Source organism: Malus sylvestris, chromosome 12, assembly GCF_916048215.2.
Source record: "Malus sylvestris chromosome 12, drMalSylv7.2, whole genome shotgun sequence".
Lineage (NCBI taxonomy): Eukaryota > Viridiplantae > Streptophyta > Magnoliopsida > Rosales > Rosaceae > Malus > Malus sylvestris.
In genome coordinates, this window is record NC_062271.1 from 6,922,597 (window position 1) to 6,994,375 (window position 71,779).

The 71,779-nt window shown below is 38.3% G+C and overlaps 4 protein-coding genes, 1 long non-coding RNA gene and 1 pseudogene across 7 annotated transcripts; 1 reads left to right on the plus strand and 5 right to left on the minus strand.

Moving 5' to 3' along the window:
• Positions 1–6,014: 6,014 nt before the first annotated feature.
• LOC126594407 (receptor protein kinase-like protein ZAR1) lies at positions 6,015–9,950 on the minus strand. The gene is made up of 2 exons (XM_050260716.1): positions 8,368–9,950; positions 6,015–7,008 (listed from the first exon to the last, which is right to left on the minus strand). The coding sequence occupies exons 1-2, from the start codon at positions 9,683–9,685 to the stop codon at positions 6,371–6,373; spliced, it is 1,956 nt and encodes a 651-aa protein (XP_050116673.1). The 5' UTR covers positions 9,686–9,950; the 3' UTR covers positions 6,015–6,370.
• A 2,842-nt stretch (positions 9,951–12,792) lies between these two features.
• On the minus strand, positions 12,793–16,327 carry LOC126594410 (WD repeat-containing protein 55-like). Its single transcript, XM_050260719.1, has 15 exons — positions 16,171–16,327; positions 15,521–15,804; positions 15,354–15,418; positions 15,171–15,258; positions 14,987–15,059; positions 14,800–14,906; positions 14,653–14,695; positions 14,496–14,552; positions 14,293–14,369; positions 14,070–14,118; positions 13,934–13,980; positions 13,771–13,844; positions 13,478–13,533; positions 13,229–13,349; positions 12,793–13,123 (listed from the first exon to the last, which is right to left on the minus strand). The coding sequence occupies exons 2-15, from the start codon at positions 15,646–15,648 to the stop codon at positions 13,041–13,043; spliced, it is 1,068 nt and encodes a 355-aa protein (XP_050116676.1). The 5' UTR covers positions 15,649–15,804; positions 16,171–16,327; the 3' UTR covers positions 12,793–13,040.
• Positions 16,328–16,845: 518 nt separating this feature from the next.
• On the minus strand, positions 16,846–23,646 carry LOC126594408 (uncharacterized). The gene is made up of 13 exons (XM_050260717.1): positions 23,325–23,646; positions 23,139–23,243; positions 22,678–22,833; positions 21,774–21,890; positions 21,143–21,253; positions 20,914–20,976; positions 20,504–20,630; positions 19,166–19,248; positions 18,559–18,775; positions 18,279–18,406; positions 17,637–17,711; positions 17,337–17,457; positions 16,846–17,122 (listed from the first exon to the last, which is right to left on the minus strand). Exons 1-13 carry the CDS (start codon positions 23,460–23,462, stop codon positions 17,013–17,015), a joined length of 1,551 nt encoding a protein of 516 aa, XP_050116674.1. The 5' UTR covers positions 23,463–23,646; the 3' UTR covers positions 16,846–17,012.
• Positions 23,647–31,640: 7,994 nt separating this feature from the next.
• Positions 31,641–32,312, minus strand: LOC126594413 (dephospho-CoA kinase-like; annotated as a pseudogene).
• A 1,921-nt stretch (positions 32,313–34,233) lies between these two features.
• On the plus strand, positions 34,234–37,771 carry LOC126594412 (protein cornichon homolog 1-like). Of its 2 annotated transcripts, none has more exons than XM_050260722.1 (4): positions 34,234–34,407; positions 34,883–35,064; positions 36,169–36,291; positions 37,455–37,771. In XM_050260722.1, exons 1-4 carry the CDS (start codon positions 34,249–34,251, stop codon positions 37,510–37,512), a joined length of 522 nt encoding a protein of 173 aa, XP_050116679.1. In that variant the 5' UTR covers positions 34,234–34,248; the 3' UTR covers positions 37,513–37,771. The 2 variants fall into 2 exon arrangements, with proteins under 2 accessions (XP_050116679.1, XP_050116678.1); XM_050260721.1 differs by lacking the exon at positions 37,455–37,771 and adding an exon at positions 36,419–36,676 and having other exon boundaries at positions 34,240–34,407.
• A 13,362-nt stretch (positions 37,772–51,133) lies between these two features.
• LOC126594417 (uncharacterized) lies at positions 51,134–53,162 on the minus strand. Of its 2 annotated transcripts, none has more exons than XR_007613263.1 (4): positions 52,947–53,162; positions 52,699–52,844; positions 52,214–52,295; positions 51,134–51,360 (listed from the first exon to the last, which is right to left on the minus strand). It is a non-coding gene; the product is annotated as an uncharacterized LOC126594417 (long non-coding RNA). The 2 variants fall into 2 exon arrangements; XR_007613262.1 differs by having other exon boundaries at positions 52,699–52,851; positions 52,947–53,161.
• Positions 53,163–71,779: the final 18,617 nt, after the last annotated feature.

Genomic DNA, 71,779 nt, shown 5'->3' on the forward strand with positions numbered 1-71,779 from the left:
CCCGTCACACGTCGACGGCTCCACAGCAGCCTGAGTACCAAACAAACAAATCAACCCAAACCTGCCGCAACTCGAATACAAACTTTTCACTGTTGGCAGCCCCAATACACCACACCCACTGATATTTTTCCCTGAAACAACATTTCCAAAGCTCAAAGCAAGAGGCTTGGAGCCCGTAACGAAGATACTACTAAAAAAGGTGGGATTTTGGAGGGACCCAGATGAGATTTTTGAGGTATTGGGAGAAAATGAAGAGAACCCAGAATCCAGAATATTGCGTCTTCCAATTAGATTCAGTAAATTCTGAGGGTTTGAGGGTTGATTTACATTTCTGGGTTGGGATTCAGACAGAGTAGAGAAAAGCAGATTGGGGAAAAATCAGCTTTTGGCTTCTGGGTTTGGGTAGAGAAGCTGCCAGGATCCACTACTACTTGCTCTTCGTCCATTTGAGATGGAGAGGCCGTATCAGTGGTGATATCAAAGAATAGATTGGATCAATGTACCTGCGATATATAATTTAAAGTGTGTCGTCTACAGCTATAGCACATTGACTATGACCATTTCTTTTATCCAGCTTCTGAATCAAATAAACCCTATCGGCAGCATCCTGCCACAATCGGTCGGCTACGTAGATGGCGACCATGGTGGAGACCATGGCAAGCAAGAGACCTGAAATCTGAAAATGAAAAGCCGAGCTAAATAGTCGATTGTGCGACGACCGGCTATGCATGTCTTTCTGGTGCGGCAGAAAACAAAGAGGCGCAGAGCTCAAGCCGATTTCAGTGAGTGGCGGCGAGCTAGATCACAGGAGGGGTTTCGGAGCTCGATCAAGTCGAAAACTAACTGATACTCTCGACAGTATAGGGTTGCAATCGCAACTGCTTCATTTCCTGGGTCCACGCTTGGACCGTCGTCCATTCCATCTTAGAGTTTCACCTGATCAGTCGGAGATTCAGAGAATCAAGTGAAATGGGAGCTCATCGATTTGACGAGGAAGAAGAAGAAGATGGAGGACTGGGTTGATGAAAATGAGCAAAATACAGACAGGGAAAGCAGGAGAGAGAGAGAGAGAGAGAGAGCTGATGAGCGTTTGATATTTGGATCTTTTCTATTTCTGGGTTTTTTATGATCTTGCAGGTTCACGGCAGAGGTGAAAAAATGAAAAAAACTGACATAACTTTTTGTATCGATTCCCACAGATGGCGCCAAATGTTGATGCACAAAACCGGAGGTCTTGGAACAACGTAAATCCGACCGTGAATCTGCAAGTAATGTAAATGACACAAGATGTATCACGGTTCACCTCAAGGTTTGGGCTACGTCCACACTGAATATGTATTTATCTGTTTGTGAGGGAGAGAGATGGAAAGAGCTTCTGAGGGTGAGAGAGCCCTTCCATGGCCTAAGAGATTGACCTCCCCTAATTCTGAGGGTGAGTGGTCCTTTTATAGAATAAGGACTCCTCACTTATTACATATTTGCCCCTTCCTTTATCACATAATTACATTTAAGTCCCTCGAGTATTTGTACGAGATCTAAATACGAGGCCCTAAATATGGTATAAACATAAATGAACGATGTAATTATATTTTTATAGATTTCGAGCGTAATAACATTCATATTATTCACGTAAAATGACATTCATATTATTTATGTAATGTTACTACATCTTTATGATATGAAATAATGACATAGTTATGTTTGTTCATTTTAAAACAAAATCAATTTGTTGGGTGGAATGGTCATGTTATGTGACACTGTATCGTTATATACATGTCAACACGTAGCATAGATGCCCGTGATGTGTACGTGTCAGATGAGCCAAATTCTTATTGAATTTGACATGAGCGAACGAAAAAGCAAATTGTAACATCCCACATCGTCCATGAGAGTGGATCATGTAAGCCTTATATGTATATTCTCATCTCTACCTAGCACGAGGCCTTTTGGGAGCTCACTGGCTTCGAGTTTCATCGGAACTCCTAAGTTAAGCGAGTTTGCACGAGAGCAATCCCATGATGGGTGACCCACTAGGAAGTTATTGTGTGAGTTCTCATAAACAAAACCGTGAGGGCGTGGTTGGGGCCCAAAGCAGACAATATCGTGCTATGGTGGAGTCGAGCCCAAGATGTGGTAGGGGCCCGGGCCGGGATGTGAAAATTTGGTATCAGAGCCAATCCTTGACCGGAAGTGTGCCGACGAGGACGTCGGGCCCCTAAGGGGTGGATTGTAACATCCCACATCGCCCATGGGATTGGATCATGTAAGCTTTATATGTATATTCTCATCTCTACCTAACACAAGGCCTTTTGGAAGCTCACTGGCTTCGGGTTCCGTTGGAACTCCAAAGTTAAGCGAGTTCGCGCGAGAGCAATCCCATGATGGGTGACCAACTGAGAAGTTCTTGTGTGAGTTCCCAGAAACAAAACGTGAGGGCGTGGTTGGGGCCCAAAACGGACAATTTCATGCTACAGTGGAGTCGATCTCGGAATGTGGTGGGGGCCCGACCCGGGATGTGACATAAATCTTATAGACCTAAGGTATAATATTAACAAATGAATACACATCTTATTATAAAACCATATTTTGCAAAATTACTCATTTTTGTGATGTAATTATATATTATAATGTGGATGAACTACATAATTGATACTTCATGGATCTAAGATATATATATATATATTAATTAGACCTAAGATATGTTATCAATGAATAAATGCCTTTCTTCAATTGATTCATAACATCACATGATCTAACATTAGCTAATTCGTAACATCATGTGATAGTCACATCGAAAATTACTTCACTTTTTGACAGTAAAATTCCAATGTGCAAAGTAACTTTCTCATTCTTTTCATTAAACAGATAAAATGGATTTAAAAAAATAAATTAAACATTAAGATAAGTAGAAAAATCTAGACCATATGCTGTGAAGGACCACAATTTCATGAAAACCTTGTTGGGTGGAATCAAGATCTTAGATTTACTAAACTATGCTTAAATAAAGTTGAATTACGCCATCAAACTTTTTGTGAGTTTATTTGTGGTCCCCTTCTTCATTGTCTCTCGTGTTACCTTGTGATATTAAATCATAATAGAAGTAAAGAAAGTAAACCAAGAAAAAATAAAAAAAAAATTAATTAAAAAAGAAAAGTATTATTGTCATTTCAAATATTTCATTATACACTTCTCACAAATTTTTTTTTTCAAATATAGAAAGTTTACAATATATAGAATAAAATTTTTAAAATACCAATAACAATTCCCTTAAAAAAAATAATAAATGATAATGAGAGATGCAAGAAGACGCCTTGAGGGGGCCAAAGGGTAAATGTATGTTTGTGTGGAGGGCAACAAGGCCACGTGAAGCAGCATTTTCTTCAAGAAGTCTGCCTTCTTTTTCAACTTTTTAGCACACAACAAAAACATCATAAATTTTTCGAAGTAGGTTTCTCCCCTTTTATTCTTTCCCCTTCATCTTCTCGTCTCACATTTTACTTTTTATTTTATTATTTTTATAAAAAAAATAATATAAGATATTGACGTGATTTAACCGTAAATGTTTAATTAGAAGAAAGAAGTGATATAGATTAAGAGGAGAGAGAATCATCCTCTATATTTTTCTATACTCGAAAAACAAATTAGTGCATTATGTGTTGTAATATAAATTTATGATTTATTTACAAGGATAAGAATTGAAATTATTTTGATTCTTGATTCCATTCTTTACAAAAGTATGAGTAAGAAAATCATTTTACTCCTTAAATAAAAAGCATAAGTTTTTATTTGAAATATGTAATCAAATATTTGAAAATCAAGAATTAGATGCCATTTAATATTATAGTCTAGTGGTATTTCTCTTCACTTGTAAGTGAAAGGTCTTATATTCGATTCTTGCTAAAGGAGAATTTGAATCATATTATTGCTAACCTATTATGAGATTTAGCCTACTTCTCACCCTTTTAGTGTAAATAATATCGTTTGTTAAAAAAAAAAAACAATCAGATCGACTAAATGGAACTAGTTGATCTAATTTTCTTTCGTAACTTTTATTATTTTTAAGTTTTCCAATTTTGTTGTTGTTGTTGTTGTTAAATAAACAAGGCAGAAGTGGAGAAGTGAGATATTTTTTAGTATCCTTCTTTTTATATTATAAGATATTTTGTACCAAACTGTGTCCCGAGTAAGCTGAATGATCCACCCCCACCTTACAAGAAAAAGCCAATATCTTATTAAAAAGGGATTTTAATTTAAGTAGAGTTTGCACATTTGGTCGTTGGAAAATCACTTATTCAGTTTCTGTATCTGGGAGGAGAGAATGGGATGGTGGGGAGTGGCGACCCAAAAGAGGCATGAACTATAGAAATTAAAATGGCTTAAAAGTTAAAACCCATTTGATTCAGTGATTCCCATGTCTTATTCAGGAATGAGGATATATATATAAAGCCATTTCTATTTAGGGAATCCATTAGATTTGGTGACATCCTCTATCTAGATTATGTGTTTATATTATCTCCGCTTTTGCCTAACTTTATCCATTATTGCCCTAACAAACGATATTATTGACATGAAGAGGTGGGGAAGTGGACTAAGCTTCATACTGAGCTAGCCATAATAATGTGGTTCAAATTCGCCTTTGGCGAGAATCAAACTTAAGACATCTTACTTACAAGTGAAAAGGAATAACACTAAACCGTAATATTGAGTGACAACACATGTTAAGTATATAAACTATTAAACATTGTATGTGACCAGCTGGTTTAGCGACAGTCGTTTTTAATTTGGTTTAAGTAGCTCTCAAGTTCAATGCTCATAAGGCATATTTATTGAAAGTTTGGTATTCAGTTGTGAAACACCATGACTTCTTGTAGCTGAGTTAATGCATCGTTGGAGAAGCGAAATATTTTTCATACATTCTTTCTCCACATGCACACATTTGTTTATTTTTATCAACTAATTTTTTTATAAAGAAAAACAAATGTATGTGTATAAATCATGAACTCATTTGAAAGTGCTTTTAAATGGTTAAAAGCTCTTATGGTAAAAATATTTTTGGAACCAATCCTTAGTAAAAATGCAAGTGAATCCTGAAAAAAACACTTAAAGATACATCAATTATATGCTTCTTGTAGGAAACGCTTAAAGTTTTTTTAAAACCCAAAAATATTTTTACAAAAAATATTTTCGATCATTTTAAAAGCACTTCTAACAGAGCTCTATGTTTCTTGTGAGAATATCCTTGTAAATGTTCTAGCGCTTGTCAAAAAACACACATAATGCATCGGCCTCCCTCCCTACCCACGTCAACAAACTTACATTACAAACTTTTGGTTATGACAAAAAAAAGCCTTCTGGGCTTCGTAGCCTCTAGCTTTGGATAAGGCCATTTAAGCCCGTTATTTGCTAATGATTTATGAGCCATTTTTTAATTAATTTTATTTATTTCCTACAAAAAAATGTATTTATGTTGTAAATATATTTATTTTTTGTCAAATTATATTGTGAATTTATTAATTTAGCTACATTTTACACCAAGTATGACATAATTTTTAAAATAAGCCGTAAAATATTAATTTTTTTCTTTTAGCACCATAATGTTTTAAAATTGTATCAATATATGTCATTGGTCGGATTGATCATTCGTTAACTTGATGATGATGATGTGAGCGTGAGATGCATATGTAAGCTAACGTGGAAGCCACATTTGCACCATATTGACAAATAACCTATTGACTTAACGAATGATTAGACGTTTAAAGAGGCAAAAGGTATGAATTGATACAATTTAAAAAAAAGTGCAATGCGAACTCATGTGGTGGCATTTCATGAGCTTATTATGAACTGTAGTTATTTACAAGTATAAACAACGGTTATGTTATGTGCTACATCAATTGGTATAAAAAGTTTAGGATGATAGTTGGTGCCCTTAACAGTCCACTCCATAAAATAAAATAAAAAATTATTTCCTTTACCCTAAACCACATTAGCAATTAGCAAACATAACGAAGAACACAGGTGCTAATCAACATTAACCATTAGAAATTTCAACCTGAGCAAAAGCAGGGATTGAGAACAGGGCAAAAACAAGTCCTAAAGAAGAGAAACAAACGGCCGAAAATACTCTTCTCGTCCCGTTCCACCAGACTGCCGGCAACCTAAGAACACGCCGGCCCCGTTGAATTTATCATCTTCAAACAAGCAATAATTCAACTACACCACACATGATACATCCAACCCATTAAGCTAATGGATTTCCTAACAGTGGTCGACTCGACAAAAACATACATTGAAACGCCCATCTGAACCCATTTTTCAGCACCACAACCAATTCCGGATGAGCAGTCAGCTTTACATTCTCTGTTTCTTTCTATTAACATTGCAATTTGAGGCGATCAAAACTCTCGGAGACGGTTTTCATCCTAGGACGTAGTTCAGGGTCAAGCTCGGTGCAATTTAGGGCAATGTGAAACGCTTCAACAACTTGCTTCTTTGCATAAACTTCTTGCAGAAGTACAGGGTCTATGATCTCAGACAAGGGGCGCTCATCTCTGAATGTCTTCCTGACTAGGCTCTCAAGTCCCTTGCCACCATTTTCGAGGCCCTCATCTGGCAACCTACCAGTCAGGATCTCCAAGAGCACAATTCCAAAGGAGTACACATCACATTTCTGAGTGAACTTGCTCCTAGAAATTCGAGCCTCGGGTGCCAAGTAAATGGTTGAAGAAGTTGGAACAACCAAACCAGAGGCCACTATGGATTCGTTTGAGTTCTGCCTTCTGGATGCTGAAGTTGTGAACTTTGAGGTACCCAACATAAGTCGTGCCAGTCCGAACCCGGATATGTAAGGTTGGAGATCATCATTGAGAAGGATCTTTGTCGATTTAATGTTTCCATGAACATACTTTCGAGTGCTGTGTTCGTGTATGTACATCAAACCCCTTGCAGTCCCCTGAGCAATTTTTAACCTTGCCGTCCACGGCAATGGCGGCAATGAGTTGGATGGTCCCCCTGCAATAAATTACATGACCACACAAGTTTGAGCATATTTGAACATCTTATGTCACTATATTGCAAGAGAAAAACAGATGTTAAAATATTTGGAGGTAAAATCTTCATCAACTGAATGTTTCATTGTGCAATAAACACACAGAGAACTAACTTCCGCACACCCGTGTTCATTTTTGTCCCTCAACTCTCATTTGATTTACTTAGTCCCACGGCCAAAAAATAACAGGGGTGTGCAGGGGAGAAAAATGGTTGCGAAAATCACTTCCCAAAGGACACAAAACAAATACAGTATATATGTGTAGGCTGTTTCAAATTATAAAAATGTTGCTCCAGAATTGCAGTGGCGCCCAAATTACTTGAAATTGCATATTAAAAACTCTGAAAACTTGTCAGTCTTGCTGAAGGAGTCTTAAATAACTTTGGATCTGAGCACACAGATATTTAATAGGACCAAAAGTGTATGATTTGAAGAGTGAATAAATGTCTAGGTAACATGCATTTCTGAGGAGATTAACCTATTTGTGAACCAGTTGAGACAAAACACACTGCAATATTTTCAGTGCATAAGCAGTAACACAAGTAAATATTCTAAAGTACTGCACGTCACGGGAAATTTCGAGCGCAACCGGGTGCATTCCCCTACTAGTATCACTCTCGTCACATGACACGTAAAGAAAAACAGTTATGCGTGCTTATGAGAATACAGTGATTTCAAATCCTAAGGGAAGGACGAAGAAAAAAGATATCAAACTCAAATGTTATGTAGCCAACTTCAAAAATTGATTGATTGCATATGGCATCTATAAGGTTTTAACTTTTTAAGTAATTTTTGGGACTCATCATATCATTGTCTGAAATGTTTTATAAAGTTTTACCAATTTGTTCTCTGAAAAGATAGCTAGCCTGCCAACAATAGGGTAAGGAGTTGTTTGGTTCGGACATACCACCACGGTGACATTCCATGTCAATGATGCAAGGATTTTCAGAAAAACATCTCATTGTGTTCTTGTATTATTGACAAGGGGACATCATCGTGACAATATACTCGTGTCACGCAAATTATTCATCGTCCAATAACATTGAGAACAAAAACAAAATAAAACAAATAACTTCATCGAACTTGTAGCCCAAGTAATTAATATTTAATACACCCGGGATCATGATCACCTCAACCCCTATTATATTATATTATATTATGTAGGTCCCGCTTTTACAAGATTAATACATAGATAACGATTTATTTTTGGAACTTTTGAATATGCAAATTTAATTTAATCAAATACAAAATATTATATTCAGATAAAAAATACACCAAAGATTTGAAAATAAATTAAAAAACAAAAGGGAGGGTGAATTTACCATGGAGTGCATTGTACAAGCTGCCATTGCGAATGAAATCAGTAACCAGAAGTTTCTCATCACTCGCGTAGTAGTATGCTCTCAGGCGCACGATATTGGGGTGGACCACCTTTCCTATCGCCTCCACCTCAGCCTCAAACTCCTTCAACCGCCACGTGGCATCACCCTCGCTCAGCCTCCTCACCGCCACAACCGACGGCGCCGCACCAGGTCCCTTCCCGCCACTCCCGGCGACCACCCTGTACGTAATCCCACTCCTGCTCTTCCCCACCACGTACGCCGATGCCCTCAGCAAATCCTCCAAATCCAACCCGAATCCCTCGTCCAGCACCACGAATTTACCATTTTGCCCTTCCCCCTCTTCCACCACCACCACTTCAGCTACCTCCTTTACTACTTTCTCCTTTCCCGTTTTGCCCTCCTTGGCCCTGCTTCTTACCCGAAACAGCCACACCGATACCGAGACAGCCCCGATCACCACCGAAACGCCCGAAATTATCGGAACCGTCACCGAACCGCCGCTCCGATTTTCCCGCTCTTCCGCCCCGCTGACTAGACTCGGATCCGGGTCGACAGGTTTCTGAACATCCTGACCTCCGCTTTTCGAGGAATTAGGGTTTTGAGCTTCCGGGCACGGAATATCCAACGGAAACCCGCAGAGGCTAGGGTTTCCGGAAAACGCGGTGGGGCCCTGGTTCGCCAGGGAGCCCACCTGAGGCACTTTTCCGGTGAGGTTGTTGTGCCGGAGGTCCAGGCTCACGAGCACCGGAATCCTTCCGTACGACGCCGGAACTTCGCCGGAGAAATTGTTGTAAGAGAGGTTCAGGGTTCCAGCGAGGGAGGGAAGCTCGGCGAGAGACTCGGGGAGTGAGCCATTGAGGAAATTGGAGGACAAGTCGAGGTGCTTCAGTGCCTTGATGGTTCCAATTTGGGCCGGGACCGAGCCCACGAGGGAGTTGTGGGAGAGGTCCAGAGTAATGAGGGCGGCGGCGTTGAAGAGGTGGGCAGGTATGGGCTTGGAGAAGTTGTTGTTGGAGAGGCTGAGTCGCTTGAGCGAGTCGAGGTGGCCGAGCTCGGAGGGAATGTAGCCGGTGAGGCGTTTGTTGGCGAGGAGGAGGTCGGTGACTCGGTTGCGGGTGCAGACGACGCCGTGCCAGTGGCAGGGAGTGGGGTCGGATTCCGACCAGGAGTCGAGGATCCCGGTCGGGTCGGTTTCGATTGCGGATTTGAGTGCGAGGAGGGAGAGCCCATCTGGGTTGAGACAGAGAACCACGTCAGGAACCAGAAATAGAGCAATATGCAGCAAAAGAAGCATCATTTTGTTTCTTTCAAATTTTGGGAAATTGGCAATGCCACTCTCTCTCTCTATATATATTTATCTCTCTACTGGTTCATTTGGAGTTGCAGAGAGACTGGAGGAGGAGGAAGAAGAAGAAGGTGGAAGAAGAAGAAGGGGTTTTAGAGCTTGAGTTTGAATTTGTGGAGAATTGTGTAATTCGAGGGGAGGTTTGAATTTTTCTGACCAGTGTTGTTGTACCACTCAGTAGCACCTGCAAATCCCCATAATGTCTAACATTTGTTATTTAATTTTTTTGGTTTCCTTTATCTATACTCACTGATTTAGCTAATTAAAAAAATATCAATCAATAGTACGGAAATTAAATAATGTATTACGATGATAAATAAATAAATTAATCAACATTTAAGTAATAATTCAATTATTAACTTACACGTTATTTAACTTACAAATTTAATACACAAAGATCATGTGGCATTTTAATTGGGATAAATAGAAAAATAAGTATAAAGAGTACTGACTAATGAGTAACTAAGTATTATCATATTTAAAATATTTGGTGGTTAATCTTTTTGAAAAATTAAGAACAAATTAAAACGTGATTAAAGTTTGTTAGTTTCAAACAAAACAAGCAATAGGAGAGGGAGGAATGAGAAGATTTATGAATTTTGGGATTGGATATACAACTATTCCCTTTGTTATTATTAGCTTATTTGTTTTTAAGACAAAGGGATTATGTTATATCATATTCCCACTTGCAATTGTCATTACCGTTGTGCCCAAATCAGTTATAAAGGTCAAAGCGACACTCAGAATTTTATGTATTTGATTAAGTTTAACATCATCACTACTTTCGACAACTTGATCTAAAAATTAGAAACTACTGAATAATAAGTTCGGTACCAAATATTATGTTGCTCAATTAGGCTGCTTAGCTAGGCCCCCCCCCAAATCATTACCATGAAATATTTGTAAACTTATACCAAATATCATGATGCTCAATTTAGGCGGCTTGGCTAGCGCCCCGCTCTCCGCCCCGCCCTGCCCCCACACACAATCATTACCATGAAATATTTGTATAAATATAGAGAGATTATATTCACACGCCTCAAAGTACTTCTCTCACACATTTTTAATTTTTTTAATATTTTTTACACACCCCTAACACTTGATAAAAAAATATTAAAAAATTAAAAGAATGTGAAAGAAGTAATTTGAGGTGTGTGAATATAATCTCTCTAAATATAAAAGCTAAGAGTGAAATTGAGGATTTGTTTATTAATTAAATCTCAACCACATCAACCTTTTAATGAACAATTTTGTGATTTTGTAAGGGAAAAAGAAAGCTTAGTTGACCATCCCCCGTTGGTGACAAGAGGAAGGAAAAGGCTTGGCCAAAACAGGGTGTGTGTGGGGGACTGGTTTGTAATTTAGGAATCCAGATCCTCGCAGGATTCTTTTTATGAGGATCTCGAAGATCTATGAATCGTGTTCGTTCATCGTATATCGTACGATCAGAAATTATTTTATATATTTTTATTTAAAATTATACACAAACAGTAACTGATAAAAATTGATCGCACGATATACGATGAACGGACACGATTTACAAAACCTCACAATCCTTAGCAAAAGAATCCGGAGAGGATCTGTTGAGTAATGTAGTGATGGTGTCAGAAAATCATTTGACAATGACACTGTTTTGTATTTTTACATATAGGCATGCTTTGTGACTCACTTTTCACTTTCCACTTTCCACTAACCAAGCAACCAGGGGTATTTATGTCAATTCATTCTGAAATTATGAGATTCAAAATTGATAGTTGGGACTTGGGATTATTCTATTCCGCCCAAGAGAATCCAAGCAAAAGCTCGCTCTGTCTCCCGTGTATACTGTTTTCTCATGTGCACTCAAACTTTGGGTGACAAGACAAAACTTGTTTGGCTCATCGCTCGTCTCAATTCAAACTTCAACAAATCCATCATTTTAGTAGGTGGTTAGATTTATATTCTTTAATCAACTTTTCTAAAAAATTTCATCCAACGCTGCTTAAGTGCTAACGACTGGTAACTATTCTGATTAATTCATAGAGGTTTGAAAATTAAGAAAAAACATCTAGACTTGCTTAGGTACCCCCCCTTAAACCGTCTAGGTGTAAGGCCCCAACCCATTATCCGACTAGCGCCTAACGTTTTTTAGAACTTTGTTTTAATCTCAACACTTTGCAAACTTATCCATTTATTATAACACATAAGGATATGATTTATTATTTATACTCCATAATTGATACGTTTACTAATCAGATTTCACCTGTCCATTTCAAATCGGACTATTGTAGAATTTATTTCAAGACAGAGAAGAATAAAACCTTATGCAGAATTTTCTTGATTGTGTTTGTGTTTTTTACTTTTTAATATTAAGAAATGATAAACAAATTTAAGCTTAGTTTCAAGTTAATGACATGTTTATTTACTTTGAATGAGTAATATGATCTAAAAATATTCTTTTACATTTGTAAGTAAGAGTTTTAGATTCGAATATAGTGAATGGCAAACTTGACACCAACTTATTATCCACACCCCTTATTGTAAACTTATCGATGCATTAGAATGATAATACCCCGATGTGCTTTATATAGGCTTTGAGTAAAATTTCAACGTGTTTCTTATAAAAACGCTTATTGAGACACACCTAGAATCTTTTTCCCCGTGCAAACACAGATATGAGTAGGATGCGTTGGACCATAACCCCACCCAACAAGTGAGAAAATCAAAAGTTCAGTTTTATATGTTACCCGAGCCCATCCAATCCCCAAAATCCCAACCCAACCCAATCTTGTTGTTCGGTTTTGCCCACTTAATTGTATTGGCTCTCATACAAGCTTTGAACACCTACAAAAACAATACAAAACATAGCTTCCTGATTTCAAAGGATTAATGCTCGGTGTTCATTCCCGTTCGACATGGTTGTTGTTGATTGGATTAACTCGAGTTAACCTCCACGTCCGGTCATGTCGTACCAGTCTGTTCGGAATATTAATGTCGTTAATAAATGCATGGAGCAGATAGGCCTTGAAGTGCATAGCATATAATCTTCCCCGGTAACGAGAACTCGAGAGGGATGTAAATTGATGGTAAAACTCTGACGGAGAATTTTTTAGAACTTCAGATACAAAAGATTGGTTCGGACAAATACTTAAATTGAAAACCTCCCTCCCTCACATCATAAAAGTGAACATAAACAAAAACTGAATATCTTATAATCCCCTAAAGCATGTTATGGGAATAATTGATTAACAGGTCTAGCAATTGTAAGGGGAAACTATATGCATTTTGCTCCAACGAAAAATGTTGTACCGGAATTTACTGACCGTATTCAACCCTCCATCTGTAAATCAGCAAAAAAATCATTTGAACTTCCCGAAACACGATCTTTGCTTGCATTTTTCCTTTTTGTCCCTGCAAAAGATAGTAACATCGATTAAATAATGTTTTCGATAATGACTATTGTGCTTGGTTTTGGAGCCAAACCGAATTTCTATTTTTTTTAAAAGGCAAACAAACCTTTGTTCGACTTCGGAGGATTAATATCCATATCCATATCATCACTATCGCTGTCCTCCACAGCTGCTTGAGGCTTTGAAGGCTTCGTCGAACCTTGCAATAACTCATCCATATCCCACAGCTGCGTTAAGCAATTGTCAAGAGTCAATTCGTATAACTACTAAGATCATTACAAGAAAGTAGGTTGAAATCATAAACGTGACAGATTAATAAAAGAGCATTGAGAGAGAGGGGGAGAGAGAGACACACCTTCAACATCTGATCATGTGCTATACTGCCCAGAAACTTTTTATCATGGGAAAAAGCTACAAAACGAAACAAGACAGCTTGTTAACCAACCACAAAACAAATAAGAAATTTGCATTTAGGTTGATGGTAAAGATTCAACAACGAGACCATATTATACTCAGCAGCAATGAGTTTGCCACCATAATGTATTTTCTATGAATAATACGCTGTTACATAATGTGCTCAACAATAAAAGTGGAATTACGAAACACACTTTGGTTACTCAACCCTCTAAAAAGAAAAGAATGCATTACCGAGACCCTCAACCGGGTATTCTGAGTGCTCTGCAATAGGTTGGATGACTCTGTTGGGTAATATACCAACTAGGCTGAAAGAAATTTATATGAAATCAATCTTAATGCTAAAAAGGTTAAAGAACAATGAAATATAATGAATCAATTCTGCATGCTATTTCACCTGATAAGTCCAGTTTCAGATCCAGCGATCAACCTATCTTCATCAAGCTGACACAAGAAATTTTAAAATGATTCAACTAACACTCGTACAAAAATTAAATGCCATCAAATGTAAAACGTATATATGACCAACTCACCTTCAACAAAACATCAACAGAATTCGGAGAGAGATCAACAAATCGATCACTGGAATTCAAAGGGTCATCCAGAAAGGAAAATCAGACGTGGGAAGGAGAGAGGAGCAATAAAGTTGAAAGTATTTCTTTCATGATTAAAGACAACATCTCTTCCGGATTGTTACCCCCACCAATTACGAATTTCAACTTTTTAAACATGATTAAAAATGAAAATAACAAATACCTGCAATCCTTGAAAGATCCCCATGAGTACAATAACAGATTCCCAATGTGTGAGCTGCAAACCACTTTCCGACCATTCTGACCAACAAAACGAATGAAAAAGGCATGGAATAAAGGAGAAGAAAAGCAGAGGGAAAAATATATGATATTGATGAAATCATAAAATCACGGGAAGAAATTCAAAGGGGTAGAAAGCAATGCCACCTTCATGATAACCACAGACAGTAACTCCTCTTCTGAAAATTCAGATTGAGCTTGCACCTGTCATTACCATAGAACCAAATTTGGAAATCTTTTAGTAATCCACTATAAGCATTGACCTTGTATTTTACAGCAGTTTTAGAAAGGAACAAACCCTTACTTTATTTCTTCGAAGATTGCAAACAGAAAGAGTCCCATCTCCACTTAACAATGCAAAAGAACAAATATAAATGAACAACTCTTGAGGGTTGCATTTGCCGCAAAAGTAAGGGAAATACAATAAAAAAACAAGTGCATGAAGGACTACCTAGTTCCTAGGAGTTTCATGGAATCAGCCGCAAAAGTCATATCAGAAATGTACTCTTCATGAGCTTTAAAAGTATTGCAGCAAGACTGTTGCCTGGTATCCCACACCTGACCAATAAGCAATGTCAAAAAATGACAAAACCAACGAAAACAACAGTAAACGAAGCACAAGCAAAACACAAAATGACCTTAATACAGCCTTCGTCATCTCCAGAGGCAACTGTGGACTCAGTCAAGTTTATAAGCTTATTGACTGCAGACCTGAATTTGATTAAGGAATGTTAGGTCATGATCTAAATGAGAATTTCTTGAGAGCTGACTAATTGCAGAGCACACAGAGAGAGAGAGAGAGAGAGAGAGAGAGAGAGAGACCCGTGAGCCTCGTCGAGGCGAGCAATAGCAGCACCAGTTTCCACATCCGTTGCAAGAATTGAACAGTCGGGAGAGCCCGTCAAAATTGCTAACATCATCATCCATCAGTAACTTCTTATTAGCACAACTAATTATGATATAGTAACAATATCAAATAACTAAAAAGTAAAAACTCAATGATACCTTGGCCATTGTTGATGAAGCGAACAGCTCTGCAAGATTCACTGTGTGCATGAACTTCCAACACCCTAATATCATATTCATCTCAATCATCATCATAGTAATAATAATCATATAAGAATGCAAAAAGTAATTAAGAAAAAATAACGGAGAAACTTAAGAAAATTGACCTTTGAGGTACTGAATCAGATGCATATCGGTACAAGTGAAGATCGCCATTGATAAGACCTGTAGTCACCAAGTGCTGCGATGGATGAAAATCAATGTCAAACGCCAAGTGCCCCAAATTTATCTCCATTCCTTTATTACTTTCCTCTTTCTTTCTCACTATATGTAGCGAACGATCAGCGCGTACTTCATACAAGCAAAATTGTTCGTAGGCCCGTACGACAGTTGCAATCTGAACTCTAAATTTTCCTCAGTTCAATCCAGTACAAACTTGATTGCTTTTCTACTGGGAAAAAAGAAAAGAAAATGCAGACATTAAAAGCTGTTGTCGAAACCAACCCGAATAGTAGATATGAACAATTCACCACAAAACTGAGATAAATTCAACTAGAATATGTTTAAACTCAATCACAACAAAAGAGAGAGCTTACTGAAGTTGAAAATTTCTAAATCCAAAAATAATCAAATAAACTGAGAGTAATCATTTCAACATGCAACCCGAACATAAAAATTAATATAGTTCATATCCAATTAATTCCAATCAATTCGGCCTCCAATTTATGCAAAATAATTCAAAATTTTCAATTTAATAATAGTAATCACAGAAAATTAAGAAAAAGATTATTGCCGAAAAAGATGAAGCATGACTTACGCAGTGAAGACTGAGACTGAGAGAAGGAGGGAAGGCGGCGGCGGTGTCTGTGGCGCTGAGACCGACGGAGAGAGAGGAAAAGGAGGAAGAGGCAGAGGTGCAGCGGCAGGCAACAAGGGAAGAGGCGGAGGGGTTTTGAGGGGACTTAACGAAGGCACATGACGTAACCACTGGGCTGGGATCTGTTTGGGCTATAATAACTGAAGGCCCACATTCGAATCCAGTCCAATAGTTTTGGACTTTGGAACACCCAATCAAGTTGATCCAAAATATAACGGTTTCAATCGGATTAATAATACTTTAACCCAACCCAACCCACCCACTAAACGGATTTTTTACCCAAAAGTAAAGTTTTAATGCTTTAAAATCCAACACAAACCAACTCATGCCGGGTGGGTTGGCTGGTAAACCCATTCCAATGCCCACCCCTAATTTGGACTAAAACTCTCGTAATAGATGTTAAGGTAATCTACGTTGGCTTTGCCCCATTCTTTTACCATCCGGAGAGAAACTATGAAGTTTACTCTAGCAATAATATGGTTCAAATTTGACTTTGACGATAATCGAACCAAAAACCTATCACTTACAAGTAAAAAAGAATATCACTAGACCGTGACAACTCTCATAATAAATGCTAAATTTGAAGTTTACTCTAAAGTAAACAATTCGAGAATGTTCTGAGGCAAAAGAAAAAGATTGATTTATGAATTGTCGAAAACATTGCCAAAAATACATTAAAGGAGAGAGCAGCTGGGGAAAATGCCCCTTACAATACTAGTACAGATCGAAGGATTAAAAATTTTCGAGCTCAGATACGAAATATGCATCCTGGCTGGAAAATTTTACCCAGATACGTATGTGAATGCTAGGTCCTGGAAAAACATTCCTCTGTGCTCAAAATTTCTAAATTCATCAAAGCTTGCACAACCTGGACTTAATACAATACTGTCCCCTGCGATAATCAGAGAATAATGAAATAAGCTTGATATCTTCGCGTCGCTAAAATTCATAAATTTTAAGGTAATACATTTCTTAAAACAATGCTCAATGCCAATCATTTAACGTAGAGATTTTATAACTGGAACCCGCTAATACGCAATTAAACAGAAATGGGCTGGAAATAGACAAACAGATTTTCTAGCACTTTTGAGCAATGATGTACGTACCATGTTCTGCCATACTCCTAGCCCAGTTGACAGCTTCCTTAAGATTTACGGCTCTGATGCAGGGAATGCTAAGACCGTTATCAGACAGCGTCTTCTTAATCAGCATTCCGGAAGACCCAAACTTGGAGACATTGGTCAACAGTTAGCATTAGTCAGGGAGAATATTTAGAATTTATTGGTAAAAAATGATCACAAGATGCAGGTAAACTATGTTTCATATTGGAAAACCACTACGAGATTTGAAGGCACAAGCACTGATATGCGCAACTAAGTATAAATCAAGAGGAAACGATAATATACCGTGATTACACATCTCTGGTACTTCAAAGGTTCTATCAATCGTTCAAAACCATTACACTCTTGTCCATCTAACACCTGCAAAAGAAAAACATTATCATGCAACTTTTAACGGTGACTTTGTTTGAAGAAAAAACAAAGTTAGATCACATAAACGAGAAAGGTACATTAACTTTATTAAAATAATGTAAATTTCATTGGAATTCCTCCTAAAATCTAAGGTAATTATTTCATTTACGAGTAAAGTTCAACGTAATAAAGTTAAATTTAAAGTGAGACTGTGAGAGTCTAGTTCTTCAATTCATAATACGTACTAATGATGCAACACTACTAGCACATGCACTAACCATTTTGACTTATCTAATGCGTACTCAAATGAGTATTTGGCAAGCACAACAAACAGAGATTTCTTACATTAACTTGACGCGTAAAATGATAAAAGAACTTCGCATTTTCATTTCTACTATAAATAATGTCTCTGTTAATTCATTAATCTAACTCCAATTAATTTTCTCTCTTTTCCTCCCCACTTGACTGGTGAACGCGATATCCTACTCTAAGCTTTTCATGTAAGGAGAAAAAACAAAGGCAACTGAGCAAATATGAAGATTAAAGCAGCATTTAGCAACTAGGATAAATTGTAACCTTCGCAAGGCCCCCAAGTAGAACCACAGACTTTTGTTTCTTTAGACCCATTAGTCCTGCGTATGTTGCTTCCACATTTGTTGCCTTACTGTCATCGACCCAGGTTACTCCATGGATATCCTTGCATACTGCATAACAAAACTAAGTAGTGAAAAAGATATAAATTTGATCCACGGGAAAAAAGGGTATGCTCCAACTCCTTGATTTCATATTTCCAATCAAGATCAAGTGAAGAAAGAAATAGCTCACTACTTAGAGAGGTGCATCTGTTTCAACTAACCAATTTGCATACGATGAGGTGGTGCCCTTAATTTTTCAATACATGGACCTATCGCTTCAACATCAACTCCAACATTCAGTCCAACAACAGACAGAACAGCCACCGCAGCATTGTGAAAGTTGTGTCCCCCCATCGTTTTCATTGCCCCCAATTGTAGTTGTGAATTGACTCCCAATGCAGGCACTTCAAAGCTTGCAATTTTTGTCTCCATGTCAATCTTTCAAATTTTAATACACATTACCAAATTAAAATCATATATGATACTAAAAGTAAAACTGAAGAAAGGCAGAAAGGAGAAAACATGAATGAAGTCTAAATTTAGACTTGTATATAAATTATGGTTTATGTTTCATTCCAAAATTTACCACCAATGACTTTGAGCCGTAGCTTTCCAAAAAAAAAGAATTCATTCACTGTTTCTAAAATAAAATGGCAACACTACGACCATCCAAAATAAGACAATTTTCCAAACTCTTGATCTCACGTGGGGCTGGACTTCTATCTTTATTTCTCCAAATATTTGACATTGTTATGTGGACTTATAATGGTCCATTACTTGAAAATTGAACAGCAAAGTTCCTAAAATAATAAGCGAAGTAATTCTTACTTTCACACCTGGAATGGCTCCTATCCACGCAAGATTAAGTTCATTCAAGCTTTCAATAATTGCTTCATCTAAGTACTGGTTTCCTGAAATAGATTGCAGGAAAAGCCATCAGAAACATATACCCTGGAATGGCTCCTATCCAGGCAAGATTAAGTTCATTCAAGCTTTCAACAATTGCTTCATCTAAGTACTGGTTTCCTGAAATAGATTGCAAGAAAAGCCGTCAGAAACATATACCAAGTCTCATATAAGCAACAATGGTATGGTATCACCCAAATCACATATACATACACAGACACCAGATGAATGAGGATAAAGTGAAACCAACTGAAAAGGTTCTGGTCATCATCTATTTTCCAGGACTTTTACACATGGTTTTAAAAATTGCCAGCCTCCATGCATCCTACGCAGTATTTCACAACGTTTGTGCTTTGTACTTTCAAAGATGTCCAGTGTAACCAAATAGAAACATATATAGTTTGACTCAAAGGGATGTACATAACTCTCAAACAAACAAACTGTATGAAATTAATGGAAACATCAACACATAACAATCTACCTGACACGAAATAGATCTACATTGACCAACTTGCATTCCCTATCCCCGACCTGAGATCACCGGCCTAAAAGACGAGCAAACACTTGAATGTGAGAGCTAGGGATCACTCAATGAATGGATGAGAGTGGCAGTCCGAATCTTATCTCAACTGCGAGAATAACTGATTAAGCTGGCATAAGGGTCATTCTCCAAACAGGATGGGGCCAAAGAAAGAGCGGCCATAGGATTACTCCGGGAGATAATCCAATGGACTTAGGAGACCCTCTCTTTAAGTATCACAGAAACTACAGCTAATCGGAAAGAGAAGTCATCCCAATATCACTTTTAGAAGTAGATTTTTAAGCCAAAGAAAGAAAGTAAAACGTATTGTTGTGATCAAGGTTCATCTACATGTCAACATCCGTATACCTTCAGGGTCTGCATTGAGGTCATTTTTAAGGAACCTAACAATTTTCTTTTCTAAAATCAGTTATATAGAAACCTGAGAATTTGTTTCTTAAAAAGAAGAGGAAAAAAAATAAAAAATCTAAGCATTCGACTTCACAGGTTCTCCATTCCTAGTTTAATCTTGCTATCAGAAAAACGGGTTTAGTCATCATGCATGATGTCTAACCCAACCACACAAACTCACTTTTTCGTGCCTTACCTATAATCTAATAGGAACCTATTAATAAAACTGCAATGATGGGGTAAATTGCTAACAATGGATGTCAGGAATAACTTCAGAAAAGTTCTTTAGACCCAAAATACATTTACTCAGAGAATGACAAAGTGCATACCAAAACAAAGAAGCCCAAGCTTGGCACCAGTCATGTGAAAAAATAACCGGCATTTAGTCAGTGCATAATCCCTCATTGTTCCGTGCCTTTCTAGATGATCAGGTGTAAGGTTTAACACCACAGCAACCTACACAAAAGCATATTATATTGGAGGAGGAAATAAAGTGTGAAATATTTATAAAGCTGGAAGGGGGTGCAACAAAGCAAATTTTCAAAAAAGCTGGATGGCAAGTGCCTTCGCCCATGAGCGGTAGGTCTCGGGTTCGAGACTTGGGAGCAGCCTCTCCATAAATGGGGGTAAGGCTAGCCGACATTCACCTCTCCCAGACCCTGCGTAAAACGGGAGCCTTGTGCACTGGGTACGACCTTTAAGGGGGTGCAACAAAGCAAATTTTCAAAAAAGCACTTACAGAAGGGCAGAAGTACTTGCTGGGAATCTCCATTTGATAACTGCTTACCTCCACAACTGCAACCTGGAAAAATGTAGCAACATCCGTATATGTCTGTTACGTGCCTCCTATTTACTTCAAATTTCAAGTTGAGCCAAAAATTCTAGTTAATCAATTACTTTCAACTATGCTATTGCAAAATCACTTTCACAAACACAGGAACACAATTCACCCAGACTATTGGACATACCTTAAACTTGGGTTTTGAAGAAGGTGGCTGTAAGCATTGGAAAGCAGCCTCTGAGAGTGGGTTACCAAGGTTACCCCCAACAAATGTCTCGATTCCAAAATGACTAAGCATCTACCTTCATATGAGAAAAAAAATTAATTATAGAGGAATAGTAAGGACTCCATTTTTTAACAGGATAAATTCATGATATAAGAAACTAAATTTATCCTAGTATTCTACTTAACAACTCTCTTTATTCCAACATAACTTTGCATGGATGCTGCAGCTTCTATAGACAGCAGACAGGGACTTGTACCAATTGAAAGCAATGCATGCTGGAAGCAATGTCAAGGCAGCTTATCTAAGAATTTGACGATTATTCATCCATTTTTGGAGTTTGGGGATTGGTGGAACACATTTAGGTTGTTATACTGTGAACTTCAGAAATGATAGCATTTTTCTCACTGTCCATTTTTCATTTGGGCTTTAGATTAAGTGTTTCGGTTCAGATTTCTGTTGCTATCAGTAACAATATGAGACGTTGATACTGAAATTACCATGAATAAGCATAAATTAATTCGACCCCACTTAGTGGGATAAGGCTTTGTTGTTGTTGTAAGCATAAATAAATAAAAAGAGTAAGATCTAGTACCTGTCCAGCAAAAGTGACTACAGTTGATTTTCCATTGGTCCCTGTCACTGCTAAAATCTTTACACTTTTTGGGAGAATTTCAGCAGCAAAGTCCAACTCAGACATTACCTGCTTTCCCTGCATTTCAGCAGCAAAGAATTCATGACAAAATCTCAGGAATCCACAACTAAACTAAATAAGGCTGCATATTTCCCTAAATGAGGCATTGTCCAATGCCTTTACTTGAATGAATCCATTCAAAACGGATTACAGAAACGGTACACCACCAGTCCACACGTGTATAACCAAGGAATGTTATGATACATAAAGCAAGGCACGTAAATGTATATATTTCTCCAAAGCTTAAACTTATTCAAAATTAAACTTATAGGTTTTGCATTGGTGGGGGTAAAGAAAAGCAATGACTTTAAATAGGTTTTGTCACAAGGAAGTGTGGGCTTGGAAACAAGCTTGGACTCTTAACCTAGAGCCAGCCTTTCTTCTTAAGAGGCACTTCCTGAAAAGATTGAAAACAAGTCTAGACTCCATTGGAGCCAACCTCTGAGTTTCAATTGCCGATGTGTGAATCTCCACGTGTGAACCACTAAATGGGGTTACACGTGAGGGGGCGTGTTAGCAGTTCCACATCAGTGGAGGTAAAGAAAAGCAATGACTTTAAACAGGATTACTCCACTCTAACTAATACGAGGCCTTTTGTGGTAAAGTTGGGGACAGTATTGGTGTCGTTAGAGTGGAGCCCCCCGGGCCCGTCGATCTAAAAAAATTCCAACAGGTTTGTCGTCTTCGATTTATTCATTCAACGGTTGCACCAAAGCTTAAACTTATTCAAAATTAAACATATAGGTAGATTGTCTTTAGATTTATTCATTCCATGGTAGGCACACATTATGACGCACTAACTTACCGACTGCAACAAAGAGGAAAGACCATAGTTTTGCAGGGGAACTCCAGGGGACACCACAACCCTGTCCGCATTATTAAGTAGCTCCTCGTCAAATTCACCCAGGATTGTTTTCAATCCACCTATTCCGTTATATTGCTTCTTGAAGAGCGGATCTTTCTGCAACCAACTAGAACTTAAACCACTAGAAATATGCATGATGATGGCAGGGAAATTGGGTGAAATGAGGGTTTTACAAATCCCAATTGCTGAAATGAGGATTTTAAATATGGATCAATATTAACAACATTATCAATTCAAAGATACATGACATATCAATAAAATCCAGAACATTGATAGTTTCAGCAATTGGGATTAGTATTTTCATCATTTCAGCCAATTTCTCTTTCTTGTTTATGAATACAAACACAGCTGCACACACATGCACAATGCAATCAGTGGGACAAATGGATTTTTGGGCATACCTCTAAAAGACGCAGATTCGGGTTCTGATCGAAGGCGAAAACTGAAGCACCTCTGGCAAGAGCAAGCCTGGCCGCAGCTCTCCCAGATTTTCCCAACCCAACAATCTGCAAACACCAAACTTTCTCGGAAGATTGAATTGCAGTAATTTAACGGAATCAGAAAGGGAATCAAATAGCTTAGCTTACAGCAACGGATTGGCCTCGAAGGTCCTGTTCCGGAGCGCATGATCGGACGGTTGCTGGGAGTTTCAGCTCTGCGGAGCAATTGGGTTTGGGGCTGAGGGCTCGGATTGCATAGCCATTGTTCAAAGATTGCAGCTTCATGCCGATTGAGCATTTACATTTGTTTGTTCAAATGGGGTTTTGCTCGAATGCGCGGCAAAGTATTATATATCGTGCAGTGATCGGAGCCGTTGGGCGTCTTCCAGATGAACCGGGAAGAGGGGTTTTGTTTTCTTCTTTTTATTTTTGCAATTTCTGGTGTTTTGCGACATTTTTTTTTCTTAATAATAAATTTGGAAATGTTGTAAAATATAACGATTCACACTGAATGTCACACATATAATTATTTAAGAAAGCAAACAAAGTAGACTTTGATGATAACCGTTGAAAATCTTAGTTGAAAATATCTTAGAGTTATTAAATTTTTCTTCGTACATGTAAGATGTTGTTGATCAAACCTCTGTGTATAGAGATATGTTTATATTCCCAATAAACTTGATTAAATACCAAAACCCAAGTCAGCAAATAAGGTTCAACATTGGTTAACTTAAAAAGGAAGTTCACCAGAAAAAAGAAGGATGTTGGGTGTCTTTATAAAATCATAGGGTGTTAATAAAAGTAAATAAAAAATCACACAAGAGAAATAGATAGTTAAAAACATAAAAAAGTAACAAAAATTTAAAAAACTTACAAATAATATCTCATTAAGTAACAGAAATTTTAAAAAGTTACAAATAAAATCTCATTACTAAAGGGTTTTAATTAAAATGATATGTGGAATTTGTGTGACTTCTCATTCTATTATATAATAATAAATGTTTGGGTTAATATTTAACTCAAGACTTTGAGGGAAGAAAAGCCCAAAAGAGCTCAATAAATGAGAGTTTGCCCGAAGCCCAACACCAAGCCCAGATACTCATCTCTAGACAATATGACGGCTCCCCAATAAATACAAAGGTTAGGTGCTTACAAGGGAAGTGACAACCGATGGAAATCAACCAACTCTCGGCCCAAAAGCACTTTTCCAAATGGTAGAACATGTAAAAATACTGATGACTCACTACCCTTCAGTTGCTTTCGGATAAGAGCAGAAATGGTGTAGTTGGGCTAATTCGCCTATAAATAGGAGAAGAAGGCCAATAGACAAGGACAACATACAACTTGCCTCTCAGTCAAACAAATATCCAAAATGTTGTGCTTTGTCCAGATTCTACACCCTTTTAGCCTTAGACTTCTTTTAGAAAGACATCTTTTGTCTATGTAAAAGCTCTGCTACCTTCTCCAAATGTTGTAGTATCGATTCTCTTGTGTAAACTCATTTACCACTCATCCCTCTTTCAGTATCTAACCCTTTATAACTATGACAATGAAGAGATTGCAAGACGTTTAACCTTGCCCGCCAAGGTGAAATCTTGTCCGCCTCTCTTTGTTTTGTCTTTCAATTAATAAATCTGGTGTTATAATGTATTCCTTAGTATATATTCAAGTCATTTCCAATCTTTTGATGATTCAAAGTTCTATTAGTTCTCAGATCTGGTTCACTTAGTGGTTTTATTGTCATAAGAAGATTAAAAGTGAATTAAAACTGATGACTTGATCAGATCTGGATCTCCACCATTTAAGCATACAAGATAAAGAACTAAAAGTCCTTGATCTTAAGGCATAGAAAAGAACTTAATGTAGACTTAACCCATCTACAACAATCCTTTGATAACAAGAAGTCAGAATAACTTAGGGCACAAGTAATCGGCTTAAATACATTTGATCTACATTTGCCATACAGAGATGACAGTGGCACGCCTTAGCACATAGTTAGTTTTGATTGCAAGTCTCAAGATCTACACCTAAGGCCTCATAAAGGCACCTTTAAGAACTAACTTTGTCCTCTTCTTGCAGCATCTCGGCAAGCCGGAGCTCGACAATCAACCAAAGTGCCAACTCCTCGGGGAGTTGTGTGCTCAAGCTAGTGACTTGTTCAACCAAATTTCCTACCCGAACATAGTTTTGGCACGCCCGGTGGGATCATAAATCTTGTATGCCAAGAAGACAAAGGAAAGAATAAACTTTCAGAATGGGAGCAAAACAGAAACCACTAGTATATACCAAGATCTGGCATGGCAAATCTCCCCGAAGACTTGCAATGACCTGTCTTAACGAAAAGCCCGACTATTTCTGAGAAATCAAGAGGGAAGGTCACAAATGAAGACCTGCAGGTTACCATGATAACTGTCTTGAAAAGCATGGAGTAAAACTCTAAAAGCATGGAGAGAAACCCTCTAAAGACAAGAGAAGAAATCAACACTATGTTCATTAACAGGAAATCTACAAAGAAGGTTAGATCTGGAATACTCTACCTCAGGAAATGATCATGCTAGAGAAATGATGAGAAAAGCCAACCCTGTGGAAGAGCCAGTTATACCTCTGTTTCCTTTACTTGAGGAAAAAAAGGATAAAGGAAAGAATAAGGAAGAATCCGGAGCTAGTCAGCTAGTGTTGGAAGAAATTCTGGAAGCAGAGTTGCCCGACCCCCTATTTTCACTAAACAGTAGAGGGCAGAGCGGGCAAGAAAGAACGAAATATGGGATGCCCTAATTGATCTGGGAATCTAATGGGAAATGAGAGCCGACCAAGATTGACAAGCCTCCTCCTTATAGGCCACCACCAATGACCAATAAAGAAGGAGAGTTCAAGTAAAGGAAGCCCGAGGCAAGAAAGGAGATTAACTCGGGCAACAATTATAGCGAGAAATGGGAACCACTTCATCATACCCCGCCTAATAATACAGCACATTAACAACTCAGAGATGAGTTGGCTGAGTTAAGAAAGATAGGTGAGGAATGCCCCGTCACAAGCTTGCCCCCTGTTTAGAATCGCTTATCAAAAGCCCTATCTAGAGTTCATTGATGAGCAAAATCTCTTTCCTCTTAACTTCAAGATGCCCACATTCCCAATATTCAGCGAAGAAGATAACAATATGTCATTCGGAGATCACATCTTCAAGTTCTTCAACCATTGGGTGGCATTTGAAGACAATCCCAACTAGAAGTTGAGGTTATTTGGGAACTTGTTGGTGGGTTCAGCGTCTCAATGGTACTTTATATTGCCCCTAAATTCCATCGCTAACTGGGGGCAAATGAAAATGGCTTTCCATGAATAATTTTACAGAATGAAGCCAGAAATGACCATCAATGATCTAGTCGAGGTAAAACAATACGAGCATGAATCTCTGAAAGACTTCATTATGAGGTTTAGGAGGACAAGGATGAGATGCCAGTTTCTTATCAACCATGTCTAGCTTATATCTATTGCTCAAAAGGCCTTGAGATTACCCTTGAGGAAGAAATTGTATGACGTACAATTTAATGAGCTACAAGAGCTGGTGATTGCGGCCACTAAGTATGAGAAGTTGTTGCTTGAAGAGCAGTAATTGAAGCACTCTTCTAAAACGCCACATTTCTACAAAAGTAAGGCCGTCATCCACCAAGTGGAGTTTAAGGGAGAGCCAGAAGAAAATGATGGTCAAAGAGGAAAAGCGATAGATATGTGTGCATCAGAGATGACCTCTCCCTTTAAGCCTTTGATGGTGAAAAGATTAGTCCAACTAGTCAAAGATCAAAAGGTGGTGATGAACGATGGAGAATTTGTTCCCATAAAACCCCCAAAATACCAGAAATATTCGTTTGACGTAACTAAGACCGTAGAAATCTATGAGGAATTGGTACATGCAAGGGTAATTATGCCCGATAACACTAAAAAGTTGCCCAAGCCCGAGGAATTAAGAGGGAAAAAGTATTGCAAGATGCACTACATCTTCAACCATTCCATCACCAACTATGTCCAGTTTAGAGACTGGGTGCAAGATCTCATCATTAAAGGAAAGTTGCTATTAGAAAAACCTCAGGCCGACATGATGATAGACACGGATCCTTTCCTTGAAACCCTAATAAATATAATCAACTTAACATGGGCCAAGAAGGGGAAAGGGAGAGCCACTTGGGAGGTAAAAGTAGAATGAAAGATCCACAAAGGAAACTCTTAAGATGCCCTAAAAATCCAAAGCAGCCATAATAGAGGGGGTAGCTTTATACAAGTAACGCTAATATAAGTATGAGCTAGAAGTACCAGCAGCAAGAGACATCCTCAATCAGAAGATGATCAAGAAAAGAAAGAAGGAAAAACTAGAAGCTTGCATAAGTGTTTTGAGGACAACCAAAAAAAGAAACCGTAGGGAAGATCCTCCAAAGGTTGGGATACGATTTTCAACTAAAAGACTTGTCCAAGATGTTCATAAGTTTTTCTTAACAAGATCGGGTAAATTTGGAGAGAGATTTCTACTATTAAAAGTCTAGAAAGTTAAATAGAAGAAGATTTCATTTCATGAAGGGATTACATAAATCTTAGTCCAACAGCTTTACATCTTCGGCCATAGCAACTATTCTAGAAAAGTAAGTTTGCATGATGGTAAAAATTCGGCCTGGTTCTTCTAAATACATGTTGCTGTTCACAAATTGGGTTTTGGAATCCTCAACCACTTGCGAAATTTTCTTCATCTCTTCTACATTTTGGGAGATGTGGTTGATGATGGTCATTTTCTCGGCTTTGAGTAAAGACAATTGTTCCTCCAAACGCTGGATTTCAGAATCAACCACTGTCATCATTTCTTCCACCACTGACCTTTCTTCTACCAACAACCAGAGCGCGGCTGTACTCTTCATATGTTTTTCCTGAAAGCACTTCACTCTATTGGACACCCGCTCTGCCTTCTGATGTTGATCCCTTAATGCCTGCAAATTCTTGAAAAAACTTAAAAAAGACTTGTACTAAGCGTAGGACAACAACTGAGCTTGGTAAAGCTTAATAAAGGCATTCTCCGCATTATGGAGAATCTTAAGGCTGAAAGAAGCTATGAAGTCCCGTTTCATCCAATCCTTGAAGATTTGATGAGCATTTTGAAAAGAAAGAGACTCAGAAGATGTTGGAGGTGACTGCAGTTTAGTTTTGATTTGCCCGAATTTCTTTAATAGGTTAGGCAAGTACAATGCTGAAGAAGCAGAAGGTGCACCTTTCGCACATTTAACCGTAGAAGTGAGGGTAACCTCAGCTAAAGGAGTAGGAATGATTGCAGGAGCAGGAATGAAAATAGTTGTTGTAGAAGTATTGGCTCGCTTACTCACAGGCTTAGAGATAGAGACTCATGTGATACCAAAACCAGGAAGGGGCGAGAAAGATATCTTTTGCGCACTATGTGCAGTGGAGATTTGCCTGAACCTTCTCCAGAACCCTATTGCAATCAAGACAGATGTGTTAAAGGGAAAATTTACAAGTCAGAAGAAGACAAGGTAAATCTCCCTAAGTTAAGACCGGAACCTTGGAAGGAGATGGAGGGGGAGTTACTTTCTCTTATTGCCGGGGGGAATGGACTGTCATGGCTTACCAAGGGAGGAGAGACAGTGCTCGAACCTTCAATAGAAACCTACAAATAGCAGAAGTGGGGGCCAAAGTCAGTAATTAACTTATGAAGAAGAAAATCAGAAGGTCTAAAGTTATGATGTACCTGAGGTGGAACCTGAGGTGGAACTTGAGGTTGAAAAGCATGCACTTTAGAGGCTTTAGGTGCATCAAAACTTTGAGGGAAGAAAAGCCTAAAAGAGCTCAATAAAAAAGATTTTGCCCGAAGCCCAGCACCAAGCCCAAATATCTCTAGATAATATGACGACTCCCCATTAAATGCAAAAGGTAAGTGCTTATAAGGGAAGTGACAACCGATGGAAATCAACCAACTCTCGGCCCAAAAGCACTTTTTTGAATGGCAAAACATGTAAAAATGCTAATGACTCATTACCCTTCAGTTGCTTTCGGACAAGAGCATAAATGGTGTAGTCAGGCTAATTCGCTTATAAATAGGGGAAGAAGGCCCAGAGACAAGGACACTCAACCAATCAAACAAACAAACATACAACTTGCATCTCAGTCAAGCAAATATCCAGAAAGTTGTGCTTTGTCCAAATTTTGCACCCTTTTAGCCTTAGACTTCCTTTAGAAATACATCTTTTGTCTATGTAAAAGCTCTGCTACCTTCTCCAAATAATGTAGTATTGATTTGTTAATGCACAAAACCGGAGGGGTATTGGAACAACGTAAATCCGACCGTGAATCTGCAAGAAAGTAAAGAACACAAGATGTATCGTGATTCACCCCAATGTTTGGGCTACGTCCACACTGATGTTGATTGTATTTCTCTGTATGAATGTATGAATTACAAGTGTGATGGGGAGTCCCCTAGAGAAAAAGAGAGTTTGAGAGAGTTTCTCTATGAGGATGAGAGCTCTGAATATGAGAGCCTCTGTTTGGGGATCTCAGGCATGAGGATTATGAGGGTGAGGAGTCCCTTTTTATAGACTAAGGGCTCCTCCCCTTTTATATAGATCATAGGCTCAATGTCTGGAGGCTCAAGTAACGATGCCTAATATAATATGGTGCTAACAGTAGTCTCCCAAGTCTTTAGTCAAGAGAGTCTTTTGGCTGGAGACTTGAAATTCAGTCTATGTGTAGGCCGAAGTAACTAGTGTCGTCTAGAACTGATACTCGATATGAGGCGGTGCTCAATGTGAAATGATGCTCAACTAGAAATAGAACATGTTGTGAGGCTGCTCAGCTTGTGGCTTATGTTGCCTTCGTTGGCTCGGCTTGTGGCATTGAAGGTGAGGGAGTCCCTTGTATAGAATAAAGGCTCACTCCCCAATACATAAATGATGGGCTAGAGTTGATGCTCGCGGCGAAGCGGTTGCACAGTAGGCGGTGATGCTCTCTAATGGTGGTAAGGAAGTCCCTTTTATAGAATAAGGGCCCGCTCATCAATACACAAATTATGGGTTAAGAGCGATGCTTGCGGCGAGGTGGTTGCTCAGCTGGCGGCGATGCTCTTTAATGATGGTGAGGGAGTCCCTTTTATAGAATAAGGGCTCGCTCCTCAATACATGAATAATGAGTGCTCTCTAATGAAAGTGAAGGAGTCATTTTTATAGAATAAGGGTTCTCTCCTCAGTACATAAATAATGTGTGCTCTTTATATGGTACATTATAAATAATGGGCTAAGTCCCCTAAATATTTTTCATGAGGCCCAGTTACGGAAGCCCAATATATGTTATATAGTGTAGTCCTCCAAGTCTTCAGTCAATAGAGTATGTTGGCTGGAGACTTCAAATTGAATCTATGTATGGGCCGAAGTGGCGGTTGTTCGGAGGCGGTATTTGTATACCCTGCACTGAAGCTTTGTAGGTGAAGCTTTGCAAGTGAAGCTTTAAAAGTGAAGTTTTGAAGCTGGAGCTATTGTAAATGAAGCTTTTGAAGCTGGAGCTCTCGAAGTTAGAGCTTTGTAAATGAAGCTTTCGAAGCTGATTGACATGAGTGATGGTCATGAATGTTTATGTTGATTGACATGAGTGATGTTCATGGATGTTGACATGAATGATGGTCATGAATGTTTATGTATGATTGACATGAGTGATGCTCATGTATAATTTTGGAGTACTAGACGTACTTTTGATCACCTGGTTGGTGATAATAGCGGCATGCTACCGAATAATTTTGAAGTATTGTACGTACGTTTGATCACCTGGTTGGTGATAATAGAAGGTGAACCTTAAGTGGAGGGATGAGGGTTGGAGTTTGAAGCCATAGGGCCTGGCCCTTTTGAGCATATGGGCCTTCGCCCTCCATATAACATTCCAGCCCACTATTTTGGGCTTGTGGGCTTGCCGACATTTTGGCCTTTTTTTTTTTGCATGCTGCCTTTTTTCTTTATTTATGATTACTCTCTGTTGGGATTATACAAATATCTCCAAAAGATAAGAAAAGTAAATCACATCATTCAAAACAAAGGTTTCGACACAAAAGCTTCGACAGTTGTAGATCGTTGGTGCGTACTGGGTTGTTGCAGATTTTTTTCCATGTGCGTACTGCGCCTACTGAATGCTTTACCTTTTCCTTTCTCTTTATTTTTCTTTCTTTTGGTAGATGACAGACAAGGAATAATGCCATTTCCTTGTTTTTGCAGAGGCAGATCAGGAGGGATGAGGATGAGATATTCTTTTTTCCTTATTTTCCTTTTTTTTTCCTACTTTTGCTTTCTGCTTTTCTTTTGTTTTTCTGCTTTGATTTTGCTTTTGTTTCCCATTCCATTTCCTGCATGTTCTCCTGTAGAAAGTGGGAGAGGAGCGACCTCATTTTTCAAAAGTTTTCAACGACACTTCTTCGCCTCTCTCCATGACCATCCAGACTTCAACTTTCACGATGACAGCTCCTTCCAACTACTAGACAGACTCTACTGGTTGGAACTTACCACCGATGAGTCTCCGAAGCTGCGTTTCAAGATCAACCCATACAATAACAATAGGCTTTGACCATTTGTCCATCTTGGCCTCGAACAACAGAGGAACATCAAGAATAATAACCTTACACCCCTTCATCCATAGCTTCAAAATTTCCCTAAAGATTACAGACGATATATAAGGAGCTAGCAGTCTACTGGTTAAGAAGTTGGCATTTTTCGGGGTTAGAGAACACAATTTGTCCCAGTATAGGCCTATCAACTTCTCCATCAGGTTGCAAAATGTCCTCTCCAAATGCCAAAACAACTTTTTTCCAGCCACTAGTGCCATTCTTTAACATATCTCGAGCAACAAGATCGGCATCAACGACTAGGATGCCATGTTCCTTGAAGAGATTCAAGAAGGTACTCTTCCCAGAAGCAATTCCACCTGTCAACCCTACTATCTTCATTCTTTCTGCTCTTTCTGTTAGCAATTGATCCTATTTGAAAAAGCGCTTGAAACAGGTGATGGTATGAGACTTTTCGACTTTGATTTGCCCAACTAGGTGGCGGGTGGCCTGCCTTTTGAAGATCGGACGACGATGAGGAGAACCGAGTTGGCGGTGAACTGGACGGTGGCCGGATGACACTGGAAACTTGAAGAGCAAAGGCGCGGTAGGTGCTAGTGGCTGATTAGGGTCGACCTGGATTTATGGTGGGTCAGCCCAGGATTGAAATTCTTGGGCATCAGCTCTTCTTCATCGTCGAGGTGGTGGTGGTTTTCGTTGTCAAAGAGATAGTGATTGAGTTGATGCTGGTTGTTATTACTGCTACATGTCTCGTCCGTCAGATGAGAGAGAGGAGATGAGAGAGTGATTCTATCGGCATGCTGTTGCTGCTGCCTGTCTCGTCTTTCTTCGAGCCCCTCCATGAGTTCCTAGGCGAGATTGCGCGTGAAAGGCCGTAATTGGGAGGATAACTTAGAGATAACTTTGCAGGACGCCATTGGAGAAAGCTTTGAGCTTTGTGGGGTTTTGGTCACTTTTCGTAGATGGCTGTGATGGATCTGTCAGACTTTGTTTCTCTCTGGATAGATCTGTCACTCATCACGTCGATGCCCTCCGGCTTCCAACTTCTCCGCCTTGTGCCTCCAGATGAGATCGTCGAGTGACTTGTGCCTATGGATGTTTCTCTCTGTTTGTACTTTTTTTTTTTAAAAGGAAATGTGTTTTTCGTGTGTTTCAGAGAGAGACTGAGTGAGAGAGGAGGTGGTCCGTGGGTTTTCTGGGAAAGCTTTGGGTTTTTGGGTTTTTACAGATTCACGGCGGAGGTGAAAAATTAAGAGAAAACCGACATAGCTTTTCGTGTCGTTTTCCACAGACGGCACCAAATGTTGATGCACAAAACCGAAGGGGTCTTGGAACAACGTAAATCTGACCGTGAATCTATAAGAAAGTAAAGAACACAAGATGTATTGTGGTTCACCCCAATGTTTGGGCTACGTCCACATTGATGTTGATTGTATTTCTCTGTATGAATGTATGGATTACAAGTGTGAGGGGGAGTCCCCCCTAGAGAAAGAAAGAGTTTGAGAAAGCTTCTCTATGAGGATGAGAGCTTTGAATATGAGAGCCTCTGTTTGGGGATCTCAGGCCTGAGGATTGTGAGGGTGAGGAGTCCATTTTATAGACTAAAGGCTCCTCCCCTTTTACATAGATCATGGGCTCAAAGTCTGGAAGCCTAAGTAACGATGCCCAATATAATATGGTACTAATACGATTATCTTGTGTAAACTCATTTACCACTCATCTCTCTTTTAGTACCTAACCCTTTAGAACTACGACAATGAAGAGATTGCTAGACGTTTAACCTTGCCCGCCAAGGTAAAATCTTGCCCACCTCTTTTTGTTTTGTCTCTCAATTAATAGATCTGGTGTTATAATGTATTCCATAGTATATATTCAAGTCATTCCCAGTCTTTTGATGATCCAAAGTTTCATCAGTTCTCAGATCTGGTTCACTTAGTGGTTTTATTATCATAAGAAGATTAAAAGTGAATTAAAACCGTTGACTTGATAAGATCTGGATCTCCACCCTTTAAGCATACAAGATAAAGAACTAAACGTCCTTGATCTCAAGGTATAGAAAAGAACTTAATGTAGACTTAACCCATCTACACTATCATTTGATAACAAGATGTCAGAATAACTTGGGGCGTAAGTAATCGGCTTAAATGCACTTGTTCTACATCTGCCATACAAAGATGGCAGTGGCACGCCTTAACACTTAGTTAGTTTTGATTGCGAGCCTCAATCCTACACCTAAAGCCCCGTAAAGGCATATTTCAGAACTAACTTTGTCTTCCTCTTGTAGCATCTAGGCAAGCCGAAGCCCGACAATCAACCAAAATGCCAACTCCTCTAGAAGATGTGTGCTCAAGCCAAGGACCTATTTAGCCAGATTTCCTGCTCGAACAATAATAATAATAATAATTAATATAAGTCAAAAATCAAAATAATTTATAGCGAACAAACTCATTATTTTATTGATTTTCATAATAAAAAACCATACATTGTATGTTTTTGGCTAAAAAGCCTACACACTCACAGAGCTTCAGAGCGGACCTCTGTGCAAGAAAGCAGGCAAACGAGCAAGCAGGCATGGCTTGGGAATTGATCTATTGGCTAATCTGCTTCTGCGTCGACCTTGCCCTCTTCGCCTCCAGCCTTTACCAGGTACTTGTTTTTTTCTTCATTTCTCTTTCTTATAATCCTAAACCCGAATGAATGCCACCACCGTTAAACCCTAGAATCGCTGCTGCTCTTTTTCCCCTAATTTTTCTTTTCAAGGGCGTTTTGGGGGTTTTTTTTTTTTAATTTGGGAGCCAAGTGCTCTCTGAGATCGCTCAAGTATATGTATTTGTGCTGAATTTTCTTGGGAAAGTGGAAATTTTTGTGGGTTTTTGAAATTTCCCTCTTAATTTCCTGTGATTTGTGGTTTTTCAAGGGAGTATACTAACTGTTATTATGAACAAATATGGGAAAAATCAGTCCAAATTTTATCGTAAATCTGAAAATTCGCCTTTGTTTTTTGTGGGTTAGAGAGTTTTCATAGCATAGTTACATGTATTGGGCAGCATGAATGAAATTCATATTTGTGCTCCTTGAGTGAAACGCCTCTAACGTTTTTCCCCTTGTTTGCATTTTGTAGTATGTGATGTTAACAGACTTGGAGGCTGACTATCTCAACCCGTACGAACTATCAAATCGCATCAATCAATTGGTTGTCCCTGAGTTCATAGTGCACATTGTGTTCTGTTCTTTTTTCCTCTTGGCTCAACGTTGGTTCATGTTCCTTATTACAGTCCCTCTTACTTGCTATATTGCGATGTTGTAAGTATTACTCGTCATTTGAATATGCAATGGATTGCTAAAATTATGTGATGCTATTATCTCAACATAATGCTTGTCATACAATTTGTGTTTTAAGTTTTAACTGATATGAATGTATATCGAAAACATAATCGACACCGATTTAACTTTTTGAACAGAATTGTGATTTCCATTTAGAAATTGTGACAGATAGATTTTACTAGACTTGGTATAGTTGAGAGAATTAGGGTAACATTCTTGTAATATAGCACTATATCAGGCATAAGAAGGCAAATAAGCTAAAAGATTGACTGAAATTTTAATTTCATCTATGGTCTAACTTATTATTTAACAACTTCTGTCCTAAATTTCTCAAGGGGTTAAGTGTTCTAACCACCTGTCGCAATATTTTGCCTTCGAGAATGCAGTTGGACCGCATTTCATGTTTTCTTTTGAATAGTCAGCAGACTTGACATACTTTATTAGACACTAACTAGTAACTTCCATCAATAATGTCACTGTTATTTCTTAAAGTGCTTTTCATATTTTGAGTGGAAAGACCACATGGATGGTGACGGGAAGGATTTCTGTTACTTTTAACTGGCCTTCTTAATTTCTTTATATGTATTCTTCACCATCATTGCGGGTGACATTTAAAAGAATGAAACTCAGCATTTCCTTCACTCTTTCTTCTAAAAGTCATTGGTCCTAGATCTTGAAGTTTTGATTGGATTTCTGTATTTAGTTTCATAAAAGGATAACAAAAAAGCCATTGTACTATGTTCCTCACCACTCACGGCATTCCCCAATAATAGGGAATTTTTCATATCTCTTCTATTACATGCCATTAGCAGCTATATTACTTAGGACAATTTAGGGTTGGTGTGTCTCTTGATTGTTAAAACTTTTGCTCTGCTATTCCATTTAAATTGAGTGGTGAAACAAAAAGAATTGGAAATAAATTATTGCTTGATCCACTATAAATTAGATTTTGTTTTGGTATATAGTACCTATTAAATGACTGTCCATATGCATATCTTGATGTGTGGTATTTATGTTTGAGAGGATGGGGGGTGAACTTGCATTCCCAACTTCATAACCATCATTTCCCCATGATTCATTCAGGTTTGTAAAACAGCAGCATCTTATTGATGTGACTGAAGTGTTCAGGGTTCTTAATACTGAGAAGAAATGCAGGCTTGTCAAACTTGGTTTCTACTTTTCCCTCCTTGCTGTAATCATCATCAGGTTTGTTCTTTACAGTATAAATAGACTTTTCCATACTATCTTTTGCAGGGAAATGTTTTTTTTGCTCTTTGTGTTATCATTTAATTCATTATCTCTAATTAAGTGTTTCGTTGCTGTTTGGTTATAGAATTGCCATCTCTGGAATATTAATTCCGACGGCCGGATCTGAAGAATTAGACATTCGTGCCTCTTTTCTAGAATTCTAGAACCGAAACTTCATAATCTACTTTCATTGTATATACCTTTTATTACTTGGAGTAGCACCTGTTGACATGAAGGATTAACTGATACATGATATTGATGGGGGTATCAAGATTAAGGATTAACGGATTCCTCCTTAGGTTGCAAAGTTTTCTCAATGGCAATTTCACCTATTATTCTTTTATCATGATATTGATTGCTTTTAGAAGTCGCTGTATCCTGTATATATAGGTGGTGATATGTTTTATTTTTGATGATCCCACAGTTATGGTGTCTGATTTAATTATCTATCCAGCACTTAACTCTCTCTCTCTCTCTCTCTCTCTCTCTCTCTCTCTGTGAACAAAGTAGGGATTAACTTTGTGAAATAGTAGTCTAATTCAGCTTGCAGGATTCTGTATTCGATCAAATTATAAAAAATAAAAAAAAACACCTACCCTGAGGAGCCTGGGTCAGATCTATTAAAATCCTAATTTACATCCGCTAATGGAGAATCTCTGCTTATTAATAAAAATTGTGTATATTTGTTAAAAGTAGTATGCAAGTTCTCTGAAATGATGATCCCCCGGCTTTCATTTTCTTTGAAATTTCTTCGCCGTGTAAATATTTCTTATCCCGTTGTGTTGATTTATCAATGGGGTTGATTTATCAATGGGGGCTTCAGCCGCATTTCCCTACATCTGTTTTCTTACAAGTGATGGTTTCCCTGTCCACTCATAACTGCCATTCCAAAATTTGTTCCCCTTGAGGAATTGTCTACCTTTTCAAAAAAGCGCTACTGTTTTATATGAGCCACAAGCACCAAAATGTACTCAAAGTCTGTCTTTTAATTGATTTCATTAAGCCTTGTACTTTTTTCTTTCATCATCAGTTTATCTGGAGGCGATATTGATTGTCGCTAGTTGCTTCTTTTGCCTCCCTCGGCGATGTATCAAATGCTGATAACAAATCCTAATGTGCAGGCTTACCTTAGCTGCTTTCAACTCTTTGACTAGTGAAGAACATGCTGTGATATTTTGATTACTCACTGCTTGACAGTATGATAGCCACTCATTGTAAGTTTGTTTTCTATCTATAGTTTTGTACTACTGAAAGATGAATCATAGCTCAGGGGTTATAGAAATTTAGAGCTCAAAGGGTAGAATGAATGATTCAGTGGACAACCCTACCCTTTTGTTGTTTGATATGTTAAGTATTCATGTTGACTGATAAGCATGGTGAATCCTTGTAGATTGTACCCTTGTGTTCAGATGATTAATGGTTTAGTTGTTACTTGTTAGCTTGTCTTCAAAGTGCTTTAATCGTGTCCACAGTGCGTCATCTTATGGTTTAATGTCTTGTTCTGTTGTTAGCTTCTCTCAAAGGGCAGCAAGAATATGTTTGTTGTTCATCTGATGATGATTCTCCAGTGGATTAGATATAGCTTCAAAGTGCTTTAATCGTCTCCACCCTATGAACTAGATATATAGCGTTGTATGCAAATGCTTGATTCTAGGGTCTAGTCACTGAAGAATAATCTTTTATTGTCAGTCTGTCCGTCTAAAATCCTACCTCACACAACTAAATTTCGTAAGCGAAAGTGACAACTGAACCTGCCTTCCGACACTCCTAGTTCATAGGTTACCCTAGTCGTGCCAATTCATTCACCACTGCTATCCTTGCTGCGTTATTACTGAATGTTTGAACTTCCATTTCTGTGTCCATTTCCAGCAAAATATTGAAATTATTATCTACTACAAACGCATTCCTTTCTTCTTTCGTACATAACCACAGCAACTCTTGGCCTTGTTAGGCGAGATCTATCATCGGTTGTTGGTGGTGTCAAACCATACGTTTATCTATGCCATTACGTTACTAGTCATTTGGTAAGAGCGATGGAAACATAAATGTATACAAGCGGTTGCACCTCTTGTAATTAAGAGAAAACTAGGTGCTTGTAATTTCTGGCTGTGGGCAGAAAATATAGCCCAAAGACGTGATCTGGGACTTATGTGGGATTGGGCTTTTTTGGGGGGGGGGGGGGGGGGGGGAAACCCCATTTCCTTTGTTTTTGTATACCTGTTAGGGCTTTCTGAGATTGCTAGGTATTTCTTACGAGTTAGGGTTAGGGTTCAAAGTCCTAGCCAGCCTAAATTGACTGATTTTTTGCGAAATGAAGGTGACTTTCGGCACTCTTCTTCCATCTCTTGCACTCCTTTCTTTTTAAAAGGAAAATTAATGAAAAGGGCTTGAAAACTTTGAGTTTTAATGATAAGGACAAAATAAAGGGTAAAGTGAATAGTACCAGGATTGACTTTTTAGTGTAAAAATGTGGTTTTTCGTTAAAGTGAACAGTACTAGGTGCTTTTCGTTAAAGTTCCCTTCTTTTTATGATAAATAAAAGGATAAGGGTACAAAATTAAGGGAGAATTCAAAAGAGAGTGCGGAAATCACTTCTTTTTCCGAACCGAGCTTTGAAATGACAGATGGCATTAAAATAGCCCCCCCACATTTTTTCGGGAACTTTAACGAAAAACTCGTGATACTATTCACTTTAACGAAAAATCATATTTTTTTACATTAAAAAGTCAATCATGATACTATTCATTTTATCATTTTTTTTGTTCTTATCGTTAAAACTCAAATGTTTCAAGTTATTTTCATTAGTTTTTCTTATTTTTTTTATCCCCAAGTGTCCAAGCCTCATGAGGTTGCCAGACACCCGACATACGGCAGGCAGATTCACAAAAGCTTTGCCCTTCTTTGTACAATCAGAAGATGCTAATAATGTGCAAAGTGGGCCCTACTCCCCATTGGTCCGTGACTTGTAGCATGCTGGGTCCTTTTCGGGCCCTGGGACTTGACTAGTGTTGTTTTCCTGTTTTTGGACTGGGCCCGCCATCATTAAGGCCATTTTTTGGGCTACGGAAAGTGGGCCTTCATCTGGATGGTCACTGTCAAGTGTGCCTATTAGCTGGATGACATCTGATGGTCCAATGTACCCAGCCCCTCTCCGATGATGATAATTTTACCCCCAAAGGACCTGTTTGGGACCCAAACTTTGGGTAATTGAAACAAAAATCCCAGGAGCCTTGGTCTTCTGTAGGCTCTTTTTGTTTGGGAAGATAATTCCAACGAGGTGTTTTTTGCCTGCATCTTCCTCCATGTTAAGGTGTGGGCTTCCCTCTCTTGCTTCTGACACAAAATGAACTCACTCTTTTCTTCTTCTTTTTTTATTTTTATTTTATTTTATTTTTTGTATTTTTAGTACATCGATATTTTTATTAAGGCGAGGGGGAGTTTGGCTAGTCACACAATGGGCCGTCTAATTTTGTATCAAATTCGCCATCCACGAGATTCGAACTTAAGACCACTCACTTCCTAATAAAGAGGAATACCATCAAACCGTAGTACTGAGTGGCAAATGAACTCACTCTGGGTATGGAATGACATATGGTTTAGGGTTTTGTTGGGAGTGCTTGCGTAGGAAGAACTTTTGCTCGTAAGCGTTTTGGCTGAAAGTGGTTTCATTAGAAGAGTGTTGAAGTTGAAAGTGCTTCGTGAAGAAGCGCATTCTCCAAATAGCATTAATACGTGGGATTGTAACTTAGAATCACTTTTAACTGTTACACGCTCTCATAGTGCTCTCGGAGTTGTTACCTGCTTTAGCATTATAATGAATGGTTTGGCATTTATGAGCAGGTTTTTCTGACTAAAATATCCCATCCATTCATCAAAAAACCTCCCATCCACACCATCTAGGGTTTACATTATCCAAACATTAATACTCATATCGTGCCTGTTGCTTTTGCTATCACATTCTGTATGGCCTCTAGATTGCTATGCAGCACTTGGATTGCACCTCTCATTGTTCTTTGTTTTTTGAAAATTAGTATCATTGCAGCTAGCAATTCACAAAGTGAAGTGATAACCGCACACCCGTTTTTCTTCCGCATACTCTTATTACATCTTGTCCATTGTTTCTGTTTGATTTATTCAATCTGACGACTGTAAACAAAGATGAGTGTGTACAAGGAGAAGAGTTGTTTGTGGTTCTCATTTCCCATACACAAAATACATCGAATCATTAACAAAGTTATGATTCACCTTGTTCTGTGGTTTGCTTGTGATGGAGACATTTTTACATACGCTCCTAGCTAGTAGACAAAGCCCCTTGGATTGGGTTATGAGTTATTTCCTTCAACGACTAGGGGTGGAAAATGAGCTCTCAAGGGGACCCTCAACCCACTTGAATTAGACACTTGGTACTTTTTGTGGCAGACGGTGGCGATCCTTGATGTTTTCCAACTGGATAGTAGGTTTATACTAACTTTATGATGATTGACATGTTATGTTGTTAGACTGTTAAATTAAACCATAAAACAAGTGAGTTTAAGTGTTTGAAATGTTAATGACCATGACTAGGGCACATTGTGTCATGCAATAACATTGTTCGACATGCGAAGTCGTTCCTCCTCATCTGCAAATCGCGGTCTTTTCCGGTAGAAACTCAACCCGCCATCTACAACTAGCACAAAGCTCTAATGTGCCCCTTGGAAGTGTGCATGAGGCTGGTATCTTCCTCTTAAAAATCAAAGTAAGAAAAGGTCTAATATCCAGAAATAAATATTAATTTTGAAATGGGTCTGTGGGCCATCTTCACGTGGACTGCACGCAGACCCCATTGAAATGTGGCTGCTTTCAAAATCTTATGTGGTCCAAACCCCAAATATTCCTTATGCAAACCTTTGGGCACAATTTGGTCAACTTTTACACCATATCTAATCTTAAACCAAATAAATCCCAATTGTCTCATTTTTATATTTTCTTTTAAATAATTTATTATATCCCAATTTCTCTGGGTGTCGAACTCACCACAAATAATAACGGTACAAACACAATTCACTTCTCTCTTGTCATAATTCTATCATGGACTTTCGAAGATTGTGATTGAGTTAATTATACAGTAATTCTCTTTTTATTCAAGAAAAAAAATGATAACTGTAAAAGGGGTCGAGACCTTCCAATATAACTGAAAAAACAGTAATCAACCCCGAAAACTACACAATCGTCACGCTCAAAAGCTTTTCTGAGAGAAAGAGTGAAGGGTCACACTCACATCCAAGCACATCTTAAGCAATTAAAGTTAATATCCCGTTGCAGCGACCACTGTTAATGCCTAAGATCTGGTGTTGGCGTACGTGTGTGGCCCTGACCAAGATGGTCTGGTCCTGCTAAATGTGAAAGCAATGAGCAATCATAGCATTTGGTAAATGTGAAAACATTTGCTGACCAAGTAACTTGATACGTTATTCAAGTTCAACTTTAGTCAACTTTAAAATCTTGTTTCTTTCGAAAGGAAACAAAAACTTCATGGAAAGAATCAACTCGAGGACAAGTCACAGCTAATTATCGAATTTATCACAAATCTATGTCATTTTTATATTTGGGTGTCGCAACTAAGTATCAAACTTATTACAAATATATATGATTTTCATATTTGTCGATGTTCAACTCATTACGATATAAGATACTAATGTTTCATAATCAAAATATAAGAGTTTTTTTAAAACTTTTTTTTGGGGATAAGATTGATAGGTGTATTATTTCGTATATTTTCACGTCAGTTATCCCTAATTTTTTTGTTAAGGAATTGATTTTTAAAAGAGCACTATTAATTTTCTTTTCTCAATTTCAACCAAGTTGTGCACTTAGAACATTTTTGGTGATAAATCGACTTTATGGAGGATTTTTTATGAAAGGCCAATTGGAGGAGAGAGCTAAGAGGTTGAAGATCGTTGTATCCAAATTTCATAATTTTCTATGGAGCCAAACATTCCAGTTTTACAAGTTAATCCTGTGGTTGTGGAAGTTACATTCCCGTCAAAATTGCGCAGCTATGGGAGAATGAAAATGCGAAGTCTTTCCTGATTTTTCCTAGTAACGTGCAATATATTCCTAGAAATATAAGACATAGAGCTACAAGTTTCCTTTTGTTTTTCCAAATTTTTTTAGAAGAGGGAAGAACCCCGAAGTTGGCATGGAAGACAGATGACACGTTTTCCAAGCCAAGAAGAATTCTTTATCATTAATTGTTTAGAAATTTGTTTTATTTTATGAGAGTTTCTACTAGACCTTTTTGTCATATCCCAGCTCGGGTGGGGCCACGTCCCAGGCTCGACTCCGTCGTAACATGATATTATTCGCTTTGGGCCACGACCACGCCCTCACGGTTTTGTTTCTGGGAACTCACATGAGAACTTCCCAGTGGGTCACCCATCATGGGATTGCTCTTGCGTATTGCTTAACTTCAGAGTTTTGATGAACTCTGAAGTCAGTGAGCTCCCAAAAAGCCTCGTGCCAATTGGAGGTGGGAATGTACATATAAGGCTTATAGGATCCACTCCCTTGGGCGATGTGGGATGTTACAATCCACCCCCTTAAGGGCCCAACGTCCTCATCGGCACACTTCCGGTTAGGGATTGGCTCTGATACCAAATTGTCACATCTTGGCTCGGGATTCACCACATCCCGGGCCCGCTCCACCACTGTAGCACGATTTTGTCTGCTTTGGGCCCTGACTACGCCCTCACATTTTTGTTTTTGGGAACTCACACGAGAACTTCCCAATGGGTCACCCATCATAGGATTGCTCTCGCGCGCTACTTGCTTAACTTTGGAGTTCTGATGAACTCCAAAGTTAGTGAGCTCCCAAAAAGCCTCGTGCTAGGTAGAGATGGAAATATACATATAAGGATCACTCCCATGGGCGATGTGGGATCTTACAATCCACCCCCCTTAGGGGCCTGATGACCTCGTCGGCACACCACGACCAGGGTTAGGCTTTGATACCAATTTGTCACATCCCGGCCTGAGCGGGACCACTTCCCGGGCTCGACTTTGCCGTAGCACAATATTGTTCGCTTTGGGCCCCGACCACGCCCTCACGGTTTTGTTTTTGGGAACTCACATGAGAACTTCTCAGTGGGTCACCCATCATGGGATTGCTCTTGCGTGAACTCGCTTAACTTCAGAGTTCTGATGAACTCCGAAGCTAGTGAGCTCCCAAAAGGCCTCGTGCTAATTGGAGGTGGGAATGTACATATAAGGCTTACATGATCCACTCCCCTGGGCGATGTGGGATGTTGACGTCCTTGTCGGCACACTTCCGGCCAAGGATTGGCTCTGATACCATTCTATCACATCCCAGTCTTGACTCCGCAGTAGCACGATATTGTCCGCTTTAGGCCCTGACCACGCCCTTATGATTTTGTTTCTGGGAACTCAAGCGAGCAGAACTTCCCAGTTGGTCACCCATCCTGGTAATGCTCTGGCCCCTTTCTCGCTTAACTTTGGAGTTTCAATAAAACCCGAAACCAATGAGCTCCCAAAAGGCCTCGTGCTAGGTAGAGATGGGAATATACATATAAGGCTTACATGATCGACTTCCCTGGGCGATGCGGGATATTACAATCCACCCCCCTTAGAGGCCCGACGTCCTTATCGGCACACTTCCGGTTATGGATTGACTCTGATACCAAATTGTCACATCACGACTCGGGCATGACCACTTCCCAGGCTCGACTCCGCCGTAGCACGATATTGTCCGCTTTGGGCCCCGACCACGCCCTCACGGTTTTGTTTCTGGGAAGTTCTGCTCGCGTGAGTTTCCAGAAACAAAACCGTAAGGGTGTGGTTGGGGCCTAAAGCGGACAATATCGTGTTACGGCGGAGTCGAGCCCAGGAAGTGGTCCCGCCTGGGCCGGGATGTGAAAATTTGGTATCAGAGCCAATCCCTCACCATAAGTGTGTCGACGAGGACGTCGGGCCCCTAAGGGGGGTGGATTGTAATATCCCACATAGCCCAGGGAAGTAGATCTTGTAAGCCTTATATGTATATTCTCATCTTTACCTAGCACGAGGCCTTTTGAAAGCTCATTGGCTTCGGGTTCCATTGGAACTCCGAAGTTAAACGAGAAATGGGCCAGAGCATTCCCAGGATGGGTGACCTACTGGGAAGTTCTACTCGCGTGAGTTCCTAGAAACAAAACCATGAGGGCGTGGTCAGGGCCCAAATCAGACAATATCGTGCTACGATGGAGTCGAGACTGGGATGTGATATTTTTGGACTTTTCTAGTATAAATAAGGCTTACTTGGATTAAGACTAAGAAGAGTAGATAAACTAGTGAGAATAACCAATATCTAGCCTTACTTGGCTGATAATTCTTCTATACTTAATGGGTTTCTATTTGTTAATTGTATGTCAATAATATAATTTCATTGTAGAGATACACTGTGACAACTCGTCCCAAATTTTACGAGTTTATAAATTTTAAAATGTGAATTTACGAGAATACCCTAGAGGCGAGGGTATTGATTTTCGTTGACAGCTAGTTCATGACGCGTATGAACTATTACCTTACTGTATTCCAAAAGTATTTGGCGGTGCGAACGCGTAGATGCATGTAAAATTGAATTCAGAACTACGACGGAGGTTTACAGGACTATAAATTCGGAAAGTACGTGGTAAGGACTGTTATTTATTATTTTATTCATTTCTCATAAATACCACTATATTATTTTAATAGTTTGTTGTTAGGAGTTTGGGGAAAGAAGAATGAAGCGGGGAGGAAGGATAACAGAGGAAAAAAAGGATTGGGCAAGGATGCCCAATCGGAAAGAGAGAGACATGAGGAACAAATTAGAAGATGAGGGTGGAGAGTTTGCCCAATGAGAAAAGAGGAAAGGATGGGAAATGAGAGAGGAGAAAAGGAGAGGATCGGCTGGATCCCTTGGACCCGCGACCCTGACTCGACTCTTGACAATGGTTTCGATGAGTTTTCCGTCGAATTCTCCGGCTTTCTTCAACCTCCCATCACCCCAAACACCTTTATGACATCCCAGCATCCAAATTGAGCCAAAAATCAACGAGTTTCATCGTGATTTCACAAAGAACCCACGTACAGGTGCCGTGAAACCCTAGCCTTCAATTCACCAATTATGAAACCATCTCCTCCAATTACCACCACTAGAGAACTCCTCTAAAACCCAGGAACAAAGCCTAGGCAGTGGTGGAGGCGTCAGAGCAAGTTTGGAGGTCCAATCGAGCACACCTAAGTATAGGGTTTCCGACGGGTTTTAGCGAAATTGAAGCTCTTCCCGACCAAATTGGCCTTAGTCACAGGCGACGATGGTTTGCGATGTCTCGATGTGCATGCTAGAGAGTCATGGCACGGACCTCAGATGAGTGGGCCTTTTCCATTCTATCGTGTGTTATACATATGTATATATATGATTGACAATTCCATAAATGTTTATAAATTGATTATTGCTTATGATTACTATGAATGCTTTGAAATACTATTGTGAACTACGAATGACTTGATCCCTGTTTAGGGTACGTAGGTAGTCTAACGAGACGTTAGATGCAACCATATAATAATTGAAACAAAGACCTTGTTTGGGAATTGAGTAAAGTGAAGGAATTGGTGAAAATATGAGATTTAACCTTATGTTTTTAGTGATTGGATGTTGGTCATAAATCAATATGGAAGGAACCAAGAAATCGAAATAAGGAAGCATAAGTAATGATAGTTAATTAAACTAGTGTTTAGTGGGACTTATCCCCGATAATTAGTTCTGAAAATAAATAATTAGGTAGTATGGCGTTATAGATTGTGCATTTTACGCCACGTTATATATATATATATATATATATGTATATATATGTATATGTATATATTGGAAAAAATGTTATAATATGGTTGAGTATTAGACTGCATCATGGTTTATCTATATGTATATTACCTGCACATAATTATTGTAAATGCTTTGAAGTGCAAAGGCGAACGCAGAACACCCAGGTAAGTTCATATGAGTTTATAGTATTAGTTGAAATGATTGAGTGATGGCATGACTATATTGTGTTTTAGGCAACCCGACGTTGTTGTACAGGTTGCCTATGAGTTGTATATGTCATATGAGATGCATTTAGAGCTCATAAACCTGCACCCCGGTGTTAGTGCTCCTGCCCATGGCCAGGGCACGGCCATTCACGTGATGTTCACCTTCTGCACCGTATGCTCACCTTGGATCCAAGGTAGGTGCACAGTCTTGTTGTACAGACCATTATAGGTGGTTCCGACTCGTAGGTGAACCGCGATTATTCGCACAGTCTTCACGTGATCGTAGCACTTGAGCGTATTTATTTACACCCAGTCATGTCGTAGATACCACTTTAGGTGGTTCCGACTCATGTGCAGGTATACTTATTGAGCTATGGATAAGTCGTACAGGTCACTAGAGGTGACTCCGACTGATGAGCTAGCATATGTGATGAGATGTATAATGAGCTAGCATATGTGATGAGATATATGATGAGTTAGTATATATGATGAGATATATGATGAGTTAGTATATGTGATGAAATGTATGATGAGCTAGTATATGTGATGATGAGTTAGCATATGTGATGAAATGTATGATGAGCTAGCATATGTGATGAAATGTATGATGAGCTAGCACATATGATGAGATGTATGATGAGCTAGCACATATGATGAAATGTATGATGAGCTAGTATATGTGATGAAATGTATGATGAGCTAGTATATGTGATGAGATATATAATGAGATAGCATATGTGATGAGATATATAATGAGATAACATATGTGATGAAATGTATGATGAGCTAGCACATGTGATGAGATATATGATGAGCTAGCATATGTGATGAGATATGGATAAGTCGTACCGGTCACTAGAGGTGACTCCGACTTATGAGATAGCATCGATTGATGAGATATGGTTGTAGTCGTACCGGTCACCATAGGTGACTTTGACTGGCATGTTAGTATGAGTTATTAAGCACTTGATTATTTATATTGCTAATGAGATGTGATATGGTATGCTTCTGGATTTAATGTTAATATACTTTTAATTTCATGTTTATCCGTAGTATGATTTTCTAGAAACTAAACAAGTGTTACGGTGAGGGATTTTATCGTTGAGAAGGTCTTATTTAAAGCTTTATTTTCTGGCCACTCACTCTAGTTTTTATCCTTCCAGGTCTAGTAGCAGAGCTTTCGTATCGACGAGGATTCGTGGCAAGTTTTGGTATTGGAGATTACCTTCGATGGTATGAACTTCAATCCACTATACTGTACTTGCTTATGCTCTAACGTCACGTGTGAAGTGGGTTCATTCCCGCTCACCAGCGCACTCTGGTATTTAGGCACTTTTAGGTTTAAATTTATTCATATTTTTCCACATCATCATACTTTATGGATTCGTCATCCTCCAGGTGTCGGCCAGCACAACTCGATTCGGAGTCCTAGTGGACATCCCGGGTCGGGGTGTGTCATACACGAGTTGATGCCTAACCACAGATTAATTCACACCTTAGAAAGAACAACCTTTAACATTAGCATGAGCATGATAATTGGATAGTAGTTGGCTTTAGAAAAGTAAATAGGATTGTTGTTGATGGATTCATAACCTTAAGCTTCATTGTTTCTCCAATTCTTCTTGACGTGTGTTTATTTTGTTTACTTGTCTTTTTAATTTTTTTGTTAGTTTTAGTCTTAATCAATCATTCAATTCAATCTAATTGATTAATTAAGTTAGGCTTGATTAGTCGGTTAAATTGGTGTTAAAGTAATTTATGTGGGATCGACCTCGTATTTACATATCTTACTACAATTGATTCGTGCAGTTACGAGTATAATGGGTTTGATGATTTGTTAGAAATGTGAATAGGGTTAAACGTTATGACCTCAAAGGGGAAGATGGAATCTAATAACTTGATAAGGATGTAGAATAATTTAGATCAGAAATCATGTGGATTAGATCACCAGAATGCATGCACGTCTGTGTGCTTCTGGTAAGCCAATAATATGCTTGTTGCATTCTGAATATTAGATGAGAATGCATGTGAAATGGTGAAATATTTGGTGTAGTAGTAGATGGTAAGATGTGACAATTTGACAATATAGTTTCATTCAAATAGACATGACAAAGTAGTGCAACTGCTGTGTGAAAAGATATTCGACACATAAACGTCGCGCGTAAACTCATTTTTGGAGAAATTAGATTCTCAACCTTTCTTTTACTACTCCATTGTTTAAAATCCTATTTCTTTTCAAATTTTTTATCAAGGTTCTTGGTATTAACAACATCATTAATTATTTTAATAATAAAATAATTTTTTATTTCTAAATATATTCATTTAATGTTAAAAATGTTACAATTAGTATATTTATATTTATAACTAAATTTTTTATCATATATTTTTAGTTTTAGTTTGTACCAATTTTTAATTTGTACCAATTTTCTTTTCAATTTTAATTTGTACCCATATATTAATTTCTTTTTGTGCCCATATTTTTAAAAGTTTATTTTGTATTTGTACCCATATATTTTTTTTTATTTGTACTTTTTATTTTGCTAAATGTACTCATGCTAATTATATGTACCAATTCATGTAAAACTTTTTAATCTTAAAATGTACTCATTCTTAAATATACCAATTTGTTATATGTAAAATGTACCATTTTTTTTTATATAAAATCTATTCAATTGTTTTCTAATCCATTTTTAAACTTATATGGGTGCATTCTTTTTCCTTTGATTTTAAAATGTATCCATGTCAAGTTTAATCGAAGAAATTTACTAATGTTATTAAGCCTAATATCTTTTTCTATTTTTTGTGATTTTGAAGAATGTACCCATATTTTGATACAATAATTTTTTTGCTTAATTTTGATGAATGTACCCATGTTTATACACACACACACACACACACAATAGTATATTTATATTTTAATATTTTTAATCCCACAAATTATGGTTTTTTTTATTTAAAATCTCATTTATATAAATAACTAATTTTTTTTTATTTTTAATTTAAAAAATATAGTAATGTACATAAAAATAAATTATCACATTAATTTCAAGGACTTCGATCAAAAATAAAAAATCAACAAGGTTTCAATAAAAGAATATTCATTAAGGATCTCATCCAAAGTCTCCCCTCATTTTTTTCCTTTTTATTTTTGTTCCAATATGCTACCACTTACCATCACCATGAGTATCGCATATATAATCCTTCGTTAACTTTTTATCGAATAAGTTGTTGAGAATGAATTCCACAACGATGGGAGGAAAGATCATGCATAGATTTATAAGTAAGTTGGTCAGCTTCCTATAGTGTCAAATTAGTTTTATTGTAAAACCCTAACTTTCTTCATAAGTTGTTTGTTAAACATAAGGAGAGTATATATGATACCTGAATATCAGAACCTAAAGTTGCCTACTTAAAGGCACGTGGTCTGATTATCATCATCGAGCATAAACTACATGATCAACACTCCTAACTAAATACAAAACTTCCAAAAGACAAGAATACAACATGCCATGCATTACACACTATAATGTGGGTCTCGGTAAAAAACCTTCCCAAAAAACTTGTTATTCTAGAGATTGATTTATGTACACCATTTTCTTTTTCACTTTTTACCCCCTTTTTTTATTTGTTTTTTATTTGATTTGTTCAATTTAATGGGTTGAAAAATTAGAGTGATTTTTTTTTTTTTGAAATTCAAAATTAGAGTGATTTTAACTACGTATTCAGCTAGATTCTATCTAAAGAATAACTATATATTCAACTAAGAATATTGTTGATTGATATATGAGAACTGAGAAACTAACACTATGTTTGGATGAGAGAAATAAACTTGGAATTTGGATAAAAGTCAGAATTTATAAATTGACATGCACCAATTCCCTTGTTTGAATTTATAACAAAGAAATTTAGAATTTCCGCGTGGAAAAAAAAGTTGGAATTTGGGGCCTCCAATTTCCAAGTTTAAATTCCATGTAAATAGGTGTCATTTCTCAATTTCTATGACTGAGAGTTTAAAATTAACAAATTCCTTTTTCAATTCCATTGTTCTTTTTAGTTAACCAAACAACAAAATTCACAAATTCTAGAAAATAAAATCCCTTCATTTCAATTTCCGTCATTTTAAAATTCTTTAGTAATCTTAAATTTCTTCTTCCAAACATAATGTAAGGGTACAAACCACCTTTATATTTCTAGATGATACAGAAAGTTAAATTCCCAAATGAACTAGGAGATAACATCAATGCATGTTCCATATTCAATAAGAAACATGAACGTAAGCTATAACAATGAAACTTGCTTATTTATTTATTTATTTTTGACCAAATAATATTATCTACACTAAGGGACAGGGGGTCCGCTTAGTCTCATAACGTGCTAGCAATATTGTGGTTCAAATTCTCCTTTGGCGAGAATTGAACCTAAGACCTCTCACTTATATGTGAAAATGAATACTACTAGACCGTAGTACTAAGTGACTTGCCTCTTATTATATGAACACGATTTTCCATCTTTAAACATTTTCTCCTCGTTCTTGAATCAAACCTATATTAGCAAAAATATGTCGTCTTCAGTCTTGACGAATTTGTACGTACAAAATAATTAACACATTTGATCAAAGACCAAAGCTTCAGATGCCCACGAGGTGGGGGGTTGGCCAATGGGTCTTTGATGCTTAAGTTAATATCTCTGAAAAGAGTGAGTGACACACCCCGACCAAGATCAAGGCATGTTGACAGTCACGTGAGGGCGACCAAGATCAAGAAATATATGAATAAATAAAAATCGAAAGTTACTAAAGTGCATTCATAAGACAGAAGTGCTAAAAGTGAAATACAAGTGTCAGTACACCTAATTAGAGCGTAGGAAGTCTAGGTGCAGTCCAGTAGGACAAGTACTAGTCATATAGTACCATAAGATGTCCTACACTTATTTTAATATGTCAGAACCGCCAAGATCCTCGTACCCCACCAACTGCAAGCTTACCTAAAACCGGGAGGGGTGCAAAACAGAAGACATGAGTGGGCAAAAACAAATGTTTTACAAAACCATATCATTTCTCAAAGGTTCTAACCCCTCGCCGTAAAACATGTATAATTTTCCCAGAAATAGAATATAGACATATGCATAAATGTATATGTAATTATCTCAATTCAAATCATGCTCCACATATTCATAATCATAAGTATGTCATGCCAAGATATAACAAAATAGGTAATTCATGTGAGAATAAATTCAAGGAAAATAACATATTAGCCGGAACCCCTGTAGAAGTTTGTACGGCTGAATTCATAGCCCAATAGTCAATCTAGCCAGAGTCACTAATATGACCTATACGGCACTACACTGCACACAAGTCGGAACCAATGAAAAGGTCTGTACGACAAGACTGGGTATAATATAATTATGCTCAATACTACTCTCTCATGATAGCTAGGCGATAAGTCGTTAGTCACCTACGAGTTGGAACCACCTTGATGGTCTGTACGATAAGACTGTGCACCTAAATTGGATCCAATATGAGCATATGGTGCAAGATGTGATACAAGCATGTGCCATATCTCTAACTAAATAATAATTACCGTAGGTGCAGGTTTATGAGCTCAATGTTTCTCAATTACATATCACATCATCGATGATTCACATAACTAAACATAACTTACCTGGTACTTACCTGAGTGTCCACATCACCACAATTATATATTATGCATCATATACTATATCATATACAAAATATAAATCTATATGCATGACATTCAAGGCATACTTTCATTTAAATTCATTTTCTAGGAAAATATCAAGTATATAAGTATATACTGAAAACCAAAAGCTCACTCACTGGTATGTCGAAGGGTCGTAGCCCCTGAGTTGCCCTTGACCATGCTCGTCCTCAGGATAAGTCTCCCCTATATGCGAAATAACTATAAAAACGTCATTTAAAGCACATAGACAAAACTAGCTAATAACTTCTCATACAATGCTTAAATGGGATGTTTGAATATACCAACGTGATCTACACAACTCCACGAACATCCCTATATTTTTAGAATAATTTTCTGACCACCCACGCGCGGGCACGTGCCAGGCACACTGACGGTAATAGTGACGTTGTTAGGAATATTCCGTTAAAAGTAACGGAAACCGTTAAAATTAATCGACGCCGTTAGGAATATTCCGTCATCCCTAACCTTAGGACTCCGGCGACCGTCGCCGGCGCCGGAAACTAGGAAGATGTTTAAACCTTCATTTCTCGTCCATTTCTCAGTCAAATTTCATGAATTATATATCAAAATGAAGCTTAGGACAAGTAGAATAAACCCTTACCAGTTTTAGGACCTAAATCCCACGGAATCTCGCCGGAAAAATCCCCGATAATCCAGCCAAACTTAAAACTCGTTGTTCTCGCTATTCTGATGTCCAAAATCTTCCAACGAACCACTCCTAGCCTCACGAGGACCTCCTTAAGCTACCTATATGCTTGAAATCCCCAAAAAATATGAGATTTTACTTTTGCATGAATAGTACCTAAATCGGAGTTCGAGAGAAACTAGGGTTTTCGAAGGAGTTCTTACCTAAAAATGGTACCATTCAACTCGTATGAACCTCAGGAACACGATGGTGTCCTTTAAACCCTCGATCTGCAACTTTCCATTAGTGTTGTTGTTGGCCCATACGTGAGGGAAGGAGAGAGAGTGAGTCCAAGGAAGAGAGAGCACGAGAGAGAAAAGAGAGGAAGGGTTTGTGTGTGTGTGAGTGGTCCACGTGGGTCACCAACCAAAACCACAAAAACTAATTTCCAATTTGTTCCAAAAATTTGGGAAAAATGCAAGTTTGGACCACCATTTACATGCATAACACACCACAACGCTCACATCCAAAGGTAAAATAGTCAATTCATGTCATCGATAATTTATTTCAGGACGGGCTGTGACAGTGAGTGTTTAGGGCTTGCATGTGTAGCAAAAAGCCTACCAAAATTTGGTGGACATAGAGGTATTTATTAGGAGGAGGTTGCCAGCCTTAGTGTTAGGTAGTGGCCCTACACATGGTGGCATCCTATTGGCCAAGGTGTGTCATCCGTCTGATGAATGAAGAAAGAATATTTCCATGATATTAATTAGGATATAATATCTTGGGATAATGGTGGAAGTATCTTGAGAGAGGGATTCCTTACTTGCTTGAGTTGATTTTCAGTTGAGATTATATTAAAGATGAATTTGGTAATTAATCCCTATTTTTAATACTTCTAACTTTTTCATACTATGAGTAGGGGAGCTTTGAGCAATCGTGTCAGCTGCTTGAACTTCTTGAAATGTTGAGCTGTGCGTGATAATATTTGAAATTATTTCTAGCTCCATATAACCCTTTTTCTAACTTTTCTTTCTAATTAAATACCCCTTTCTTATATTACATCATTGCCCAACTTAATGAGTCTAATCCCGCTATTATTAAGTTCACCAAACATGAACCTTGTAATTGGATTTTTGTGTTTTTTTGTTTTTTGTTTTTTTGTTTTTTTGTTTTTTGTTTTGGGTCATGAGTCGTGACTCACCCACCAAACACGAGAAATTCACACAAAAAATGTGGCCTAAAGGGTCATAAAATAGACCGAATTCAAAATTAAAGTCATTCTCAATAACATAAACGTTAAAGTCAAATTTGTTTTTGAAATGATGTGCGATTAACAACACTACAAATAGCAATCTCTGTACTTTTTAAAAATAAATTATCATCATCAAACACAAAACTGTAAGACTCATTTTTTGTTCCAAAAAAAAAAAAAAAACTGTTAGACTCATTTTAATGACTTGAAAGTCAAAAGTAACCTAATCTTCAATTTATTTGATTCTCAGAGTGATTTATATTGATTGACAAGAATTATGGTAACGAGATACTCTAAGTAAGACATAATACATGCTTTGGTGGGACAACATTTTGATTTAATAGTGATTTGGTGTATCTCTCTATTGACTATAATATGCGATTTTAGAGGAACACTAATCACTACATTAAGGATGTCTTTGCTTTCACAATGCGCACGTTCTATTAGAGCAAACCATATTATTGCTTGAACATTTCTGTTTACTGAGAGTAAGAAGACTCATTTGTCATCCGCAAAAGCAATGTGTTATATATTTTACAGAAAAGTTCATTTTTAATTGATTTATTATAATTTAGTTTGTTACATTCGTTATCCTAATATCTTGTCATTGTTCTTATAATTTCAGAAATATCTAACAAAAACATATGGTGCCAAACATGGGGTTTGACATGCTAATTCATGCTTATTGTACAACATCTTGGATTTCAATCATTAGTGAGTTGCAATGATATTGGAAAGAAAAAAAGGAATTGGAAAAGGAATAGTTGGAAAATTGGAATGCTAGGAATATGATACAGAGCTTTCCAAGTCGGTTAAAAAAGTCCACATTAGTATCGTAGGGTTGTTGAGGTTGCTATTTCGCTGTTGGTTTGGATGGTTGTTGAGGACAACTATAGTCACATATTCTACTGACATATTTCTTGGACCCAACAGTTTCTGACACGACACGAAAACGACATGAAAATAACTGGTTTCGGGTCAACACGATAACCCGTTAAGAACCCGTTATTAACGGGTATACATGCGGGTAACACGTGGGTAACCCGTTAAGAAAAATTTTATTTGATCATTTTAGTTTAATTACTAAAAGATTTATTATAAAATACAATAGCCATATTAATATATACAATATATTCTATATTAAATATATAGTTTTGTATTATTATTCTATATAAGTTAAAAAAAAAAGTTTTTGTCATTATTTATTTTTATTATGAGATTTCCTTATTATCATTACTAGGATAAATTTTACTTAACATGTTGTTGTCCAAAATTAAAATAAACTAATATAGTATTTGTATAGGCAAGAACTAAGAAGACATACATACACATATGAAAAATGTGAAAGAATATATAAACACTCGTGATTCATCATTATTCCTCCACGAATAGATAATGGTTATACTTGCATTATCGTTTAGATTTTTAAAATCCTCCAAACCTTCGTGAATAATGTTTTTTTATTTGAGGACAAAGTTAATAAAATTAATAATAATTATTGTAGAAGTGTAAAAAATGTCAAAAAAAAAAAAAATACAATCACTCATAGTGACAAACTTTACAACTTTCATGAAGGGGTCAACTTCGAAATCCAACACTATAATTCATAAACCTTAAATTTATATTTAACCGTCGATTGCCATTTACGCTTTATTCTTCTTACTGAATTTCATTTTTTAAATTTTCTTTTTTGAAAACATGATCATTTGGTAGATGTAAGAAGATGAACGGTTCAGATCTTTGATATCACGTTTCGATATTTACGGTTAACTGAAATATGAGTAGATGTCATATAATTTGTAGAAACTTTATAAACATCAAGCAATTTTCACTAAGCGTAAAACTCTGAATATAATATCAACAATCCAAACCGTTCATCTTCCTGCATCCTCTAATAGATCAAGTTTTCAATAAAGAAAATCTGAAAAACAAAATTTGATGAGAACAATGAAGCGTAAATGTAAACAACAATCAACGGTTAAATTTTGATATCTGATTTATATGATTATAGTGGCGAATTTCGAAGTTAAGCTCTCCATGAAAGTTGTAAAACTTGTCATTACAAGCGTTTATGTATTTTTTCTATATTTTTTTTTACACTTCTACATTAATTAAAAAACTATTAAAGACTTTAGGTAAATGAAAATATACTTAAAAGAAAAATGTGTTTTTATGTTTTGGATGTGACAATATGGTATGTATATACTTATTTAGTATTATATTTTTCATTTGATTATTTATTGGTTTAAAATATATTTTCCTTAACGGGTAATGGGTCGGGTCATATTACCTGTTAATATTATCGGGTCGATTTCGGGTCGGGTCATTTTACCCGTTTATTTTAACGGGTGTTACACGACATGACCCGTTAAGATATCGGGTACGACATGAACACGGAAAACACTACACGAATGCCAGGTCTAATATTTCTGCTTTCTATGTTTTGTTGCTCCCCATATCATCACTTTCTTTGGAGGCGCTTAGTCATGCATGCTCAAAACTTCAATTTTATGGTCAATATCTGCTTTGAAAATATTATGATGTGTAACTTCTTTTCGAACGACTCCACTCAAAGTTGTTTGGGAGCATATGCTCCCATCAACTTTACCCGGGACACACAAAAGAAGTACTTTGATCCTATTAGACGGGGGAGGGTGAAGAAGCTAGGACAGAAGGGTAGAGTTCAAGAGAGCAAAATGCGTTTAGGAACGTGGAATATAGGAACCTTAACGGGAAAATCTATGGAAGTAGTGGAAGTTATGGTGAGGAGAAGGATAAATATTATGTGCCTACAAGAAACTAAGTGGGTTGGTAGTAAGGCAAAGGATCTAGAAAACTCAGGGTTTAAACTTTGGTATTCAGGCACAAATAGAACGAGAAACGGTGTTGGCATCATCGTGGACAAGACCTTGGTACAAGATGTTGTAGATGTCAAGAGGGTAGGAGATAGAATCATGGCAATCAAGATTGTAATAGGACAAGAACTTATCAATGTGATTAGTGCGTACGCACCTCAAGTAGGGTTGGATACGAGTTCGAAGGAGAAATTTTGGGAAGATCTTGGAGACTTGGTACAAGGAATTGCTCAGACGGAGAAGTTATTTATAGGAGGAGATTTAAATGGACACGTGGGCAGGGAGACAGGCAACTATGGAGGTTTTCATGGTGGCCATGGTTTTGGGGAGAGAAACGAGGATGGGGAAGCTATCTTGGATTTTGCAATGGCATATGATCTCTTCTTAGCCAACACCTTTTTTAAGAAGAGAGAAGAACATGTGATCATCTACAAGAGTGGGTCGTCAAAAACACAAATAGATTTTCTTCTAATGAGGAAAGGGGATCGTATAACTTGTAAGGATTGCAAAGTTATACCAGGAGAGAGCGTGGCTAATCAACATCGCTTGTTGGTGATGGATGTACATATCAAAAGAGTAAGACAAAAGAACAAGACTTGGAAGTGCCCAAGGATTAGATGGTGGAATCTAAAAGAAGAAAAACAAGTCATTTTCAAAGAGAAGGTAATCACCCAATGTGTGTGGGATAGAGAGGGGGAAGCTAGCCAAATGTGGGATTCCATGGCTAGTTGTATCCGAAAAGTAGCAAAAGAGGTATTAGGAGAGTCCAAGGGCTTTGCCCCACACCAAAAGGAATCTTGGTGGTGGAATGAGGAGGTACAAACAAAGGTGAAGGCTAAGAAGGAATGTTGTAAAGCCTTATACAAGGAGAGGACCGATGAAAATGGTGAAAGGTATAGAAAAGCGAAGCAAGAGGCGAAGAAAGCTGTCAGAGAAGCTAAGTTAGCGGCTTACGACGATACGTATAAACGACTAGATACCAAAGAAGGAGAGTTGGATATCTATAAACTATCTAGAGCAAGGGAAAAGAAGACAAGGGACTTAAACCAAGTGAGGTGCATCAAGGATGAGGATGGAAAGGTTCTTGCTACAGAGAACGCGGTTAAAGACAGATGGAGAGGTTATTTTCATAATCTTTTCAATGAAGGACATGAAATGAGTGCTTCTTTAGGGGAGTTGAGTAACTCAGAAGAGTGTAGAAACTACTCTTTTTATCGTCGAATCCGGAAGGAAGAAGTGGTTGTAGCTTTGAAGAAGATGAAGCATAAAAAAGCAATAGGCCCAGACAATATACCAATCGAAGTGTGGAAACTTTTGGGAGAGACAGGTATAACATGGCTCACTGACCTTTTCAATAGGATTTTGAAAACGAAGAAGATGCCAAATGAGTGGCGAACGAGCACTTTGGTGCCTATCTACAAGAATAAGGGCGACGTACAAAATTGCATGAACTATAGGGGTATTAAGCTAATGAGTCATACAATGAAGCTCTGGGAGAGAGTCATTGAGCATAGATTGAGGCAAGAGACACGGGTTTCGGACAACCAATTCGGGTTCATGCCAGGGCGCTCAACCATGGAGGCAATCTATCTCTTACGAAGATTGATGGAAAGATATAGAGATGGGAAAAAGGATTTACACATGGTCTTTATAGATTTGGAAAAAGCGTATGATAGGGTCCCAAGAGACATTCTTTGGAGGATTTTAGAGAAGAAAGGAGTACGAGTAGCATATATCCAAGCTATAAAGGATATGTATGAAGGAGCAAAGACTGCCGTAAGAACTCATGAAGGACAAACCGAAAGCTTTCCCATAACTGTAGGATTACATCAAGGCTCATCCTTAAGTCCTTACCTTTTTGCGTTGGTAATGGATGAGTTAACAGGACATATTCAAGATGATATTCCTTGGTGTATGCTTTTCGCAGACGATATAGTGTTGATAGATGAAACTCAGGAAGGGGTAAATGCAAAGCTTAACCTTTGGAGAGAAGTGTTGGAATCTAAAGGTCTTCGCTTAAGCCGATCAAAGACAGAATATATGGAGTGCAAGTTCAGTGCAAATGGAGGCCAAAACGAGTTAGGGGTGAGGATCGGAGATCAAGAAATACCAAAGAGCGACCGTTTTCGTTACCTAGGATCTATCTTGCAAAAGAACGGAGAATTAGATGGAGATCTCAACCATAGAATACAAGCTGGATGGATGAAATGGAAGAGTGCATCCGGCGTGTTGTGTGACCGCCGTATGCCACTGAAGCTCAAGGGAAAATTTTATAGGACGGCAATAAGGCCGGCGATGCTGTATGGCACAGAATGTTGGGCGGTGAAACATCAACACGTACACAAAATGGGTGTAGCGGAGATGAGGATGCTTCGTTGGATGTGTGGGCACACGAGAAAGGATAAGATTAGGAATGAGGATATCCGGGGTAAAGTAGGAGTAGCCGAAATTGAAGGAAAGATGAGAGAATATTGGTTACGGTGGTTTGGACATGTGCAAAGAAGGCCTACTGACGCTCCGATTAGAAGATGCGACTATGGGACAGAGGTTCAGGGCCAAAGGGGTAGAGGAAGACGTATGAAAACTTTGGAAGAGACTCTAAGAAAAGACTTAGAGTACTTGGATCTAACGAAGGACATGACACAGGATCGAGCACAATGGCGTTCTAAGATTCATATAGCCGATCCCACTCAGTGACTTGGATTTTCCAAGTCTCCAACCGAGAAGTTTTCCTCACTCGGGAAATTAAGGGAACACTACCCCAACCTACATGCTCCACTCAGAAAGCTTCAACATACAAGCTTCAACAAAAGAAAATTCAAAGAACTTAGCGAAGAAGGCTTTGGTGTATTTAACACAATACGTTGAAATGAAGGAAAGCTTATTTATTGATATCCCCGATAAGCTACAAATATGTACATATACATGAGTCAAAATAAACACACAAGAGGGAGCCTTCACAAAGGTTGCTTAGGAGAAGTCTCAGCAGTCAGTAGAGCCCCAGAAAGAGAAGGCACCGGAGGGGGATCATTTGGAGCCTCAGTACTGGACAGAACCCTAGAAGGAGGAGGCATCAGAGGTTGATCATTCGGAGCTTCATTACGCGGTACAGCCCCAGAAGACGAAGGCAATAAATGCCTTTGGAACAAACCCACAAATCTCTGATGATCAAGTAAAACCTGACCATCAGTTTCTTTCATCTGGTCAAGCTTCCTCTTCATGTTTGTAGCATAGTCATGTGCGAGCCGGTGCAACTGTTTATTCTCATGCTTGAGCCCTCTAATCTCCTGTTTGAGATTCATCACTTCAGCCGCCAATGATTCAACTTGGCGGGTTCGAGCAAATAGGCGTTGGGCCATATTAGACACAGAACCTGCACACTGAACACTGAGAGCCAGCGAATCCTTAACAGCTAACTCATCAGACCGTTTGGAAAGTAGTCTGTTATCTTTGGGAGTGAGAAGGTTCCTGGCCACCACCGCAGCGGTCATATCATTCTTCATCACGAAATCCCCAACGGTAAGAGGACCAGTAGGGGAGACGAAGGATGGGCGCCATATGTTGTCTGGAGAAGGCGGGGCTGTCTCTTCAACAAGGTTCAAGTCAAAACGACGGTCGGAGGGGCCAGACATTTTCAAAGGTGTTGAAGAGAGAAGAGGTCGGACAAATCAAGATCTTAGAAGTGCAAGAATGAAGCTTCTACTGGTGGAGATTCAAGTGTGCTTTGGAACTTAATGCCAGCCCCTATAAAAATCTGCACTCGACGGAGCTTCAGAAATCGAAGAGGCGCCTGCTCAGAAATCGAAGAGGCGTTTGCTTTCTCAAAAGCTGGGCTGCTTAGAGATCACGAGGGTTGATCTCAGAAATCGAAGAGGCGTTTGCTTTCTCAAAAGTTGGGCTGCTCAAATACCACGAATGCCGATCTCAGAAATCGAAGAGGCGCTCGCTTTCTCAAAAGCTGGGCTCCCCAGAGACCACGAGGGCCGATCTCAGAAATCGAAGAGGCACCTACTTTTCCAGCCTTGTCATCACCTGTCACACGCACACTCAGCTTTGCGGAAATTATGGGCATTCTGTAGAAGACTTCTGGGGAAGTAGAAAACACATGAATCTTACTATTCAATCACCCACTTCCCACACGCAACAATAGCTCATGGGTACCACAGATAACTCTGCCAAAGTTCTCTGCCAAAGTTGAGCACGTGAAGCTTGCAGCTCCCACTACATCGCTCTGACCAAGAAGGGTAAAAGAATAGCAAAGAAACAGCACTAACAAAGTTTAGACCCATAAATTTTGAAGGTCTAGCTACCATATTATTACCCACAAGGGTAAAGGAACAGTACCACTGCTGGATAATTGGAAAGTCCCTGTGTGTCAACCTCTGTGCTTCGTGGCAAGGTAGACTAGCAAACATGCCCAACCTTTACTCACATTCGAGAAAATACTCCCAATAAGATTGCTTGCTCCAAAATCGAAGAGGCACCGTCCTCCGAATCTCGAGAGCCAGACTCCCAACATGACTACTTTATTAAAAATCGAAGAGAGGGTAAAGGAACAGTACCATTGCTGGATAATTGGAAAGTCCCTGTGTGTCAACCTCTGTGCTTCGTGGCAAGGTAGACTAGCAAACATGCCCAACCTTTACTCACATTCGAGAAAACACTCCCAACAAGATTGCTTGCTCCAAAATCGAAGAGGCACCGCCCTCCGAATCTCGAGAGCCAGACTCCCAACATGATTACTTTCTCAAAAATTGAAGAGACACTGCTCCCCTAATCTTCGAGAGCCAGACCCCCAGCATGATTGCTTTCTCAAAAATCGATGAGGCATCGTTCTCCGAATCAATCGAAGAGGCGCTCGCTTTCTCAAAAGCTGGGCTGCTCAGAGACCACGAGGGCCGATCTCAGAAATCGAAGAGACACCTACTTTTCTAGCCTTGTCAGCACCTGTCACACGCACACTCAGCTTTGCAGAAATTATGGGCATTTTGTAGAAGACTTCTGGTGAAGTAGAAAGCACATGAATCTTACTGTTCAATCACCCACTTCCCACACGCAACAATAGCTCATGGGTACCACAGATAACTTTGCCAAAGTTCTCTGCCAAAGTTGAGCACGTGAAGCTTGCAGCTCCCACTACATCGCTCTGACCAAGAAAGGTAAAAGAATAGCAAAGAAACAGCACTAGCAAAGTTTAGACACATAAATTTTGAAGGTCTAGCTACCATATTATTACCCACAAGGGTAAAGGAACAGTACCACTGCTGGATAATTGGAAAGTCCCTGTGTGTCAACCTCTGTGCTTCGTGGCAAGGTAGACTAGCAAACATGCCCAACCTTTACTCACATTCGAGACAACACTCCCAACAGGATTGCTTGCTCCAAAATCGAAGAGGCACCGCCCTCCGAATCTCGAGAGCCAGACTCCCAACATGATTACTTCCTCAAAAATCGAAGAGACACTGCTCTCCGAATCTCGAGAGCCAGACCCCCAGCATGATTGCTTTCTCAAAAATCGATGAGGCATCGTTCTCCGAATCTCGAGAGCCAGATACCACAGACCACTTTTTCAAAGTGCTCTGACAGAGTTAAAACATATGAAACTGGCAGCTCTCACTACCGTGCTATGACCAAGCAGGGTAAAGGAATAGCATTACTACTTGTTGTTAGGGAGACTTCTATATATGTCGACCTCCATCCCCAACGAACAGGCAGACCTGCAAAAATGCTCAACCCTTCATCATATCTGAGAGGGCACTCCCAACGAAGCCTTTCGAAATATTCAGCTTTCTTTCCCCCCGATAATACCTCTGCAAACAAGCTATACTAGAGCAAGAATATCTCATATCATCAGGGTTAAAAGCAAGAGTATCCCATATCATGCTTTTTCCCTGTCTTTTCCTTTGGCCTTGTTTTTACCTGCAAGACAAGGAGAAAGAGAGCAATCAGTCAACACTTGGAATCAAGCTTCCAGCCAGGAACTGACTGCCTGGAACCCCTTACCTGATTACTTACCTGGCATTGCTCTCGAGTACTCATCTTCAACATCTTATGTTTCCAGGGAAGATTCCGCATCTGCTTGAGGAACAGATAGGGCAAGTGCGAAGGATACAAGGAAGCATGTGGAGACAAGCGTAACAGCACACGTGCCGATACATCCATTACTCTATCAAAAGCAAAAGTATCCCATATCAGCAGGGTGGAACGTACTCTAGATTTGATGGACTTGTTTTGACCCTCAAATTCTTCAGTCGGCCTTATACTCTGGAGGAAACCAAAAAACCCTCCAGCTCAGTTCAAGAATAAGCCTGTGGAAAGTTACTTCCTCAAAAGCAAAAGTATCTCATATCATCTCTTCTCATTTTTCTTCTCTTTATCCTTCATGCTGCTGCAAGATGGGGAGAAGGTGAACAATCAGTCGGAGCTCTGATTGCTTACCTTGTCTGTCACCTCTTTCAGCAGACCCCCTAGCTCGGCGACTTGGGGGACTCCTACTACATGGTTTGTATCGCGCTTGACCAAGCCTGAAACTACAAGTAAGCTTCAAGTGAAATTGATACATTACCTTGTGCATCTCCACCAGTTAAAGATACCACCCCTGGATGGAGGAAGAGTACTTCCAGAGAAGATGCCACATCTACCTATGAGACAGATAAGGCAAGTCAAGACGACACCACACTCCGATATTTAGAAGTTTCATGATTACGAGATCATTCTCCCACAATATTTCCTAATGTCATTTGTACTAAATCATTCACTTGTACTCACTAAAGGAGAGCTTGAACCTATGTACTTGTGTAAACCCTTCACAATTAATGAGAACTCTTTTATTCCGTGGACGTAGCCAATCTGGGTGAACCACGTACATCTTGTGTTTGCTTTCATATCTCTATCCATTTATATACTTATCCACACTAATGACCGGAGCAATCTAGCGAAGATCACAAAAAGCGACCGTTTTCGCTACCTAGGATCTATCTTGCAAGAGAACGGAGAATTAGATGGAGATCTCAACCATAGAATACGAGCTGGATAGATGAAGTGTAAGAGTGCATCCGGCGTGTTGTGTGACCGTCGTAGGCCACTGAAGCTAAAGGGAAAATTTTATAGGACGGCAATAAGGCCAGCGATGTTGTATGGCACAGAATGTTGGGCGGTGAAGCATCAACACGTACACAAAATGGGTGTAGCGGAGATGAGGATGCTTCGTGGGATGTGTGGGCACACGAGAAAGGATAAGATTGGGAATGAGGATATCCGAGGTAAAGTAGGAGTAGCCGAAATTGTAGGAAAGATGAGAGAAAATCAGCTCCGGTGATTTGGACATGTGCAAAGAAGGCCGACTGACGCTCCGGTTCGAAGATGTGACTACGGGACAGAGGTTCAGGGCCGAAGGGGTAGAGGAAGACCTAGGAAAACTTTGGAAGAGACTCTAAGAAAAGACTTAGAGTACTTGGATCTAACGGAGGACATGACACAAAACCGAGCGCAATGGCGTTCTAGGATTCATATAGCCGACCCCACTTAGTGGGAAAAGGCTTTGTTGTTGTTGTTGTTGTTGTTGTTGTTTGATAATTATTTTGTTTTTAATTTTTAATTTTGTGTTTGAGATATAACAGTAATATATAGGAGAAACGATGGATATTAAGGAGTGCATGAACAATCTTTTGTTTCTTGTGAGAAATAATACTTCCCTCTTAGTCTTAACAAATTCCTTAAAACTCAAATGGTTGTTTGAGCACTTAGTACTTATATGCACTGTTTAAAATCCTAATTGATTGTTAGATGACTTCCTTAAACTCTTTTTTTCCCTTCAACGGAGAATTTGAACTCTAACCAAGACTGAAACCAAGATCAAATTCACATGTATTAATTAGTATGCCACATGAAAAGGCAGAATAAGGCCAAGAAGTTACCAAGCAACTCCAAGTGAATAACCCAACCACGACTATCTAACCAACTACCTATGAATAAATGAATAACCGAACGAGACTAAATCCAAGCGAGTGAATGAACGAATAAGGGGTTTGTAAAGAGCAAAGGACTATAAAAAAAAACACTACCAAGAGGTAAGCTTGTTGGATCCTCCTCATCCTCGGAACTAAAAAAAAGAGTTTGAACTCTCTTCATCTTCTTCTTTGTCTACATTTCCAACTTCCTCCCCTTCGCATTTTTCTCCCCACCCCCACTACTTCTTGAAGGATGATTAGGGCTCATAAACCCTTTCTTTCATTCATCAATAGGGCCCTAGTTAGTCACTTTTACGGGCCGGGATCGATAAGTGGAAGTCATAAAAAAGAGATGCTTCTCTTCGCACCTCAGATTAAGAGGAAGGGTAGCTTGTCAGGATGTTATCATCGCATACAAATTTAATTCTAAGCGGTAAATATAACTTTTAAATCACGAATGGAAGAACCCATAAACTCTTATATTGATATAAAAGAGATCAAAGGAGATAGCGGTATGTTTAAACTTTGGCAACTGAATTGTAGGGTAAATAGCTACAAACCCTTGTATAATTTCATCACCGATTGAATATCGTTACCATATCAACAATAATTATATATCAAATGAACCAAGTGAATGGTTGTCCTAGCCTAGTTATGCTTCCTATTTTAGCACCAATAGTAGCATCTTTCAGAAGGTGGTACATTATTCTCACTGATTGTGTCCACCCTTAGAGCATCTTAACAACCTAGTTAATGAGGTTTTTTTGGCTACTTTAACAAAAAAATACCAAAAAGTCAAGCTTTAATAGGTTAGCTAAACGACTAGTTATCTTAACTTTGTGAATAGTAATTAGCTAAATTTAGCTAGGGAGAGAGAAATTTTTTTTTCTTGGTGAAGAACGGGGAATACAACCCAAAAAGGTAAACTACAAAATAGCTACAAACGTAAAACGAGTCTGAGGGACTCCAATAGCATCATCTGTGAGAGCTGCTCTAATCCAAATAGAGGGCTCATCAATACAAGTTAAATTTTTGCTAAACATTAAAAAGTATAAAATTGCACTGTTTGTGGACTTCAAGAGAAGAAAAAAAGGTTTCGATGGTTAAGTGTAGGAAAAGTAATATTAAAATATTTTAACTTAAGCTAAAATAGTTAGGATTGTTGGAAGTGGTGGCTAACCAAATGAACATTTAGGTCAAGTAATAAAAATTAGTTAGCATTGTTAGAGATGGTCTAAGGATGGTCATAGGTTAATTAACTGAGCTTGGTGCATGTACTGAGACAGCAAGGACTATATATAGCATTATTGCTAGTAAATATGGCCTACGTAGGGCATAATTTTGCTTTGTCATAGCCCCCCGCTTGTATCTTTTTCGTTTGCTTTCATTATTATCAATAAATTTGGTGGATGAGGGGAAGGGCAGGGGAATTCTGGGTGTAATGGTCCTAATCGTTTTGAAGAAGGATAGGTGGCTCGCATGCGATTTATGCCGAACATCTAATCTTGCCCAATCTTTTTTCATTTTGAAAAAAAAAAAATCTAAAATCATATAATCATTGGATTGAGTGGTACTCATTTTAGGTATTTTTTTTTATAGAATTGCAATTTTCTTCACTATAAATAAATGTCTTATTTTGTGGATTTGTTTAATTTTTACCTTGTTGAATTTGGAGGAAACTGTTACAATCTTCACCTGATATATCAAGTTTGTGTGGTGGCTTGCACCAAACCACCGTGAGTTCTAGGTCATCGAGATAATGGGTATGGATCCTCTCCGGATTTCTTCCACCTAATCCTCCTCATCAAACAATTTGGACCCTTGAAATTTGATCAAACAGCTAAAGTTATTATAACTTTTAAAGTGAGCCTGTGTTTTTAGCTGTTGGATCAAATTTCAAAAACCCGAATTGTTTGATCTCTTTCCTGTGTATTGTATTTCCATGCAAGTCTCATTGATAAGCATTAATTTTTTTAATATCTCAAATTCGAAAAGGAAATTCATAATTTTTAATTTTGTACAGAAAATTAATTGTATGAAAGACCTTTTATAAAACGTGACCTTTCACTTTCAATTTTGGTGTCAGTACTTTTGTTTTTGTCCTAGCATCAATTGATGTGACAATTTTTTATTAACCGTAAATAAATAAAATTTAGAGTGAGTCATGACATGAACAAATAAATCATCTCGACATTAGTTTAGAGATATAAAGTTAGAGTAATCAGTGACGGAGCTAGAATTTCATGTGTAAAGGGAGTTTTTAGATATATGGGTACTGTGAACTCAAAACATGTGAGATTAGAGTAATTTGAATAAAAATTGGAAGACCGTAAATTCAATAGAGAGAACTAAAAACATTGTACAAACCCATAAACCGAATATGAGGTAAAAGTAAGCAAGAAAAATTTTAAGTTATAACTTAAAACTAAAGAAAAGTTGATAGAATAAGGAGGGTAAGTTAATGCTGCACCGTAATATGAGGCATGAAGAGAAAAATGAGGCTTGGCCTGGAACGGAATAAAGATTGGATTGAGAACACACTTGAATTTTAAGGGTATTAGATTGATATGCAGCAACAACATCTGTTAAAGTGGCAAAAAAAAGAAAAAAAAAAGTGGGCCAGAGACCATTCTGGTCCCTTAGGCCATCTCCAACTGAAAGCTGGCAAAATGGCTCGTTTTAGCCTTCTAGGCATCCAAGAAATTAATATTTTAATGAACAGTACATGATCATATTTGCCTCCATCTCCAATTGAGGGCCAAAGGACCATATGGCTTGTTTTAACTCTGTTACAAAAAAACCATCTCTAACCGATGGCCAAAGAACCATAAGGTTAAACATAATTTATTATTTAAAAACAACTTAAATTCAAATCCAAATGCTAAGTGATGTCATGCTGACGTCAGCTAGCCGTTGGATTTGAATTTTTTTGTTGCTATAAATAAGGTGGATATTGGGCTATAATTCACACAACTTTGAATTCAATCTTTTTCAATTCAAGTATGCAATGAATTCCAACTTTGGATGCTCTTCGGATTCCAACTAGGGGTCCTCATCCAATTCCAAATTGGAAGAAAAATGAGCGTAGATGAGACGAGAAGATGAGGAGTTTGATGAAGAAGCTAAGTAAGGCGCAACAAACAAAACAGAGCAACAACCATGGCTACGGCCATGGTGTGTCAGCCAACTAAAGAACAACCTTAATGGGGTGGCTCTGTTGCTGATCACTCTTAGAAACCACGAAACAGAGCGATGACGCATGCCAATCCGATGAACAACTACTTCCACCCCAACTCGGTGTACATAGAAGAGGATTTCAGACATTGCTTCCGGATGAGGCGTCATGTCTTCGAGCGTTTACTTCGTGATGTCCAGCAGGTCAATCTATACTTTCAACAGAAATGGGATAGAGCAGGCCACCCTGGTTTCTCACCTCATTAGAAGGTTACTATTGCACTCCGAATGATGGCCTATGGCTCCCCAGCTGATTCGATGGATGAAACCCATGGTATGTCTAATTCTACATGCCTTGATACTCTTGAACAATTATGTGACACAATTGTTCAGGTTTACAAAGACGAGTACCTCCGCGAGCCAAATCAAGAAGAGTAATGAGGCGCTATAGAATGATACGTTCCCGTGCCACAAACAAGTACCTACAACAGGATCTTGTTGCACATCTTTAGGCCAAAAATAGCATGGAGTAAGTGTTTAAGTTTTATGTTGTTAAATATTTTTAAAAATGTTGTTTAAGTTTCATGTTGTTAAATGTTGTTTTTTTATGTTGTTTAATGTTGTTTAATATTGTTTAATGTTGTTTCATGTTACTTAATGTTATGTAATGTTTAATGGTTTAGAAGTTATAAGGGAAAAAAAAGAATTTTTACAATTTTTAAACAAATTTTGTAAAAAAATAAAAAAAAACGACTAGCTGATGTCAGCTAGCCTTTGTATTTTAAATTTTTGTCTCCATTCATGTCGGATGTAACCGACGGGAATAATGAAATTTCTAGCTCGGTCGGGGGCTGGCTGGTTGGCTGGATTGGGCCAGCCATTTGGCCCTTTTTTTCCCTTGGGGCCCACGAGCCCTTTGTCCCAGCTCTCGGTTGGAGACGATTTTCGGGTTATTTTCGACCCTGTGGCCCTTTGGACCATTTGGTTGGAAATTGCCTTACTTTACCCGCGGGAATAACAAGTTTGTACCTTTGATTCTAAACTAAGATCATGTCTTTACGAGTTGGAATAGCGAGTAGGTACAAATGTTCATGTTTAACGTCTTGAGCAGTGTTCTAAAAAACGGCCTAGGCGCTGGGCGCCTAGCAACCGAGGCATTTTTGGGAAAATCGGGAGGAAAAATCGGGTTGGGCCTATGCGGCCGCCTAGGCGGTCTAGGCAGGCTGGGCGGCTAGGCGGGTTAGGCGGGCTAGGCGGTCCTAGGAGGTTTTTTTATTTATTATTTTTTATTAATTGCGTGCTTTTTTTTTTTTGGTTTCATGGTGGTATACTTATGGAAATGGTGTATATAATTTGCAAATGATGGATTTACTACAAGTTCATCCAATACTTATGGAAATAGTGTACCTAATTTGCATTTTATCATATTATCCATACAAGTATAGTTTTTTTTAGGTGTCAATATGCACTTATTTACAAGATATACAAGAAATTTACCTAAATCCGGCTAGGCCGCCTAGGCGCTAGGCGCTAGCCCGCCGCCCGACTAGCGCCTAGCGTTTTTTAGAACCTTGGTCTTAAGAGTTGTAAACAATTGATTGCTTAAATGAATAGAGTGTTCAAACGTTAAATTCTGGCTCCACGACTTTGTCACTCTTCCCTTCTAACGTTTTACAACGAGTATCTATCACATGAGGTGATAGAATTTGGGCTCCAAAGCATTTTCTTGGATGCTGTTCTCCACAATTTTGATCAACCTAGGAAGGATGACGACAATGTGAATTCTGGAAACCTTTGGGCAGGTTTTCGTAATTTGCATATTCACAAATTAATTGCGTTTACCTTTTTGGTGTAATGGCTCTGCGGCTTTGACAGTGATAAATCATAAAAAGAGCCCTTTTAGGTTCTTTCCGTAAATAAATTGTTTTGAGTAGTATGGACCCAAAACTTTTTTGTTCAATTAATGAACCTAATGAACCTAATGAAGCCTGAGTTGGGCCTGCCCAGTTGTTATAAATTCAAATTAAGGCTAATTAGGTCTGTGTAGCCACTTAGTTTTACCATTTAGTGGTATTTTTTTTTGTAAATTAAAGGTGTTCGATTTTCGGCAAATGCAAGTTTGAACCACATTATTGTTAGTCAATTGTGAGACTTAGCCCACCCCCTCTCCCTTAGTATAGATAATATCGTTTGTTAAAAAAAAAGAGGTTTGTGTCAAATTAACTTAAAACTAGACTCTTGCCATTTGTTTTTTTTTTAATATTTTTTATTTAATTACATATATTTTTTAATTTTGATTATTTTAGTTATTTTTTTTATTAAAATGTATATTGAAAAATAATGAACTTACTAAGCACCCAAAGTCTAACTAGGTGGTTTTTTGTGTGAATCTTTTTCCTTTTTTTTAAAATTTTAATGGAAGAATGACAATTTGAATATTTGAAAGTTTAACTATTTTTTCTTCTCCGTTTATATTTACAAGACAAAATTAACACACTGTGTGTGTATTTAAATATATGACAATTAAAAAAAAGAAATTGGAATTAAAATTAAAGAAGGGAAAAATAGGAAGTGAGAGAGAGAGAGAAAATTGAGGAGTAAAATTTTGGTTACATGGTGTGAAGGAAGGAAAAAAAAAAGCAAAAACTTATTTGTACAAAATTATTTTTATACTCAAAATTTTAAAATATTTTCTTTCAGATATGTATAAAATAATAAAATAATATTTTATTAATTTTTGGTTGGCAAACATAATTTTATTAATTTGTAGTTTAGTTGCACACACACATATAGATGTTGGATCTTCCAACGACCAAATCCAAGGCATGTGACCTTTGCCTCTTCCCTCTCGGCTTCTTCTTACACTACTGCTCATCTAGCTCTGTCGCCCGAGCCTAGCACGGGTCAACATGAGCCTGGGATTGGAATTAGGTGGAGTCCGCCGAACATGGGCAGTGTGAAAATAAATGTGGATGCTAGTTGGAATCTCAGGAGCAAGTCGGGCTTCATTGGGGTGGTGGCGCGGGGTGAGGAGGGATGGTTCCTGGCAGCAGAAAGGTATAGTGGGAAGGCGTCTAGTGCAGATATGATGAAGGCTCTGGCTATTTTGAATGGGTGTAGATTTGGAAAAAGTAGAGGATGGAGCTTCGTTATTATTGAATCTGATTCATTGGAATCAATTTCTTGTCTAAAGGATATGGCAAGGAATGGCAGTTGGGATGCCTTTCCTATCTTGGTGAAATGTTGCAGCTTAGGTAAGGATTTTCCTGACTGCCGCTGGTCTTGGGTTCCAAGATCGGCCAATTCAGCGGCGGACTATTTAGCATCGAGTAAGTGTAGGGAAGCTTGTGATCAGATTTGGGTCGATAGACCCCCATATTCCCTTGTTCATGTTCTATGTAATGACGGCCTTCCCTGCCCCCCTTAGCTGTCCTTTTGGGTTATGCAATGTGGGACGCTTTAGCATTAGATGCGGCGTCGTGGTATTGTTGTGAACCACTCGTATTACTTTCTTTGCTATTATTGGTGTCTTGCCTCAGGGTAGGCTTCCTTGTATTTGCTTGGCATCTTTGCCTTTTAATGTTACCAGGTTTCCAAAAAAAAAAAGGAGCTTCTATGTCAGATTATTATGGGTACCACCATTTAGCTCTCTTGCAAGACATATCGCATAAAGATAATATTAGGCTGATTACCCCTTGATCTGATGATCCGATCTCACAACCACTCCTTCTGGATGTCAATGTTGTTTGATAGGGAAGAGGATTCAGTCTGGATCTCTCCTCGAAGGCTCAGAATCAAGTGATCCGGACCATTGAAATTTGATC

Bases quoted from the DNA above. Each gene is read 5' to 3' on its own strand.
- LOC126594407 (XM_050260716.1), bottom strand. From the start codon at position 9,685: ATGATGCTTCTTTTGCTGCATATTGCTCTATTTCTGGTTCCTGACGTG. The intron at 7,009-8,367 runs GTAAATTCACCC...AATTTATTGCAG, and splicing joins CTTGTACAATGCACTCCATG to GGGGACCATCCAACTCATTG.
- LOC126594410 (XM_050260719.1), bottom strand. From the start codon at position 15,648: ATGGAGATAAATTTGGGGCACTTGGCGTTTGACATTGATTTTCATCCA. The intron at 15,419-15,520 runs GTCAATTTTCTT...ATATGATATTAG, and splicing joins TCTGATTCAGTACCTCAAAG to GGTGTTGGAAGTTCATGCAC. The intron at 14,696-14,799 runs GTAGTCCTTCAT...TGCATTGTTAAG, and splicing joins ATGAAACTCCTAGGAACTAG to TGGAGATGGGACTCTTTCTG.
- LOC126594408 (XM_050260717.1), bottom strand. From the start codon at position 23,462: ATGAAGCTGCAATCTTTGAACAATGGCTATGCAATCCGAGCCCTCAGC. The intron at 21,891-22,677 runs GTAAGTTAGTGC...GCTGAAATGCAG, and splicing joins TTTCCTCTTTGTTGCAGTCG to GGAAAGCAGGTAATGTCTGA. The intron at 18,407-18,558 runs GTTAGTTGAAAC...TTTGTTATGCAG, and splicing joins ACCTCATCGTATGCAAATTG to TATGCAAGGATATCCATGGA.
- LOC126594412 (XM_050260721.1), top strand. From the start codon at position 34,249: ATGTTTTTGGCTAAAAAGCCTACACACTCACAGAGCTTCAGAGCGGAC. The intron at 34,408-34,882 runs GTACTTGTTTTT...TGCATTTTGTAG, and splicing joins TCGCCTCCAGCCTTTACCAG to TATGTGATGTTAACAGACTT. The intron at 36,292-36,418 runs GTTTGTTCTTTA...GTTTGGTTATAG, and splicing joins CTTGCTGTAATCATCATCAG to AATTGCCATCTCTGGAATAT.